At 41.8% G+C, this 60,948-nt stretch overlaps 1 protein-coding gene and 1 non-coding gene across 2 annotated transcripts; one reads left to right on the top strand and one right to left on the bottom strand.

The window, feature by feature from the left end:
* Positions 1-209: 209 nt before the first annotated feature.
* On the bottom strand, positions 210-47,476 carry fam210b (family with sequence similarity 210 member B). The gene is made up of 3 exons (XM_041204961.1): positions 47,097-47,476; positions 8,376-8,557; positions 210-3,034 (listed from the first exon to the last, which is right to left on the bottom strand). Exons 1-3 carry the CDS (start codon positions 47,307-47,309, stop codon positions 2,818-2,820), a joined length of 612 nt encoding a protein of 203 aa, XP_041060895.1. The 5' UTR covers positions 47,310-47,476; the 3' UTR covers positions 210-2,817.
* Positions 27,064-27,182, top strand: LOC121287712. The gene has a single exon (XR_005945242.1). It is a non-coding gene; the product is annotated as a 5S ribosomal RNA (ribosomal RNA).
* Positions 47,477-60,948: the final 13,472 nt, after the last annotated feature.

Below are 60,948 nucleotides of genomic sequence, written 5' to 3'. Positions count from 1 at the left end.
CTGGATGCATTATTGCTGAACCAAGAGCTGTATATCTCATGTTGCAGCCCTAGTACAGTACCTGAAGGGATGAGATACAACTGAGAATGGAAATCAAATGGGTGAATTATTGTAGCTGCATTCTGATGGCAAACAGGACAACCTCAAAAACACATCTTGAAAGCTAGCTAAGAGTGTGGGTGGGGGGGGTGGAAATAAACTTTTTGGTCTTTTGTTAATTATCCTTTAATGTACAGGATTTGGGTTTTGATACTTTCATTTTATCCTTGATTTATGAAGCATTAGGATTCTTCTGAAGATTTACAAAATAGAGAATGAGGGGTCCCAAACAAATCTCTCAAATGTTAATATATACCTATGAGCTTTGACTCTATTCATTACTTTCCAGGCTTCATATTTAAACTTGGTAGAAATTAGGTGGTTTGCATTTACCTACAACCAACCTGGAATTTGTTGGCATTGTAACATTCAGTGCTTAAAATTGGTAAGTGACATTAGATGAGGCTTCATTTATCTGGTTTCTAGTTTGCAGCAGGTACACAATAATTGACTACAACTTTAAACTCTAGGCTTGCTAGGTTCTGGAGGCCAACTTTTAAATTATACAATAAGAATTTAAAACAAACAGGGAACAAGGATAATGTGAAAGCAAAACATGAGGCAAAAATACCCTGAACAGGAAATGGTACAGAAGTATATTACGGGTCAGGGAGCTAATTTCTGCAACAGCCTGCTCTAAAATCTCCCTTTTATAAACCAACTGCTTGACTAGTGGGAAATGGGTGTAGCACAACTATGAAGGCTATTATGGTTACATTAACTGGCTTTCTTTTAAGAAAAAGTATTAACATGTCCTAACCAAATTTATTTTAAAACATTATGAAACTAGAATTTTGTCACTACCAGCATATTGATAAAGCAGTTTAAGTGTCTTGGACTTACAAAATCTTTAGGTTACAACACACTTTACCACTAAATTGACTTCTAAATGAAAGAATGATAGTCCTTACAAACAGAAGTCCGTTGAGGCCCTGCACACATGAGTCAATTAAATAGTTTTTGAAAAAGGCAACAAACAATGACATCTCAAATATGAAATCTGCAAATCACATGATTTATGGAAAATATTTCCATATACTTGTACTAATCATACATGTAAGGCAGAATGTATCTTAAGTTTCCATTGGTCCCTGCTCATTTTTCTTGGAGAATAAAATGTAAAATTATTGCTTATTGATTTGTTTCACTTGTAATTTAATTCAAAGTAAATAGATGAGGTCACCTTATTCAAAACATCAAATTGGAAAAAATAATTGGCAGACAGCACAGTGTGCCAAACAATCAGTTCAAAGGACTGCCAACATGTTTTACTTGGTATGCAGTACTTAAATTTTATTGATTTTAATCTTTTGCATTAAAATTAGTGAACTACAGATACAATATGAATAACCTAGTATCAAATGAGCTTTGTTGTTGCTACCATAAATATAATTCAAGTGGGCTAACCTACCCATCTTGCATTACATTTGTCTATGAAAATGTACTACAGATGGATATGAAGTAGTGCAAAGTGACACCTGGAGAGGAAGTGGTCCCTCGTGACCGCTTGAAATCCATTTACTCAAATTTCATAGATGGTTTGGACAGAACTTACTAAGTGAATGGAGATATCAGAGAATTGCTGTATTTAGTGATTAAACAGTTTGGTCACTTAGTTACCCCCCTTGGCATTTGCCCTTGATAATGAGACTAACTTATTTTTGAAATAAGTTTAACTTAGATTTGCCTTTTAATGTTGCTTTCCTCCAATTTTCCTGAAGATGGAAGATAGCTGCATTACAATTACACAAGAGGCAGTATAGCATAGGGCACTTCACAACAGCTACCTTAAGGAAAAAAATACTGTACCACAAGTTTTAAATGGGTTAACTGAGTGGAAAATTAGAACAGTCAATCCTGGATTCTGTTCATTCATTATTTTAGATGGGAGATTCCTGTACTATTAGTTGTCATACAGTAATATTGACCTTCTGAGGGAAGTGCAACTCAATTTTAAGCTGCATGTCAGCATGGGAATTTTTTTTTTAGAAAAAAGTGCACGAAAAGCCTCAGCAGATTTAACATGACTGATTTTGTAACTTGCTCTTAACTCTATTTGGGAAACTGAGCTGACTCTAGCTACAGTAAGCTTAAATTAGGATAGAATACCCCATTATATAAGAAACCATGACACTCTAGCATTGAACAATATAGTTTACTCAAGTATCTGGCATATGTTTGTAAGTTTTATAATGTGACTTTTTTTCCCTTAATATCAATGCTTATCAATGAGCTCTGTTACTTTTCCTCCTTGGGCTAAAAGTCAACAATTCAGCTGCATTTATTCAAGTATTAGATTGTCAACTTATTTTGCTATTTGACTAATCATTACAGTTGCCTCTTATGCAAATACTTTTTCTGAACTACATTTCCAAATTATATTGCACTGTAACCAGCAACCTCTGTTTGGACAGTCATAGCCACTTCAAACAGCAGATTTGCAACAGAAGTAAATGGAACCCAACGCTGGGATTGAACTTCTCCAGCAGCTACTGAACTCTAGGCAGTAGTTGCCTTCATGCAAAAAGGTCTTTTGTACCGTGCTGAGATCGACACTGTCAGTATGTAATGACAACCAACTTAAAACAGCTAGCAGAGTTGAGGCTTAGAGGTGACCACTACCTAATAAGTTTCAGGTACTGCATTCATTTAAGGGGGAAAAGCTTCATGTCTATGTCCTTGTGACTGTGATCTTGAAGGCAATTCTCAAATAGTTCCTTATGGTTTGGAAGGAGAAGCCTTAAAAAGCCCAATCTTGCGAAAGTACCTCACTATTAATGGCACAGAAACTAAAGTAATGCTCATTCGTACTGGGGCGAAGACCTTGTGAACAGCATATGCCAGTACAAAAGTACTGGTACCAGCTGCCATTCTGGACTGCATGACGGCTTCATTAAATCCAACCTTGTAAAGGATTGCTGCCACATCCACGCCACTGAAAAACAAAAAATGTTTGAATCAAAAATACAATAGAATTTAGTGAAAAATATAGATTCATCAAATAATTAATAATCCTAAAGTGATTGATTATTAATCCACTTTATCTTAATGCCTGGAAGATTTGGGTCACTGAGCAACATAGGATAATAAACACTGCATAAAGCCTATACATAACAAACCACTCTATCCTAACTATAGTATTTAATATCAAATGCTTTCAGAGCCAACTAACTTACTGACTTTGCATTGGGAGCATTAATGCAAAATTTTGCAGTCTATAAGTTAGTACGAGACTGTCCCTTCACAGAAAGTGGATTGGAAACCTGATCCTTATTTCAGTCCTGATAATCACCTTTTTGTCCTTGGCACTGCTATTTGATCCTAGTTGTCCTCTTTTTTTAGATTTGATTACTTTTATGCTTTTCTTTTCTTGGTTAATGTTCTTAAAGACCAAAAATAAGCAAAGCAGCAATGGAGAAAAGGTAGTTGACAAGGAAGTGAGCAAAGAATGTGAAACCTGAGCCAAACAGATCAGGAATAAAAGGTGAGAGGAAGGAAATAGGAGAAATTGAATAGAATAGGTAATGTGAAAGGACAGAAGACCGGACAATGACCAGCAGAAAATAGGTATGAATAAAGTATGGGACTTATCTTAAGGATTAATAATGCAATGTCTTGCTATTTGTCCTAATAACCACCGCTTCATCAAACGCAAAGTCTCATCACAAACTCTTCCCTATTCACTACTGAAGAGGAGGAAAGATTTGTAGGAACTAAGGGCTTCAGTTACATAGATGGAGAAGTTGGACTGTTCTCCTTGGAGAAGAGATGGAGAGGAGATTTGGCAGAGGTAATCATAATCATGCACAGAGTAGACGGGTATAAACTCTTCCCATTGGTGGAAGGAAGGATCGAGAACCAGAGGACACAGGTTTGAGGAATTGGCAAAAGAAGCAATGGTAATAGGAAAAACTTTTTCATGCAGCAAGTGGTTATGATTTGGCTCAGTGCAAAAATTCTTCAATCATCTGAAGGGAACTTGGATCCTTTCAAATGAAGCGGAAATAGAATTAAATAGCTTCTGGTCTAAAAGTATTAATTTTTAATCCAAACAACCATTCATTATAATTGATGCTTCATAAAGGCAAACTACCTTATTTTCCAGCCACAAAAGCATCAGGGTCTATTAAATACAAGAAAACTAAAAAAATTCTTAAAGATTTAGTGCTTAATTTGACATACATGACTAGATATTAATAGGTATCAATGCATACTCCGAATTCAAGAAGCCAAGAAAAAGTTTAGTTTTATAAGGTTTAAACAGGGTTGATCTTGTAAAATATTGTTAAGGGTCTCTGACTAGTCTAGGATAGTCTATCCTTAGTCTCAAATCACTGGAGTATATGGTGAGGCCACTCAATTCAGTTTTTATCTGCACTGGGTTCCCTGCTAAATATCTTGCCACTTTGATAATAGTGATTCAGTATTTGAGTGTATGCCTATATTATTTATTTTCACAACTTATTTTTTGCTAGGTTTGGTTTGCAAAATGAGAGGTAATCGAACATTTTCTTGTTTCAGCCAGCATTCAGTGACAGCATTGAGCAATTCCAGGTCAAACATGGTCAAATGTATAACAAAAAATTCATTCTAATCTACCCTGTGATGTTGCTCATGTCCAACTTTAGCAGAACATTATATATCCAGTGCAGTTTTTACCAGTTCCTACCCAGTCTGAGTGAGATTCCAAAACTGTTTTGGATGTTTTTTTTTCAATATAAAAGGATAATTAGTAACCAGATAAGTTTTTGTATATTCACCCAATGAGAGAGTAAAGGAATGAAAGTAAAATGTATTCGGTTGAAAAGATACAAGAAAAGGAGAGATGAACACTGGCCAGGGAAAGAGACACACAAGAATGATACCACGACCCAAATTAAGCAGAACACTTATTCTACAATATTCTGCATAACCAGGGACAATTAGTATAACTTGTGAAATACTGTACCTGTAACATTTCGTCCTGTGATCATTTGTTATACCCTTAACTGGATAGCTCTTTCAAAGAGCTGGTGCAGAGGCACTAAGTTGAATAGCCTCCTGCACTCTATGATTTGGCTACACGCTACCATGCAAAAATGCAATGTAACAAGGGTACAGCCATGATTAATAATGCTCAATGTACTGTCACGGAGTAATTATTTGGCAAATTAACAGCTCATTTTACACTCCTGATTTTCTTTTTTTTGAGAGTACAAAACTGTCTGGTTAAAAAAAAAATGGTGATGGACTAATTTGTAGACAGTTAAAATGACTCCACTGTTCCAGTGTTGTGACAAAGGATATTGGAGTCTTATTACTGCTTTCAATCTTGTTGGTGACCTGTCCATCAGGTTTGGCCCCCTTACCCAGGCTTCTCAATTTCAGAAATGGTTCCTGGTTAGTGCAACTCTTGGCAGCTGATTCAGACCAGAATTGCTGGGAGCTGCTTGTATACCTGTCCTTTGGCACAGCTGATGAACAGATTGGAAAGTCCACAGTCAGGCTCAAAATAACTTAATGGGGGTAGTGCTGAGTGAGGGGAAATTCATCCCTGACAAACCTTCCTTCAAAAGGAAGCAGCGAGATTTTCACAGTGATACAGAGAAATATGACTCGCTACTGGGCTCAATGCAGCTCTGTATTCAAATTCAACCAGCAACATGTAGAATTAATGGTTCCGGCTAGGAATGTAGTTGTAAATGGAACAAATTGGTCCTGGGTGTCTCACTATCAAATTATGAATATGATTTTGATAAATCAGCAGAAAATGTGGCTAAAGATAAAAATGCTGGGTGACTAAGCAGAAATCCCCTTTGTGATGGTTTCATTTGAAGCTGCTCAGGGTGCTTTCCCTTTTGGTTTTAAAAACCTGTCACCAGAACTTAAGGTTGATGGTGAGCTAAGAAAAGTCATATTTATACAGAGCCTTTTTATGTGCAATGGGTCACTGTATAATAGGCCCAGCCCTAACCTATTTCACATGAGCCAACCAGCAGTGAGAAGATTTATCACAAAGTCGAGAAACTCATCTCAGTCATTGTTGTGCATGCACTTAGCAACTAGTTTCCAAGCAATGACTCTAACGGCTTGGGAGCAGATTGCCCACAAAACACAGGGACAATGTATAGAATAGAGGGGCAAAAGAACTTGCCCCAAGCAGACTCTTTTTATGTACAAATAGGAAAAAAAAAGTACCCCAAACAAATTGCTTTTGTCGCTTTTTTTAGAGCTGAAGACTGATAAGGATGCCCAATTAAAATCTCATTAAGTATTTAGAAACTAACTATAAGCAAAAAATTATCACCAAGCAGAATTTAAATCCTCCCTTCATATAATTAAAATGAGATTTCCTACTAAATGCAACAATTTGGAATTCTACAATATCTTGAAATCCAGTCCAAACATATTATCACAAAGATGCTCATTCAGTTGGCTTGCCAGGAGATGTGGGATTGTACTTAAATAAAAACACAGCAAATCAGTAAGTCATGTAGAAGATATAAACTAATAGTGTTAAAATATTTCAGAGGCAGATGCCACAATGATAAAATAAATGGTATGTAATGTGATAAATTAGATGTTTTGAAAAGAATGGAGCTGTCAGATCCAGTATGTACAATACGTTGGAATAGAATTCCACACTGCTGTAGCTTGAATGAGGAAAGAAAATACATCATTATCTTGAGCAGGATGAAAAAAGATATTTATCGTCCCTTTGAAAATATACAAAACATTCTTGGGTGTCTACTCAGGAAAACAGCATTGGGAAAGTCAACAGGAAGAAAATTCCAATTCTGAATGGAAAAAAAAATAAGCAACATATAATAGAGAAAAGAGAATAGAGAAAGAAAATGTTCCTCAAAATGTATATATTCCTTGCAACAGACTGATGATTGCTCCAATTCAAGTTAACCTTCTCAATACTGAATAGATTTTTGCAGCTATTTAAAATGTATGCTGCTTTAAATCATGTAGAATATTGGTGTATTTCAATACAGAAGGAGAAATTAATGGAATACTTATACTTTGAAAGAAAATACTTGTATTTATACAGATCCTTTTTGTCTATGCTGATCTAGATAGCTGAGGAAAGGTCGGAGGAGGCTCAAGTGGAGCATAAATACCAGCATAGACTGGTTGGGCCAAATGGCCTGTTTCTGTGCTGTATATTTCAAGTAATTGTATGTACTTTATTTGTTCATGATATATGGGCATTGCTCACAATGCCAGAGTTTATTGCCCATGGCCAGTTGCCCTTGAGAAGATGATGGTGATTTGCCTTCTTTACTTGATGCAGTCCAACTGGTGTAAATACACCCACAGTACTGCTAGGAAGGGTATTCTGTATGGAATCGTCACAATCAATTAATTACTTTCGAAATCAGCACTCTCAGGGCACACCCAGCAGCTAGCTTACACACAAGGTAACATAACCGCTTTAAATCAGTTGAATAGCTTGGTACATGTTGCTTTTGATGATGTTGGTTCCGGACATTGGTCAGAACATTGCAGAGCTCTTCAAAAAGTGTCATGTGAACTTTTCCGTATAACTGAACGCAGATTGGGGGCTCAGTTTAAAATCTCATGTAAAGAACATCTTTGACAATGATGAGTCCCTCCCTAAGTATTGAAACGTTAGTCTAGGTCATGAGCTTATCTGAAATTTCAACAGATTCTGATTCTCTACTGTTCCTACAAAAGTGCTTCAACTGATACTTGCTGCTGAGATGTCCATTGTATATTACTACACTGACAGACTTCAGAGGCTCAAATTCATGGACTTGTGCAGTCCTGCAAAAGTACCTCCTAAAGATATCCTGTTGGATTGGGGCTTGCAAACTCTCTGTCCGTGAAAGTAATTCTGCAATCGCTGCTGGCTTTTCTTTGTGTGCAAGTTTTAAACAGAGGCAGATGCTGATAATAGCTCATAATACAATATCACCTATGTTAAGCTAGCTAAACTCAACTAGGGATTGTGATTGCTTGCTATCTAGTGACTTCTGCTACTTAAATAACAGGTGAGAATAGGATCAGACTCAGCTGTGATGCCCTCTGGATTTCAATAGCCAGCCTGATAGGACTTATACATGAAGAGTGGGTACTTGAGCAATGGTATTTCTTGGAATCTGATACTCATATGACTACCTCATGGAAAATCAGCGCCTTCAGGCGAGGGTAGAAAAGGGAGAAAATTGAGGGTGGGGAGAAGAGATGGAAAACAATAACACATTATAATCACATTGAGTACTGGAAATGCCCATCTCATTTAAAAATGGATCCTTTGCAAGACTCACCTTGAAACCGCCAAATAAAACATTCCAAGTGAGGTCAGTGATATTCCAGTGTGAAATACAACACCCACAGCTCCGTATTCTTTGAAGACCTGCTTCAGCTGCTGAGACTTGCTGAGTTTTTTACCGTCTCTGTTATCAAAACTTCTGGCTCCTTTCCCAGTCATTCCATCTCTGCTCGCACTCTGAGGAGGCACAGTAAGGATGAAGGCTATTAATAGAGCTTAAAAAACAATGGACTATAACTTATAAAATTCAGCAGGATTTTCCAAGGCATGTAAAACATTCAAAGAGTGGTCATGTAAGAAAGTTAGTTTGCTTCAAGGAATAAAAGAGCAGATGAGAGGTCATAAATGTTCATCCTTCGAAGGTTGGAAAAAAAGACTTGCATTTATATAGCACCTTTCATGACCAATAGCTGTCCCAAAGCACTTTATAGCCAATGAAGTCTTTTTTCGAAGGGTTGTCATGGTTATAATGTAACTAATTTGCATGCAGCAAATTCCCAGAAACAACAAAGTGATCCTGACTAGATAATGTTTTTTGAGGAATAAATAATGGCCAGGACAGCTCTCCTAATGCTCTTGAAATATTCTTAGGATCCTTTGTGTCTATCTGAGAGACCTCGGTTTAATGTCTCATCCAAAAGACATCTGATAGTTTGCAGCACTCCCTTAGTAGTGTACTGAGGTCAGCCTAGATCATCGTGCTCAAATGCTGGAGTGGGATGTGAACACAAAATCTTATGACTCAGTGATGCAAGTGCTACCAACTCAGTTATGGCTGTGTGCAGGAGAATCACAGCATCAAATGAAGCAAGTTTACATCCATTAATGTTTATACCAAGCAGTAGATGGGGATCCTGATTTCCGATCCTGGTTCTATAATCCTCCTTCTCCAGGTGCCATTCCCTAAAATGGCATTGACGGCCATAGACTTCCATTGGATTAGTCCATGATTATGGCTGGTAAAGTACTGCAGTGGTTTGCTGTTGCCTTCTGCAGTATGGCTAGCTGACCAGGCAATCGTCTCAGTCTTTCCACCTGCTATTAGATGTACTGGAAGGATTTACAGGCTGCTAATCAACCCATTTTGCCACGTTATGAATGCACATGAACATCAAGTCCTGAACTGGGGCTTGAACCCAGAGCTTCTGGCCCAGAGGTGGGGATGCTACCACCGGACTACAAGACCCTGGTTCATGTGTTACTCATGAAAAGAACCTCCAGATACAGGAAGGAAATCTATTGTACACATACACGAGAAAATATGAGTTGGATTGAAAACCCTTTATCAAAAGAAAAGTTTCTTTTGGCCTAAAAATTGGCCCATAACTTCCAGACTCCCAGCTATAACTGGGAGGTACCCCAAGGATGCATTGGGGGGCACACAACCCCTCTATCCCCAAAAGGAAGAACCCCACATAAGGATTGCATGGCAATTGCCCAGGAAGTTCAAACTTCCATTCGGCAATTGCCTTCACTGGAAACTATTCAAAACTACGATATAAGTCACAAACTTCAGATGGTTCCGACTGTCTTAGAGTAATAGTTACCCAGAAAAAGTTAGAAAAATTAAAACCACTTAGCTTCTGGGTAACTATAGGACTGACCCACACCGGGCCCCCCAAGGGACTCCCCCAACCTCCCCAACTACCCTTCTCACCTACCATCCACACTGACCACCTGTCTTACCCACACCCCCCCCCTACCAAACAATGACCACCTCCCTCCCGCCCCCCCCCATCCACCAGTCTTACCCACTTACCTTCTCCCTGACTTCTCAAAGCGGCTGGACCTTTAAGATGACCTGATATACAGAAGCTAGTGCCATAAAAAAGGTGTGACTTCCTTACCTCTGACTTAGCTGCCCTTGACAGAAGGCCTCAGGAACCCACTGCACTGCACTGTTCTCATCCAGCCTGAGTCGGAAGGTTGGGTGGGAAAGGGGCAGCTGGATTTCAAGGTAGGTAGCTAGCAGTGGAGTGGCAAACCAACTGATTGCCACTCCATGGAAGTTACTGCCCATTATGAGTATGCAAATGGTGAAGATGCACACATTTCAGTCACTTTTCCAAAGTGATTGAGACTTTCTAAAAGCAAATCAAAAAAGCTAGAAATCTGAAACAAAGAGAAAATGCTGGGAAAAAAGCATGTCTGTCGATATCTAGAGGAGAAATGCTTCAGGCAGGTCCTGAGGATTTGTCAGGCTTTGTCTGAAATTTTGTGACCTGTTTTTTCTTGTCCATTGATGCTGACTAGCCTGCCATTTATTTTTGGGATTAATTGTTTTTGTTACTGATGTTCTTGTGTTTTCATTTATTTTAGCCCAAATGAGTACTAAATACCAATAGAGAACACATCGTCATGTGTGTGTGCAGTTGTCAAAAGATCTGACTAGGCAATAACACAAGAACATGAGAATTGGGAGCAGGGGAGGCCATTTGGCCCCTTGAGCCTGCTCCAGCTGTTCTGATTGTGGCTCAACCCCACTTTCTTGCCTGCCCCAAGTAATCTTTCACCCCCTTGTCAATCAAAAATCTATTTAATTCAGCTTTCAATATATTCAATGGCCCCGCTTCCTCTGCTTTCTGGGGAAGAGAATTCTACTGACTAACAAGCCTCAAGAAGAAAAGCATTTCTCCTCGCCTCCATCTTAAATGGGAGACCCCTTATTTTTAAATTGTATCCCCTAGTTCGAGACTTCCCACCAGTGCTCCCCCCTCCAAACAAGGGGAAAGATCCTCTCAGCATCTATCCTGTGAAGTCCCCTCAGGATCTTATATGTTTCAATAAGATAACCTCTCATTTTTCTAAACTCCAATGGCTCTAGACTCAATCAAGGCCTGGAAGAGGGGGGGTAGAGACGATCCTAATCACCAGGGCCTATGCATCTAGGGGTGCCCGGGCTCATTGGCCAAGTGACCTGTCAATCTGGATGGTCAGTGTCCAAAGCAGCCAATATAGTGCATAGACCATCCCAATTGACAGGCTAATCTAGCAATGATTGCTGTTGTTCTGAACAACAGCAATCATTGGTTGAGTAGTAGGACGTACAAGATTCCTTATTTACTTCGTGGACTTTGTTTAGGTCTTGTCATCATGCAGTGCTGCTTCCTTAATCTTCAGACCTGGCTGGGACACAAGTAGGTTGGTGACTATTGTTTGTGAACCAACCCCACACCCACCTATTTCCCCTGTAAAGTGAGGGAAAGCAGGTTCCTCTTCAAACTTGACTTCTCTATTTCCAACTCTCGATTAACCAGAACCAACTCCTGGGCCTGGGCCCTTTTGTGATTTAAACCCAGGTCCCTCAGCCTCTCCTCCCAGCTCCATATACCTGGCCGGTTTTGATGGCAATAATTGGCTAGTTGTGTGGCACCGGGTAAGAGAGCAGCGAAAGCGGTGTGAGGCAGTCAGCCCGGACAGCTCAAAGACTTGTCCTCGACCGAGTGTTGCATACTGGCACGTTCCAAGGTCCAGGACTGAGTGCTGAGGGCCGCATTAAAGTTTGGGGCAGCCTTTGCAGACACGCATTCGGGAAAGGTCGCTGTCTAAGACCTTTCAGTCATAGTACGCTGAGGGGCTGGAAATTGTATAGAGCCCCTCAGGTTGTGTCACTCACACTGAATGTACTGAAAATGATATTGCACTCTGAGGTGCTATTAAATAATTTGACTATCATTGCACTTTCTGTAATGACCATTTTGAAATGTTTTATAATTTTGTTTTAGATATTTTATGAATAAAGTATACTTTTGCAAAAAAAACTTTCATCCTTACTGTGTACTGGCTGTGTCAGCCAGTTTTACCAGGTGTCTAATGACAATTTAATTTGGCACAGAATCTACTGCAGGTATTTTGCATGAAAGAGAAAGGCCTGGAAGCCCAAGGCTGTAGACACAGCTACTGAGAAGCTGAGTAGAATGTCAATAGTGTACAGGACAGTCCAGCAGGATTTAGGATAAAAGAGTACATATACAAATGAGCAGGCCTGAGCACAAGGGTAGTTGTTGAAACCCATTAACTTGCACAAGATTGCCATTAAAGTTCAAAGAAGCTGTGAAAGCTCTTGGAATTACTTGGATGGTTGTTCTTTGGGATTGAAATGGGAAAGAACATGTCAAGGAGCAAGACATGGACTGTGATTCTGTAAGAGGTAAAGCATTTGGTGCCTCACCTCTCTGGCCCTTTCTGAACCTCATCCCTCGGTGTATGGACCTTGGTCCTCAGCCAGGCCTTTTCCAAATCCTCCAGCCACTAGTCTTGGTGTTAGTATGGAGCTCCACCACATTGCAGTATCCCGTGAAAAATTCTCAGTTCCATCTCATCAATATCATATGAATATACGAGCAGAAGTAGGCCATTCAGCCTCTCGAGTCTGCTCCGTCATTCAATAAGATCATGGCTGATCTATTTCTGTTTCGAATTCCACATTCCCATCTACTTTGGATAACCTTTTCAATAATGAAATATTGCCTTACACGAATTTATCTACCTCGGCCTTAAAACTACTCAATGACCCACCTCCACTACTTTATGAGGCAGAGAGTTCCAAAGTTGCACAGCCCTCTGAGGCAGATTCTGGACAAATAATTGATGACTGTCTGGGTATTGGATTGTGCATAATGTTTCTGTATCCCCCCGGTTTATTTTCACTGCAGCCTGGTGTGGGGCCCCATGGTAGCCAACCCTGCCATTCTCTAATTCGCTGACCATGAGGCCTTATGAGTGGAATATATATATATATCTGGTTTTGTCTCCAGTTGGGACTGTGGTGTTGGGTCTTTAACAACATGAGGTGGAATTGCAGTGGTAGGGCAATGCCACTAGTGGGCAGATTCTTATTTGTTACCGAAGCCTAGGACAACATTGTGGAATCCTCAGCCAGAATGGAGGGGATGGAGATTTTACCGCAGGGTTTTCAACAACTTCCTCCTCCAATGCAGACTCAGATGGCTCTGGTTCCAGTTCTGAATATGTTCTTCTAAGGGTTCTATGTTCTCTCCCAACCTCAGTCCTCCCTCGAAAGTGAGTGAGGGAATGAGAGAGTCAGAGTCCTGAGACTGGGAGTGAACTGGGCACACACACACACAAACACACACATGGAGGCTGCTCGGTATGGGGGCAAACACACACCCTCTCATCCCTCCCCAGAAACCTATCCGCATCAGATGGGAAGAGAAGGAAAACTCAGGCTGAAAGCCAACCTGCATCTGAATTCTGCTGAGGCCAGCTTGAAGCCTGCACCACCAGAGATGAACACGTGGCCTGTGTTAGTTAAATCCAATTCCTTAGCTCGGCCCCAGTCCCAGTTCCCATCCTCCTCTGGTGACCAAATCTTGAAGCCTAATCTCTTTCTAGCTCTGCTTCTTAAGCAAAAAGGTTTTATTAGCTAGCTCTGCTGCTTGGCTCTTTTTAATGATCATCTTTATTAATTACACTGTATTAATTATCAATTTATCACTTTGACATTTGATTTATTTTTTTGGCTCAAGCAAGGTGCATATGTTTTCTCCATATCTTAACTTTTTTTTGAAATTCATGTTTAATGTTGTGCCAAACCAGATCTCAGGCAGCTGCTGCTGGGTTACTTGGTGAAGGGGAATGAGAGGCTCACAAGTCGGATTGTTTTTTGGTTGGCTGGCAAAAGGGATTGTTTTTACTCCAATGGGAATGGGAAGTGTTGGAAATGCTCAGCACGTCCGTCGGCATCTGTTCAGAGAGAAACAGAAGTCAGAGACCTTTCATCAGAACTAGTGCATATTGTGGACTTGAAGCATTAACTCAGTTTCTCTCTCCACAGATGCTGCCTGGCCTGCTGAGTATTTCCAGCATTTTCTGTTTATGTTTCAGATTTCCAGCATCTGCAGTAATGTGCTCTCCAATTATATGTTCCATTCTGGGTATTTGTAGTTAGTTTTTAATCACTCATTGTAAAATGTAATTTTTCTGTTAACATTCGTTGGTGTTAATTTACTGGAAGGTTTTGACATTTTTAAACTTGGAATAGAACCAGGAGTTATGCACCAATAGAGTATGTCACTGTTAGCTTAAGATATTCTCATTTGGACATTGGATTCTTGTTTACGGTGCTTGTGAGGTTGAAGTCTTTTGGGTATTGCTGTCTGGATATCGCATTGGGCCAGGTTCAAAGAAGCGGAGCAGTTTGCACAATATGAATGACCAAGTTGTGTGTAATTGTTTGACAAAGTTGTGGTTGCATAGTATATCATACCGAAACCTGAGCTTTCAATGGGCTTTCTAAACAGTGGCATAGAGTACAAAAACCAAGAAGGTTTACTAAACCTATATAAAACAGTTCAACCTCACTGTGACTATGTATCCAAATTCTGGGCACCCAAAGGATGTGAAGGGGGAGGGTTAAGGTGCAAGAGAGGGGTAATTAAGGGCTTGGAAACAAGAGAAGCACTAGCGCCCATCAGTTTTCTCCTTGGCCCTGGGCTCAATCTATTCAACCTTTCCTCACAAGCTAAACCCTTCATCCCAGCAGGATGCATAACTGATCTAAAAATATGTAAGTAATTTAATTGAATGAAGTCTTAAAATGGATCACAACAAAATACTGAATTACTGGCCTTCAGACAGATCCATATGCCACAGCAAACTGCAATACTCTATTCTGCCACTTGGCTGAAATGAATGCAAACACAAGGGAGCATCAGCAACCAAAACAACGCATGCTGAAAACCTACAGCAAGTCAGTCTGCTTCTCTGGAGAGAGGGGGAAAAAAAGGTCAACGTTTTAGGCAAGGTGATTATTCTAGACTTGCCCAAGGTTCTGTCCCTGTCATTTCTCTTGTAGTATGGGCCGACCTGCTATGGAACCTTCACAGGCCAACTCCAGATTATAAACTAGACAGCCAAGGTGCTAACAAATGGCAATAACTGGCTTCCAACCTGAATATTTGTACTCTTTTTTTTTGGTGGGGTGGTGTGAAGTATTTATTGGCTGATTAAGGAAGTTGAAACTCACCCACTCGAGATAGTTCATATATAACTTAAAGACATCCTGTGTGAACTGCCTCACCCCTTCAGGAAGGACAGGACTTGCATTTCAATTATTTTTTTGAAGTTGCTGAAGTAACCCATCCCTGGCTTGTTTTTTTTTAAATTGCAGATAAGTCAGGAGAGGGAGTTCTTGTGGCACAATAGGTAGCAGCCCTGCCGCTAAGACAGGAGCACCGGGTTCAAGTCCCACTTCAGGACTTGATGATCAAGGAAGATGCATTCATAAAGCAGCTAAACAGGTTCAGTAGCAACTTGCAAATCCTTCCAACAGGCAAGCGGTAAAAGGAGAAATTCCTGGTCAGCCATGTGATGGAAAGAAAATTGGAGCCTCTACCATCACTATCCATCGCTCCAGGCTACAACATGCAAGTAAAAGTGTATGTTGCCACAGCAACTTCGACTCCAGTTAGCTAGACAGCTGGTGTGGATCAGATTGGCGCCAGCAGCACAGGGTTTGATCCCTGTTCCCATTGGGGTGGTTTGGGACCTGCCTCCTTGCCCTACTCCTGGTGGAGGTTGTGGCGCTGGGGTCAGACCTGTCTTCAGACAGAGAATTGATGATGTGAAAATGTACACATTTGATTCTTTTCCCTATCATCAGGATCTAAATAATTGCAACAGAAAAACAATCTTGCAAACTGACAAACCACAAAGTAAACAGCCTTCAAAAGTCCAGCAACTCTTCCAGATTCTTTTTCATAAAATGTTCTATTTTAGAATCATTTAAAAATTCTTTTTAATGGAAATCGATTTTCTAACCAAAATGCATTTACATAACAGCTTCAAAATAACAAATACCCAAAGTGTTTCAGAATATTAAAAAAAAGGAATGAACCACAGCAGAAGTGCAGAAGCAAAAGGCAGGGTCAAAAGAGGCAGGTTTAACTCCATCAATGCATGTTTTTACGGAGAAAATATACCACCGAAAGCTAGGCAGTTGTAATCACTGAGATGAATATACTCATGACTAACAATGCCACCACCATCAGGTCATTTGTAGGTATATCACATATCAATCACCATCTTGCTCCCAGCACACAGCTTTGTTGGAAGCAAACTGCCTGCCTGTAATCAGTACGAAGACGACCCTTTGGAGAAAGCATTCTACCCTGCAGTACGGGAATACAGATAAAGCAGGCAATTTAACTGCCTGCCAGTTAAAAAAAATAGAGCACCACAAGTTTAATGAATAGATTTGGGAGCCTAAGGCAGTCAAGTCATATGCAACACAAGGGAGATAAATGATATGCTGAACCATTTCTGCTAAACTGGGTTAACACAATAGATGGAGATTAGTAATTTATTCTGGAACACGCCAGCCTGGGGCAATGGAAGAATACAGATTTATTCCATAAACAAATGGTGCTAGAAATTAGTCAAGTGTGCACCACAAATACACCCAAGATGGGCTGTCAGTACATTTTTTTAGAAACATACCACAATCAGTGTGTAACAGCAGCTCCCAGACTGAAAGAAGGTGAAAGAAAAGGATCACTGGAGATGCTGATATTTCAATTTCACATAGCTGTCCCCGTATGGCCCATATACATCAATTCAACATTATACAAAAATATAAGCTACTTTTTCTTGGCATCCATTGCGCAATATTGAAAATGTGGGAGAAATAATCCTTTAAGTGAAAACGGTTAACATAATCTAGTTAATAATGCTAATAGCTGGAGATGATACTTGGTACTTATTATAGTCCCTTCTAATGAAGTTTCTAACATTACCATCGAGACTCAACGAAAAATATGTAAGAAAGTTCCCAAGGCCAATCAACAAAATCTGGTGGGTAGCTCAAACTTTCCTTAAGACACACTTAACACTCAGGTGACAGAGTTTGATGTGTGCATTGGTGCAAATGACGTTTGTTGCTCCGGACTGTAAAGTTTACAGTTTAACTTTTACACCAGCCAGATCCATCTACCTTTACTGGAGGTTGAAAAAATGATCGCAGTCTCTCCAATGAGAGATGTTCACTGCAAATTTTGATTAAGCTGGTTGACAAATTTGTGTGTGGAGCCGCTAATTCCATCTACGGCCAGCTTATAACTCTCAATTAACCACTGACTAATGCTACTCACCAAATACTTCTTTGGATATTAGATAACAGAATCAGGCTCGGTGATTATACTCTCCTCTAAATATTTATCCCTCAAATCGACATCACAAAAAATAGATGATCTAGTCATTGTCACATCAATGTTTGTGGGTGTTTGCTGTGTGCAAATTGGCTGCTTTGCTTCCAACACGACATCAGTGACTACATTTCAAAAGTATGTCTTTGGCTGTGAAGTGCTCTGCGACGTCTGATGGTTGCTAAAAGCGCCACATAAATGCAAATGTTTCTTTTAGATAAATCTTACCCCAGGGAAATCTTCAGGAAGGTGGTTGGAGGGTAGGAGGTGTGTAAAAAAAGAAAGAGGATGAAAATAACAATACTCAAATCTCCAATACCTCACCATGACCAGCATGTGATTCTGTGAACAAGTCCTCTATACTCAGTGCCTCAACAGGATCGGCTTCAATATAACACCTCCATACCTCCTAACTTTACTGAGAACTCCTCACTTAACTTTACTAACTTTATTTTCAATGATACATACTCAATCTTTCTGATATGCAACTGAGATTTATTTTCAAATACAATTTAACTCTCAAACTGCTACCTCCCTGTCATACATACAGCTCAAACTGTTCAGATTATCTCATAAAATCCATGCTGCTCAAATCTTTGCAATATAAAAATAGTTCTATGGGGCACACTCCAAATTCAAAGGTTAATATTTCATATTGGCTTATATGTGATGGAAACATGTGTAAACAGAATCCCCACAGATTTTTAATTGCCAAGATAATGGGCTGAATTTTGCCGTCAGCGAGAAGGGCGCGGAACCCCCGATGTCATCCCGCCCCATTTAAATTTTCAGGAAGGTGGGCCAGTAGCAAAATCAGCTGTGGGCCCGCCAACCTGTCAATAGCCAATTGAGGCCATTGACAGGATCATTGAAACAATTAATGGACCTGCCCGTCCAACCTTAAGGTTATTGGCAGGCCAAGAGCCCCAGCGGGAACTAGAAAAAACATGAAACCTTGTCCACTAGCGGCATGAGGTTCATGTAGGGATTTAAAAAATGCAATAACGTTTTAGTGTAATTTATGAGTGTGTCCCATCTCATGTAACATTGTCACATGAGGGGGACATGTTAAAGGTTTTTTTTTCCTATTTTTAATGTTTTTAAAACTGTCAGCGATCTCCCTGAGGCAGCACTTAGCCTCAGAGAGATGTGCACTCTTTCGTGCGCATGCGCATGCACCACCCCCCCAACCCTCTACCAGCCACACAGGAAGCTCATAGTGCTTCCTGCCGGACGTCACGCTGGGCGGGCCTTAATTGGCCCACCCACATAAAATGGCAGCCGGGCCCGCTTTTCCGGGATCAGCTCCCTGCCCACCAGAGATTGGGTCGGGCCTGCCCGCCCGACAGGCAGAAAATTCTGCCCAATGAGTTTTCAATGATGATAAATATTGGTAAGAACAAAACTTACTAAGCTGTGTACTCACCAGCAATCTTGACCTATTCTCAAACTGGCTGAAGCCTTATTTGGAATATAAATGAAACAAAAAGTAATTTTTTTAAACCCATTTTATCCCACGTTCCTCTCCATTACCTTATATAAATCTCCCTTGTAGAATCATCTCTTGGCACATGACAAGGTGGTTAACCACTGCTTATACACTCTTACAAGAGTAGCACTTGGTGAGCCATGACTTTTGTGTAGGGCTCTCTCCTCTTAATGTTCACTAATGCCGCCACACTCGGAACGCCCTCCCTAACAGCACTGTGGGTGTACCTACACCACATGGACTGAGGCGGTTCAAGGCGGCAGCTCACTACCACCGTCTCAAGGGCAATTAGGGATGAAGAATAGATGCTGGCCTAACCAGTGACACCCACATCCCATGAATGAATTAGAAAAAGCTTTGAATATGGACAATGGCTGAAGAATAACTTTTCTGCCACCAGCAGTGTTCCATACATATACAAGTAGTGTAGCAGTGAATAGGGACTCTTTAATAGGAACCAGTAACACAAAGACATTCATTCCAGACTTGGGAGCATGATGTTTGACTGGTTTGGCTATAGGATGCAGTACTTTGATGAGTCTGCCAGCACCCTGTAGGTTGACAATTCACCTTAATGAGATACTAACTAGAATCTGCTGAGGAAAATGTCCAGTTGGCAATATAGCACCATTGATACCCCAGACACTGCTTAGCCTTTCATGTTCAAGCAGATTGTATTTAAAAATATCCTGCAGCTACACTGAAATTTATAACCCAGAATTTGGCCACATCAAATGCAAATAACTTGGTAGTTGGTTTCACAACAGCCTTATTGCACCATATCAAGGCTTATTCTGGAGCAATATTAAATCATGAGGGGCAATGTATAATATGTTTGAAGAATCAGGGAGAAGATACATTTTTCATAATTGTTAGAATGAGATCCACCTCCACTTAATACTGCAGTACAGCATAACTTAAAAAGATGTCCAAAGTGTCCGTGATCCACTTTGCTTCAATTTTGCAAACAAGAAACTCTGTCCATTTGTCCTTGAATATCACAAAACAAAGCTCATATCAACCCACACCTCAGCCAAATGTACTACCTCCCATATATATTGGAAGGAAAGACTCAAATGCATTGGGCACTTCCGTTACCTCGGCAGCCATCTCTCTCAAAAGGCTGCCATTGACATGGAGATCCAACACCGGATCAGTTGTGCCGGTTCAGCGTTCTATAAACTATGGTAGCAAGAGTTTGAGAACAAAGACCTCCACCGAGTCAACAAAAGTATTAGGTGTCCACATCAGTTGTCATCATCACACTCCTGTACTGCAGTGAGACCTGGACAGTGTATCAGCGACACTTAAAGTGCTGCAGTCAACTAAGCAGCCAAAGTAATGAACAGCAATTCCTTGAAAGTGGGAAAAGGACTCTCCCGAACCTGGTCCAACTTCAAGTTCACCTGAGAACCAACCTCCTGGAAATTCAACAAAAGAAGCCTCACTGCTTGCTGTGAAACCTCCACTTACAAGACCTTCACTTCAACTAAAAGCATTAACTCATCTAAGAAACTGCCATGAAAGAGAAGCTGAGACAATTATACCTTGTAATCATATTTTTTTCTTCATTTGTATCTGGTCTGTGTGTGAGTAATATTGTGTGTGAATCTAATGAGTGAGATATCACATTTTTAAACCACCAGGGCAAGTGTGGGGTAACAAATAACCTTCCTTACTGCTCAAAAAAAATTTGCTGCTGAAAGTATTTAAATTGGAACAATCACTCGGAGGGTGAGAAAGCACACCCCTCACATACAAAACACACTGATCACGGGCAGTGAGAAAACACATATTCTAACTGTGACATGGTATTTACACAAATTAATGGGAACATGGATTTAAACTGCATGTGTGGCGCTTGACTGTGTCACACACACACAGAAAACTTGAAAACCCCAGGCCTTGTATGCTGCTGCTATTAAAAAGCATAGTGGATGCTGGAAGTCTGAAATAGGAAACTTTTTATAACCTATATTGCCTGTGATGAGGGAATTGTGCTGTGTGGAGGATGTATAATCATTCAAAGAGTGAAGGTGATTCCACCAGGTACACACAGTAAAAGTATATCAAATTAGCATAAATTTAAATGAGGTGGACGGAGACTACTTCATAAGAATTAAATCTTCTGTCAGGACATTTCCAAAAGAGGCTGGCCTTGTTTTGCAGTTTAATAAATCTGTGAGGCTTGCTGGGTGCAGCAGTGCTTTACATGCTTATCAACTGGACAGAGGGATGCCCAAAGAGTGGCTCTAAAATGAGGGTTATTATTGTTAACTTGCCACCCTGCTTCTTCCCCAGAACACTGGTGCAGTGTAAGATAGTCACAACGATATACTTCACTAGACTCTGCTACCTTATCACAGGAATCTAGTGACAGTTAAGTTTCCCTGAATTTCTACAGAGTGGAAATAACGTTCCAGCTCTGGCTTGTGAGATGACAGGTTGAATAATGAGGAAACAATATAATGAGTCAAATGAAAAATGTGGAATAGGTGCCTTTAGGCAAATGCTCAGATGGATCTTATGAACCACCCAGTCAGAATGTAATGTTTATCGTGGCTGATCAACAAGAGGGCTTGCAATTCCCCAACTCTGAGCCAAAACTTACACCAACAACAGTTTGTCATGCAAGATACTCAGACTTACTTTTTTTCCAAATAAATAGAATATATTAACTTGCGATTAATTAATTAAGATCTCAGCTGCACACTTGCCATATAACTTGCATAAAACAAGTTGATCAGAGATTGTCTAATGGCCCATTTAATGTTGATTATGAAATAACAAAGAAAAAACTAATGCTCAAGAGATACCGGAAATATTGCAGGAATAACAACAGACAGAATTAATCAATTTACATCTTCTATTTTGTCAACTCTGTTAAGAGGTGTTCTGCAGGAAGATGACGATAGATGACTATAAGATGACTAGCAACAAGGACAGTTGTTGGTGAAACAGCATCAGTGTTAATTTTCATTAACTATGCTGTCAATAACAATGTGGTTGATTCTTAAATGCCCTCTGAAATGGCCTAGCAAATCACCCAGTTGTGTCAAACCGCTATAAAGTCACAAAAAAGGAATGAAACCAGATGGACCACCCGGCATCAACCTAGGTACCAGAAAAGACAAAGGCAATCTCAGCACTGTCGACCCTGCAAAGTCCTCCTTACTAACAGCTGGGGGATCGTGTAAAAATTGGGAGAGCTGTCTCACAGACTAGTCAAGCAACAGCCTGACATAATCATTCTCACAGAGTCATACCTTACAGATAATGTCCCAGACACCACCATCACAATCCTGGGTATGTCCTGTCCCATGGCAGGACAGGCCCAGCAGAAGTGGCAGCACAGTGGTATACAGTCAGCACCAGGTCCATGAATCCAGACCCCATGAAGTCTCATGGCATCAGGTCCAATATGGGCAAGGAAACCTCCTGCTGATTACCACATACTGCCCCCTGCCCCCTCAGCTGATGAATCAGTGCTCCTCCATGTTGAACACCATTTGGAGGAAGCACTGAGGGTGGTAAGGGTGCAGAATGTGCTGTGGGGGGCTGAGGGGGGTGAGGGGGGGGAGAGACTTCAATGTCCATCGCCAAGAGTGGTTCGGTAGTGCCACTACTGACCGAGCTGGCCGAGTCCTAAAGGGCATAGCTGCTAGGCCGGGTCTGCAGCAGGTGGTGAGGGAATCAACAAGAGGGAAAAACATACTTGACCTCATCTTCACCAACCTGCCTATTGCAGATGCATCTGTCCATGGCAGTATCGGTAGGAGTTACCACGGCACAGTCATTGTGGAGACAAAGTCCTGCCTTCACATTGAGGATACCCTCCATTGTGTTGTGTGGCAGTACCACTGTGCTAAATGGGATAGATTTTGAACAGATCTAGCAACTCATGACTGGGCATCCATGAGGCGTTGTGGGCCATCAGCAGCAGCAGAAATGTACTCAACCACAAGCTGTAACCTCATGGCCTGGCATATCCCCCATTCTACCATTACCATCAAGCCAGGGTATCAACCCTGCTTCAATGAAGAGTGCAGGAGGGCATGCCAGGTGCAGCATCAGTCATACCTAAAATTGAGATGTCAACCTAGTGATGCTACAACACAGGGACTACTTGAATGCAGAACAGCATAAGCAGCAAGTGATAGACAGAGCTAAGCGATCCCACAACTAATGGATCAGGTCTAAGCTCTGCAGTCCTGCTACATCCAACATGAATGGTGGTGGACAATTAAACAACTCACAGAGGAGGCGGCTCCATAAATATCCCCATTCTCAATGATGGGGGAGCCCAGCACATCAGTGCAAAAGATAAGGCTGAAGCACTTGCTACAAACTTCAGCCAGAAGTGCCAAGTGGATGACCCAGCTAGGCCTCATCCGGAGGTCCCCAGCATCACAGGAGTCAGTCTTCAGCCAATTCGATTCAATCCACGTGATAGCAAGAAACAGTTGAAGGCATTGGATAGCGCAAAGACAATGGGCCCTGGCAATATTTCACAATAGCAGTGAACTCATGTGCTCCAGAAATTGCCGCACCGCTAGCCAAGATGTTCCAGTACAGCTACAATGCTGTCATCTACCCGGTTATGTGGAAAATTGCCCAGGTATGTCCTGCACACAAAATGCAGGACAAATCTAACCTGGCCAATTACCAACCCATCAGTCTATTCTCCATCATCAGTAAAGTAATGGAAAGGGTCATCAACAGTGCTATCAAGTGGCAATTGCTTAGCAATAACCTGCTCACTGTCGCCCAGTTTGGGTTCTGCCAGGGCCACTCAGCTCCTGACCTCATTATAGCCTTGGTTCAAACATGGATAAAAGAGCTGAACTCTTGAGGTGAGGTGAGAGTGACTGCCCTTGACATCATGGCAGTATTTGACCGAGTGTGGCATCAAGGAGTAAAACTGGAGTTAATGGGAATCAGGGGGAAAACTCTCTGCTGGTTGGAGTCATACCTAGCACAAAGGAAGTTGATTGTGGTTGTTGGAGGTCAGTCATCTCAGCTTCAGGATATCACTGCAGGGATACCTCAGGGTAGTGTCCTGGGCGCAACCATCTTCAATGACCTTCCTTCCATCATAAGGTCAGAAGTGGGGACGTTTGCTAATGTTTGCACAATATTCAGCACCATTCACGACTCCTCAGACACTGAAGCAGTCCATGTCCAAAAGCAGCAAGACCTGGACAATATCAGGTTTGGGCTGACAAGTGGCAAGTAACATTCGTGCCAGCCAAGGACCATCTCCAATAAAAGAAAATCTAACCATCATCCCTTGATGTTCAATGGCATTGCCATCACTGAATCCCCTACTATCAACATCCTGGGGGTTACCATTGACCAGAAATTGAACTGGACTAGCCAAATAAATACTGTGGCTATAAGAGCAAGTCAGAGGCTAGGAATCCTGCGACAAGTAACTCACCTCCTTACTCCCCAAAGCCTGTCCACCATCTACAATGTACAAGTCAGGAGTGTGATGGAACACTCCCCACTTGCATGGATGAGTGCAGCTTCCAAAACACTCAAGAAGCTTGATACTGCCCAGGACAAAGCAGCCCACTTGATTGGCACCACATCCACAAAAATTCGCTCCCTCCACCACCAATGCACATTAGCAGCACCGTGTACCATCTACAAGATGCACTACAGGATTCATCAAGGCTCCTTAGACAGCACCTTCCAGACCCACAACCACTAGCATCACGAAGAACAAGGGCAGCAGATAGATGGGAACACCACCACCTGGAAGTTCCCCTCCAAGTCACTCACCATCCTGATTTGTAAATATATCGCCATTCCTTCACTGTCACTGGGTAAAAACCCTGGAACTCCCTCCCTAACAACACTGTGGATATATCTACACCACATGGACTGCAGCAGTTCAAGAAGGCAGATCACCACCATCTTCTCAAGGGCAACTAGGGATGTGCAATAAATGCTGGCCCAGCCAGCGAAGCCAACATCCTGTGAATGAATTAAAAAAAACAGGAAGACCAGCAGCAGAAACCAGCACTCCTTCTATTGCTGTAATGCTAATTATTCATCTTGACTGATAGCATTGCTACTTAACCGTGAATGTAATCTTCTCTCATCACTTCAGAATCTCAGTGAGGTACTTGTGAAACAGTGAGTAGAATTTCCCTTCACCCTCTATAAAGTCCACGTGTCTGTAAAGTCAGTCATAGCTCGGCTGGTACTCTTGCCTCTGAGTCACCGGTTTCAAGTCCCACTCCAGGACATGATCACAAAAATCAAGACTGATACTCCAGTGCAGTTCTGAGGGAGTGTCGCAGTGTCAGGTGCCATCTTTTGGATGAGGCGTTAAACCAAGGCTCCATCTAGCTGCTTGGGTGGATACAAAAATTCCCTCGCACTATTTCAAAGACGAGCAGGGGTTTATCCCGAGTGGTCTGGCCAATATTAAAACGGATTACCTCATTATCATTTGCTGATGTGGATTAAGGCTATGTACAAATTGGCTGCTGTGTTTGCCTAAACACCAATTCAAAAAAAGAATATCATTAGACGTGAAGCACTTTGGTACAATCTGAGGACATGTAAGTTCTTTCTGTGGTTCTTCTAATATTTTTGAAAATATTTATGACTTGCATTCCTCATTAATATATGATGAGCATTGCCACCTGTAGCATGGAACACTGGGGTTCAGCTCCCCAGCGGGGAGTTTATAAATTCTCAGGGACAGAAGGATCATATAGAGCATAAAGACTGGCACAAACCATTTGGTTTAGGTCTGTTCCTATACTGTCGATTCTGTGAAATATTATATAAATTATCAAGAGCAGGTACCAAATACAAAATCCAGAGAGGCTCGGAAAATTACAAGTGTTTGATGCTCAGTCTGGGGTAAATTTTCTAGGCTTTAGACATCCAGGAATCTGATGCATGGAGTAAAATATCCTTAGCTGTGGAAAAAAGAATTGGAAACAGCTTGTGGCACCATGTATCTGCAGTGCAATGAATATATTCTCATGCATGTGAATAAAACATGTTGCCAAACAGACAAGCTTAACTATATATACTGCTATGGTGTGAAAATGATCAGAAAAGGACAATGAGGTACAAACCCAACACATATACCTGATTATTAACCAAAACATGCATTTATATAGCACCTTTAATGTCATAAATGGTCTCAAGGCACTTCACAGGAAACAAAAATTCAAAAGTCAAACCAAAGAAGGAACTTGAGGACAGATGATCAAACGCCTGGTTAAGGAAGTAGATTTTAAGCAGTACCTTAAAAGGAGAGAGGGGAAGAGAGAGGCAAAGACACTGAAGAAGGGAATTCCAGAATTATGTGTCTCAATGGCTGAAGGCCCATCAAGGATGGGGTAAAGGATGTTGCGGATGCGCAAGAGGTCAGAGTTGAAGGAACACAGAATTTGCAGAGGATTGGAGTGCTATTGGAGTTCATAGAGATAAGTATGGGAAGATTTGAACACGAGAATAATAATCCTAAAATTGAGGTGATGGAGGACCAGGAATCAATATAAGTCAACAAGCAATCGATAACCTGATCATCCAGTTTTGATATATGCCAGTGTTATGGCTACATTTCATAATATAAAAATGCAAATAAGTCAATCACATACATATTTACATAGTACAGGCTTTAGCTGTCTTAAACTGAACAATATGTCTCCCCATCGTTCCTTCAGCTGTCACTCGTGTTAGGAGCTGTCAACACTGAAAATATCATGAGGCATGACATTTACAAACAGCGAGAATTATACAGATTGCCAAATCCATTACAGCCTACGGAACTTTTAACAAAAAAGGGGGGCTTTAAAAGTGAGATTTGTTAGAGTTGTAGAGTTTCCATTGAGTCATGATTCAGTGCCAATGCCATTAGCAGTGAACAGCATGTGACCCATTTGACTACTTGACTCCACTCCATACCTGGCAGCTGTGCTTCCAGACATGTCACCATGACAACAACCAGAAGGTCATTACCACCTGAGTGCCACTCCTCCACCTACAAGAAGCACTTGGCCTACGGCCATACTAGTCTGAAAACGCCCGATCTTGTCTGATCTCGGAAGCTAAGCAGACTCAGGCCTGGTTAATACTTGGATGGGAGACCGCCTGGGAATACCAGGTGCAGTAGGCTCAAAAGAGTTACAAGAAGCACTTGGATGCAGCTAACAGACTAGTGGCTCAGTAATACCAGTGTATGCAAAGAACAGGAGGAACAAAGGGTGTTGCTTGCCTCTCAGCGTAACTCGATAATAGGATAGGGGTGTCACTGACAAGGCCAGCATTTATTGCTCATCCTTAATTATACAACTGAGTAGCAGGCCATTACAGAGGGCAATTAAGTGTCAACCATATTGTTGTGCATCTGAAGGCCAGATCAGTACAAGAATGGAGATTTCCTTCCTGGAAGACATTGAACCAAGTCGGTTTTTAATGATAATCTGGTAGTTTTTTGATCACCATAACTGAGCCTAGGGTTTTATTCCTGATTTATTAACTATTTGAATTTGAATTCCTCCAGCAGTCATAGAACATATATTTCCTAATCATTGGTACAAGCCTCTGGATTACTCGTCCAGTGACATAACTACTATGTAACCTCCGAAAAGACAAATAATGTGTTAATAGCCTTCAAGTTGGAACATAACCTACCCTGCAAAGATATTCTTAATCAAACAGGCAGAGATGGCTTGAAACAAATATTACAAAATGTATACTTTAGCCTGAACCTTCCATTCAGAGTTGGAAGATTTCAGCCACAAAAAAGAACCACTAGCCTGCCTCCAATCATCCAATGGAGGATCCTGCAGAACTCAATTAATGCAGGAAACCTCAGAGGGAGGAGCAGAAAGGATCTGCATAGTTGCCACGCCCCCTTTTTACAGCACTAGCTGCTGTATTCTGGTAAGAGTTTAAATGTCCCAAAACTTTTTTAAAAAGCTACAGATAGAAGATAAGTGGATGAGGAGATAGGGTGGTTTTATGTCTTGGGTAAATTGGTTTGTTGGCCAACCGACTCTAACTGCATGCCTTCCTATGTTCTCATCAATTGCTGCTTGCAATCAGTAACAGGGAGAGACTAATGTAAGAATAAACAATGATGGTTTACTGATACATAGGGCAGAGCACCAGATCATATGTGCTCACTCAGAAACCTCCAGAACTAGACTTACAGTTCTGCGCACTGTACAGTAATTCGTCAGTGCTGTCACATGATCAGTACACTTGCATTCTCTTAAAGGGACAGGGTACCTCACTTTACCACAGATGGGCAAGGCAAGGGGGTAAATTGGGTAAGGTATGTGGCTAAAGGGTTAGGGTAGTGAGGTCAGGTTGGGTCGGGAGGTGGGAGTAAGTCAGGTCAGGTCGGGGGTGGGGTGGGGGGAGGGGAGAGTCGTAAGTTTGGTGGGGGTGGGAAAAAAAATCGAGTAGTGGGGGCTAGTCATGTCGGGTTGGGAGGGCTAGTCAGGTTGGGTCAGGAGGGAGTCTGGGTTGGCTGGGGGGGGGGCGGTGATTGGTGTAGGGTCAGGGGTATGGCTGTCAAAGGGGGAGTCGGGGTCAGTGTGAGTGATTGGGGCAGTCAGTTCTGCAGTTACCCAGGTGTTAAACTAAGCTTTAATCTGTCTGACATTTCCTGGGTAAGTATTCAGGTAAGTAAATCAGAACTGTCTGAAGTCTAACTCAGAGTTGGAGAATTTTTTGGAGGGCCCCAGGGAGCAGGGGAATTGCCCAAACATCCCGGGCAATTCCCATTGTGTTGGGACTTCTGAGGGGCCCCGTAGGGGTTTCTGACAATCAGGAAACCAAAAGTTCTGGGCCTTTGTATCAGTGGAAACAGACAAAACAACATGCAAATCACAAATGTGTTGTAAAGTAACTTAATTATCTTTATTAAAAGCTTGATAACATGGAATGACAACAGCAACGAAGGAGGCCATTCAGCCCATCATGCCAGCAGCTCTTTTAAATATATATATTTTTAAAAAATTAATTTGAACAATTGCTGGTCAAGCAAGTCAGCTAAACTGTAGCAATATTGGCACAAATAATATTCGTTTAGCTGAAAAAAATTAATTAAAGCACTGTACTTGAGGAATGAAAGAGAAAAAAATTATTAATATAAAAAAGGTTTTCAGTTACTGATAGTGTTGCCCACGCTGAGAAAACAAATAACGGAACTGATTCAAAGTTTCAGATGATTAACCATTTTCAACGAAGCTACTGAGAAATTTAGCAGTACTTGTCCAACCAGGACCACTCCACTCATACGAGATAAAAACAGAAAATGCTAGAAACAGTCAGTTCTGATGAAAGGCTATCAATCTGAAATGTTAGCTCTATTTCTCTTTCTACCTGATCTGTTGAGTGTTTCCACAATTTTCAGATTTCTTGCATCGACAGTATTTTGTTTTTGTTTTACTAGTGTGTATGGCAACATAGTGGTTATGTTACTTGATTAATAGTCCAGAGACTTGGCCTAATAGTCCAGAAACACAGCAGCTGAAGAATTTACATAGAGTTAATAAACTCAATATGGAATACAAAGCTAATAACGATAATGAATGCAGTAGGACTAGCTGAATTTTTTTTATTATTTGTTCATGCTAGGCCAGCACTTATTGCCCATCCCTAATTGCCCTTGTTCAGAAGGCATTTAAGAGTCAACCACATTGCCATGGCTCTGGAGGCCCAGACCAGGTAAGGAAAGCAGACTTCCTTCCCTTAAGGATATTAATGAACCAGATGGGTTTTTACAGCAGTAGGCAATGATTCCATGGTCATCAGATTTTCATTAGCTGTGGTGAGATTTGAACCTGGATCCTCAAGAGTATTACCCTAGATCTCTAGAATACTCATCCAGTGACAATACCACTATGCCATAGTACAGGTCCTCAGCTGTTATTGAGGAGGAGTTTGCAAGGCTGGCTGTGCTGGGTGCCTTGTCATGTCCAATGCCTAGGTTGATGATGCTCGATGACCGTCCAGTTTTATTATAAATAAAAACAGAAAATGCTGGAAAAAAGACTTGTGCTCCAGAACTAACCGTACTCCTACCAAGATGTTCTTGTACAGCGACAACACTGGCATCTACCCAATGTGAAAAACTGCCCAGGTATGACCTTTTCATAAATCACACATATGCTTACTGACCTAAATTGGTTCCCAATCTTTCAATATGTATCAGCCTTGGCTCAGTCAGTAGCATTCTTACCTCTGAATCAGAAGGTTGTGGGTTCAAGTCCCACTTTAACACAGCAATCTAAGCTGACATTCCAGTGCAGTACTGAGGGGCTCTGCAGTGTCAGAGGTGCCATCTTTCAGATGTGATGTTAAACCATGGCCCCAACCTGCCCTCTCAGGTGGATGTAAAAAATCCCATGGCCCTATTTTGCAGGGGAGCTTTCCCTGTGTTCTAACTAATGATTCTCCCTGAAATCAATGTCACAAAAACAGATTGTCAAATCATTATCCCTTTGCTGTTTGATGGATCTTGCTATGTGCAAATTAGCAACCATGTCTCTTACAACAGTGTCTGCACTTCAAGTACTTCACTGGCTGTAAAGTGCTTTGAAACGTCCAGTGTTCATGAAAGGCGCTATATAAATGCAAGTCTTTCTTTATTCCTAATGCTTCAATTTAAAATTCTCTGTTTAAATCTCTTCATGGTCTTGCCTTTCTCTATCTTCATCTTACTCCATCTCCCTACAACCAACCTCCTCCCCCAACATTCCTCTGATTATTTTGTTTCCCCAGCCCTCCTGTCCCATCATTGGCAGCCTTGTGAAGATGCAGAAAATTTGGATTTATTTTAAAGTGCCAGCCAGGACCAGCTAGGGCGCTAAAGCATACACAATCACAGCCTTATATGAAAGCTAAAATCTTGTACAAAGGGCTCAGCTGTAAATTTGTAATTAGGAAATGGGAGACACACATGGGCAGGGACACGGGATGACTCGATCAAGAAATAGGGAAGGACATTTAACACCATCTGATAGCCTCGAACCACATCCACTCAGCCCCCATTTGTATAGAACAAACATATATTCTTTGTTATCTTCAAAAAGACAATGCCCGGTCTCTGCACTGCAATTACTGTACAATAATACAATTATCAGCCCACCGGGGGGTCATTGTACTTTGGCCTTTGTCTAACTAATACCATTAAATTGTAACTGACAGTAAAAAAATATATAAACTGTGCTCATTTGAACCTCATTGGAGAAGTGCCTGGATTGCCCAGCGTTTGCTCCCTGCATGCGTAATAAAGGAACCACTTGAATATTGCATCTGGACTCCGAGTGTTGAAATTTTGTACCAGAGTATTCCTCGGACCTTTCACTTGCATTCAAATATTTTATGCCAAATGCTCTGGAATTCCCTCGCACTGCCCTGGAATTCCTTCACACTGCCACACTGGTCTCCTTCTTTAAGACCCTCCTCAAAATCCAGTTCTCTGACCAAGCTTTTTGTCTACCCTTTTATTATCCCCTCCTCTGCTTACAGTGCTATGAAATGGTTTGGGATATTTTACTATGTTAAACACAATATATAAATGCATGTTATTATTATTGTCTCTCAAGAAGTGTGAAGAGCATATAAAATACCTGGAAGCATCAACTGCCATGTTCCAAAGGTTAACCACTGTTAAAGATGGCCAAGTACATACTGCACTAGCTCTCTACCTGAGCCCTCCAAAACTACAATTTCATCTGTGAGGAGCAATAATTCAGACCAATATTGGTCTCCACCTCTTGGGAGATGGAGGTGTAGTGGTAATGTCACTGGACTCATAATCTAAAGGCTAATACTCTGGAGTCACAGCTTCAAATCCCACCATGGCAGCTGGTGGAATTTACATTCAATTAATAAATCTGAAATTGAAAGCTGGTCTCAGTAATGGTGACCATGCCAACTATCAATTGTTGTAGGAACTCATCTGATTTACTAATGTCCCTTAGAGAAGGAAATCTGCAATACTTACCTGATCCGGCCAACGTACAACTCCAGACCCACAAAAATGTGGTTGACTTTTAACTGCCCTCTGCAATGGCTTAGCAAGCCATTCAGCTCAAGGGCAATTAGGGATGGGCAACAAATGCCAGTGACACCCACATCTCAGGAAAGGAGAAAAAAAAGCAAGTAATTGGATTGTAGGAGAACATGGACCCATCAGTCACTAGCATCAACCCAGGGGAGTCCTTGTATAGTTGGATATTATTGTATGCATTCCTGCATTTCCTCCAACTACACACCAAGAAGACTGAAGCCATTGTTTTCAATCTCCATCTCCTAGCTACTGACTCCCTGGAAACTGTCTGAGGCTGAACAGACATCTTGCAATCTTGTTGCTGTACTTGACCTCAAGACAAGCTTCCATTCACATGTTTGCTCCATCACCAAGAGTGCCTACGTTCTGCTGGGTGACATCGCCCGACTCTACCCCTGCTTCAGTCCATCTACCTGCTGAAGTCCTCATTCATGCCTAATTTGTTGCTTCTACATTTGACTATTCCATGCTTTCCTGGACAGCCTCCTATCTCCCATCCAATATAAACATCAGCTAATCCAAAACTCTGCTGCCCGTATCCCAAGTTGAAGTTTTGTTCATCCATCACCCCATGTTCACTGAACCATTCTGGCAATGCCTCAATTTTAAAATCCCTATCTTTTATTTCCATGGCCTCACCCCTGTCTGTTTCACCCTACAACCCTCTGATATATGTGCACTCCTTCAATTCCGACAACTTGCACATTCCCCTTTTTCAGTTGCTCCACTATTGGTGGCCATGCCTTAAGCTGCCCAGGCCCCAAACTCTGGAATTCCCTCCTTTATGCCTCTCTATCTGTCTTTGCTCTTTAAGACATTCCTTAAAACCTACCTCTTTAACCAAGTTTTTGGTCATTTATCCCAATCTCTCCTTATGTGACTTAACATTAAATTTTGTTTTACTCTCCTGTGAAGTGCTGTGGGACATTTTAATACTTTTATATATTGCATTTAATCGGAATAGCTGTTACCCATGATCGACGGCAGTGTTTAGCAAAAAAAAATTGGGATGTCAGTTGTGCAATTGTACATCATTGTGTATGAATGAATGTTCTTATCTCCCTAATGACCCTCTTTGCTCCACAATGCCATAAGCTGCTTTTACAGTAGCTGGATTCATGACAAAACCAAATGTGGAAGGGTCAGGGAAACTGGGATTGTTCTTTTTAGAGCAGAGAAAGTTATGACAGGGATTTAATAGAGATGTTAATATTATGAAGGATTTTGGTAGAGTAAATAAGGAGGAACTGTTCCCACTGGCAGGAATAGGAGCAAGAGGGTACAAATTCAAGACAATTGGCAAAGTTAGAGGGAAAATAATATTTCTTTTTGAAACTCAGTGAGTTATGATCATCAGGAATGCACTGGTTGAAAGAGTGGTAGAATCAGAAATCAGATTCATTAGTAATTTCCAAAAGAAAATTGTATATGTACTTAAAAGAGGAAAAAGTGCAGGGCTATGGGACAGAGCTGGGCAGTAGGACAAATTGGATTCTTTGTTCTTTCATGCAATGTGGGCATTGCCAGCAAGGTCAGCATTTGTTGCCCCAATTGCCCTTGAACTGAGTGGCTTGCTGGGCCATTTCAGAAGGCAGTTAAGAGTCAACCACATTGCTGTGGATCTGGAGTCACATGTAGGCCAGATCAGGTAAGGACAACCAATTTCCCTCCCCAAAGAGCATTAGCAAACCAGATGAGTTTTTACAACAATCGGTGATAGTTTCATGGTCAACATTACTGAGTACTGATCACACAATTGTACCAGCTGTCATGTTGGGATTTGAACCCATGCCCCACAGCATTAGCCTGAGCCTCTGGATTTCTAGTCCATGACATTACCACTTCATCACCATCTCCCTCAAAGAGCCACCTCAGGCATGATGAGCTGAACGTCCTCCTTCTGCTCAGCATCATTCTATGAATACATTTGAAATAAATAGAAAACTGGGTGGCTTCTTATTAACTCAGCAAACCTACTTCATTTATCTTTGAAAAAAGGATTTCTTCTGAATAGTATAGTTTTGAACAGATATCATAGCTTCCTCACTACCAAAAACGTGGGTTGACATATGCATGCCTTCCCCATCTTCAAACTGCACTTTCCCATCCTGGCAGTTTGGGGTGAAGTGACTGATTAGAGTTAATATTGTCAGTAGCTTGCTTTCTTATCCTGTTGTACAATTCTACTGGAAATCACGAAACATTTTTATCTGATCTCACAGCCATTTCCTATAACGGGTGCAACCAACACTGTGAATCGCCAAGAAGATTTTTTTTAATAAAAACGAGTTATCATGCTTCAAAACAAAAATGTTAAAAGCAGCAGGCATATTGGAATTCAAAATGTGTGGTGGTAAAATTCCCACAACACAAAAGCCAGAGGACAAATAGAAACTTAGAAATGTGATTTATCTGTGACAACAGGAGCAGATTTTAAACTTGGAATCAATAAGCCTACTCCACAAAACAAGTAGTTACATTAAGATAACAAAGTTTGTGTGTACAACTTGGGGTTGGGGAAATAGCATCTGGTGGAACAGCGCAATGGGGCAAAAGACACCCTTTTGTGCTGTATGACTTTATGAAGTATCAGTATGTTGTAACCAGATCTAGCATCAAGAGCAGAGAACTGGAGAAGAAACAAACCTAGCTATGTAAATCAACTGGGAAGGGGGAAATAGGTAACTAAAAAAAACTTGCATTTGTAGAGCATCTTTAATATAGTAAAATACATCAAAACCCTTGACAGGATTATTATCAAACAAAGCTTATCACTGACCTGCAGGAGATATTGGGTGAAATTTGGGTCAAAGAGGTGGGTTTTAAGGAGCATCTTAAAAAGGAGGAACGTGGAGATGAGAGAGGGAATTGCAGACCTCAGGACCTACAAGCTGAAGCATGGCAGCTAGAAGGATGAAAATCAGGGAGAAACAAGAGGCCAGATTTGGAGGTACCCAGAAATATAACAAAAAGATCCAACAATTAAAAAGGCAAGGTTGAAGGTCAATTGTAAAATGTGTGAATTAAATAAAGTTACTCATGCATAGGGTTAACATTTTAATGTTGATCATTGGACAACAAATTTCATGCTCTAAAATAAATAATTCAATACTTATATCCTGAAGCATTAACTATCAAAATAATCCTGTCTTTTAATGCTTTAAATATAGCGCTGTTGGAACATGTTACTGGTGTAAAGGAGGAGACATAGGCCATGCGTCACTCCCACAGCAACCACTGACAGACCAGATGCTGCTCTCAGGATATCACAAACCACACACGAATAACATCAGTGCATTCCCCTCCACTGCTCTCTTCCAGCTAACAATCGTCTCCACAGCCCCCATCCTGTGGCTTCTAGGCAAAGAGTTTCTCAATTTGCATCTTTCAAAGCTCTACATTGGACTGGCACCGCCCTCCAGACACCAACCGGCTTCCAGTCTGTATCACTCCAGTCCTAACTCAGTTCAATGTGATCAGTAAAATACTGTAGAACACCAAATGCCCCTTTGTTGCTTAAAACTTTGAACTCTGAATATTTTACATTTCTATTTTTGATCCACACAGTTCAGTGTTTCCAGGCACTTTTAAAATTTTAAATGTAGTAAAAGGTAGTTAGGTGGATGGCTGCACCTTCAAATTTAAAGTTTATTTGATCACTTAGAATGGTTTTTTACTATTTCAATTTTTCCTCAGTGCATGTTCAGGTTCATTTTCCCTTCCCTCAATCAGATTTAAACTACATAAGGACATTTCTATCACTTGTAAGTATATTTAATCTTTTAAAAAATAATTTACCCAGGTAATTAGCAACAATCCAGTACAAAGCAAGAATTGTTAAACAGACTGTTTTGTTGGGGATTTTCTTTGCTTTACTTTGAGAGCATTGTTCAGCCAGCTGAAAACACAATGGTCCCAGGAATATAGAACTCAACATTATCACTTTTAGAAGTGAGTAGGCCAACCTGCAATGGGAACGAAGTGATGTTTTGCCAGTGCAATTACCATAGTCTCAATCTCAAAGACAGTCAGTCAGTCTTAGTAAGTGATGCAATAACCACAACAGAAAACCACAACAAAGATCTAGGCGAAACGTAGCTGCACTTCCTTATTACCACAGAAGTTCAGCTGGAACAGCATAGTTTATTGTGTCTACAGAACTTTAAGTAAGTCTCTAACTTTAGTTGCTATTGGCCCCAAGTGACAGCCACTCCCCACCAGCTCTCACCTCTACTACACTAGGTGACGGTTAGCAGGTGTTACATCATTTGATCTATTAGCTAATTTGTTGACTCAACTTCCCCTCACCCCCCACACACACACATCCTCGCCCCCAGATCTTTACCCACTACACATTCCCCACCCACAGACACATACCCACCATACTTTCCCATGCCCTCATACACAGAGCTGCCACACCTTCCAGTCAGCAGTCCAAAGTTGCTCCCTTAACCCAAACCAGCCTCCAATCTAATTAGGTGAGCACTAAAGGCCTCTGCTTGCTAACAAATTGTTCCAATGAAGCTTCACATGGTAAAAGCAATGCCAATCCTACATACTTGTTATCTATCAGCTTTTGTGCTGCATCTAATTTGTACCACTGGGACACCCACTCTTTGAAACAAAGAGGCTACTCTCTTCACACTATTCTTTCTCATGGATAATCAAGGTGCCGCTGCAAATTCTAAATCAAATCAGTTTTCAAATGCTCACCTTTTCAATTAAATCTAGAGAGCATTTTTTTTAAAGAATAAAGACTATTAGGCTCAATAAGGATACCCCTCTCTGATGGTGCAGCCCTACCTACCTGTCCATCTCACTCCTCTCCAGAAACATAAACAATTTGCCTGCTGAACTCATTTATGTTCCCTATGCTTATGTTTATGGCCTTCCTGGGTAACAAATGCCACAATTATATTTCCCTTTGGGTGAAAATGTAGCTTGTGATCGCTAACCTAATTAGTGATTTTCAGCTCATGTCTCAGGTATTTACCTCTTCACCACAGTGAAGGTTTTTATCAGCTTGAAAGCTTCAGTAATCTCACCTGAAATTCCCCTCTTTCTAAAAGGAAAACAAGGCCAACTGTCTTAATCTATCCCTATAACTGGAATTTCCAATTCCCAGATTCATGTTTATCACTTGTGTCTCTTTCGCACTCCGACTACAGCACATAGACTTTTACAACAGTTTCTGACAGATCTGACAATGGCAAACAGTAAGCGTGCTCTGATCAAATAGGCTTCATCTGTTCCAAAACAAAAACAGAATTACCTGGAAAAACTCAGCAGGTCTGGCAGCATCGGCGGAGAAGAGTTGACGTTTCGAGTCCTCATGACCCTTCGACAGAACTTGAGTTCGAGTCCAAGAAAGAGTTGAAATAAAGCTGGTTTAAGGTGTGTGTGTGGGGGGTGGAGAGAGAGAGAGAGAAGTGGAGGGGGTTGTGGTTGTAGGGACAAACAAGCAACACATCGGTGTTAAAGTTGGTGATGTTATCTAAACGAATGTGCTAATTAAGAATGGATGGTAGGGGACTCAAGGTATAGCTCTAGTGGGGGTGGGGAGAGCATAAAATATTTTAAAATATTTAAAAATAATGGAAATAGGTGGGAAAAGAAAAATCTATATAATTTATTGGAAAAAAAAGGAAGGGGGAAACAGAAAGGGGGTGGGGATGGGGGAGGGAGCTCACGACCTAAAGTTGTTGAATTCAATATTCAGTCCGGAAGGCTGTAAAGTGCCTAGTCGGAAGATGAGGTGTTGTTCCTCCAGTTTGCGTTGGGCTTCACTGGAGCAATGCAACAAGCCAAGGACAGACATGTAGGCAAGAGAGCAGGGTGGAGTGTTAAAATGGCAAGCGACAGGGAGGTTTGGGTCATTCTTGCGGACAGACCGCAGGTCTGTTCCATATGGTCAAATTACTTCATGGAGCAGATGATGCGTATTTAACTGGAGGCAACTATTAACAGAATTTTAAAAAACAGTAAATGTTTTCCTAGCAGATAAAAAGCCGCTTTAAATTTTGCAAGAAGTCTTGTCATTTAAGGCAAAATTGTTCAGGCTGATTGGGTTACTGAAACAGTATAATCCAAACTGTTCAATGTGTAGTATTGATTTAAAGTCAGACACAACATCAAATACTGAAAAATATTCATTAGTATGGACTTCAGATGACAATTTAATTTGTGACACCATATTTGCAATTAAGTCATCATGTATATCTCCATTTGGAAACTAGTGAAATTTCCTACAAAATAATATACATTTATTCATATATATCCCCCATTATAGACTGATAGTAATAACAGCTTTGAGGTAAGCAGTGATAGTCATTACATTCAGGCTTGTTTTAACATTAACATTGCATCAACACCCAGTATAGATGTCTTCAGGGTAAGTCAATATGTAGTGACAGGTATGACTCACTAAATCTTTGGGCATCACAATGCCACTACATTCAAGTGTATTCAATTATCAGTCTCTAATAGTCTCTAGAGTGACTCACAAATTGACCACTGCATTCAGACATACTAATCCCATGATCATGCTGGTGTCAGCAGTAAATAATCTGGGACAAGTTTGTTTCCATGCAGAAACAGCCTGCACAACACAGAGCAGTTTCACCAACTGCAAATTATTTTTAGGGCAGAATTTTACGCCGACGGGACTTTACAGCCTCAACTTCTGAACGGTTCGCTGCATTTTATAGCCCCACCACCCTTAAAATTTGAAAGAAAACACATGCAAACACACAAACTTTCAGAACTGACTAGACATTTATTTTCTACTGCTTACCAAAGTTATTCCTGTAGGTTTCCAGCTATCCATGGGTTCATTAATATAGTCTACAAAGCATAATAGCCTGGGAGGCTGAATGGAATAGCAAGTTTTCTTTTTTTGAATGCATGCAAACATAAGCACAAGGCCATTGAAGCCAGCAAGTATTTTGGGAACAGATTTTTAAAGAATACATTATTTCTGATGCCAGGGGTAGCACTCTCTCTTATGAGACAGAGGTCACAGTTTAAGTCCCACACTAGACACACAGCAAATAAACTGGGTTGACACTTTTGTGCAGCATTGAGAGAGTGTCGCACTGTCGGATGAGTTGTTAAACAAGACCCTGTCTGTCCATTTGGGTGGTGAGAAAAGATCCCATGGCACATTTGAGGCAGAGGAGAGTTCTGTAATATTTATTCCTCAATCAACATCACCAAAAGTGGAATAGCTGGTCTTTATCTCATTCTGCTTTTCATACAAGCTTTATATTTATTTCAAAGTACCAGTGAAACAGACGTGGAAACAGACCAATGTCACAGTGAGTGTTTAACTGAATTCTCTCAATTGATTCACATAAATTAGACTATATCAATGATCTTTCTAATTGCTAGTCCACTATCATAAATATAGCTTGTAAATTGCGTTTTCATAATTTGTTCTGTTGTATGAATGCAAACATAACCAACATTCTCAACTCAAGCCCTCTCTACCCCTAAAAAAAATCTACTAAACCAAAATGTACAATTTTTAAAAACACAGCATTCAAGAAATACAAATACACTCTCCGGACCTTTGAAAGAAATCAGTACATATACATCGAGTAACAGGGCAGCTCAGGTAATTAGGGGATTAACAAACAAATAAATGAGGGGTTTTAATTACAAGAACATCAACATGAATGAATGAGGGAGTGCTGTCTTAGTGTAAAACAAAACTAAATTGTACAGTTCTGGCTTTAGTCATCAGATCTTTATTTTGAGGTATTGGACAGGTTATCATAGAATAGTTACAATGCAGGAGGAGGCCATGTCTGCGTGGCTCTTCCAATGAGCAATCAACCTCGTGCCATTCTTCTGCTTTCACCCTGTAACTCTGCACATTCTTCCTTTTCAGGTAGTAAAGTAATTCCCTTTTGATATCAAATGAGGAATCCTGACATTTTTTTGGCATGCAGCATTTTATTTAAATTTCTGTATAATGGTGCCTGATTTGATCTGTTGTCAAAACAGTTCAAATGTTTCATGTTTCTACAGACAGCCTGCTTGTTTCAGTTTGATTGCAGCACAAAGTGTCCTTGAAAGGCCCATTTATAACCACCTCCATGACTTTACATTTACATGATTATTCTTCCTGGTTGTACAGCCAATTCAGGATTACAGTAATAAATTAAGACTCTTGAGAGGTAAAGTTAAACAACTAGGAATAATTTGTTATTAGTATAACGCATATAGCAAGGCATCTCTTTAGTCTTCTATTCCACACAGTTCTTGCCAGTCTTGCATGAAATCTTATTTCATCCAATGCTTTGCTGGTGCAACTTCAACTTCAGATGAGCATTTATCACTTCAGCATTGCAAACAGGGATAGTGGCTGCCAACATTAATTTTAACTGTTAAAACAAGGCATTCCAGTAGAGAACTCCTCTTTCATTCAGTGTAAAAAAAACAACCTTTTCAAGGATGCTTTGCATTGCAAATACCAAAGCTGGGTTTGTAGATGCAATTAGAATGGACAGACAGGCAAAGAGATTCATCTGCACTACTTATTTAACCTAAGAGATAATCATACTACTGTATTTATAAAGCCTCATGGGAAGGACCTGCCATCAGTTTGCCAGATGTACAAGTGTAAGAAAGTGCATGCTTGTATTCATCCAGCAGGACTGGTTAGCTGTTAAACAGCAGTGCAATAAAAGAAATAGATGCACTTCAGAAAACAGTTCATCCTTAGCTTATATTGAGCTCAGGATTAGACCACACAACGTGTTACTGACGTTTTTCCTCTATGCTACTGGTAACATGTCTATTTGTTTTCTGCTTATACTACCCATATAATGACAGAAACAGTCGATGCATTTCAGCATTACGCTAGTAAACTGGACAGGCCACTGAAGGCACCAGATGTTTAATCCCTCACCTTGGTTCATATTCAAAAGAATGTAACCTATATAAATAGAAAAGTTTCATATATACTCATGTAAAAGTCAATTTTTTTAGGCCAAAGGTCATGGGGTTGATTTTTACACAATGGGGTGAGCTGTCAGGGTTTGTCATCATTACCCCTCTGAAAGCAACGGCATGCATGGAAATCCCAAATTTCCAGTCTGTCACACAGAGCTCCAGCACAGGCTGCACGATGGCCCTCCCACCCCCTGTGCTGCCATCACTGAAATCAGTGAGAATGCAACTTCCCTGCTCCTACACCACTGTTAGAAACCCTATAAAAATACTACAGCTTGTTCTAACAGCTGTAACTGGGGTTTTAATGGTGATGTGATTAATAGCATCTAACGAACAACAGAAATAAACTGAACAAAAAGAATTTTACATTTGTAGATTGATTAATTGGTGCATTTTTCAAAATTTTTGAAAGCTTTTTCAGAATATTTTAGCTTTCACCTTCACCCCATGTGCATGTACCAATCTTTAATTTGCTCTGTAAAAGTAATTTCATTTTAATGTATTTTGCTTCCTACTTGGAGGGGGGGGTGGGCGGTGAAAATCACTTCAGCTCCAGGGGGATGCCCAGTAAAGAATACTGCAGTACAATCTCTGCACAGCAAGATCCCTCAAACAACCATGTGCTAATTGCAAGATAATCTATTTTTAAGTGTTGTTGGTTCAGGGGTAAATATTGGCCCGGTCACCAGGGAGAACACCCCTGCTCTTTTTTGGAGTAGCGCAGTGGAATCTTTTATGCCCACCTGACAGGAAAGACTTGACTTAAATGTCTCATCTGCAAGTTGAATGCATCCAAATATTAGAGCTGTAAACAAATAAAAATATAAACTAAATCAAATGATTTGTTACACGTATTGTAAATATAATGAATTCAGTTAACACCTGTAGCCACAAGTGGATCATCTAGGCCTGCAGAGTTAATTCCACCCACCCACGCCTTTAGTCTCAATTGTGCACCAACTTTCAAGATTTAAATGCCTGCATACATTCTCACTACTTGTAGCCCCCAAGCTTCAGTGCTTTGCACAGCCCTGCCTTTACATAGCCCAATTCTGTATCAACTGCTGTCACTCCATTATCCAAAAAAGATTTTTTTACAGCAATTTTATCGTTACAGCAGTCTCTTTCTGACATACAGAAAGCAAAAAAATAACTTGCATCCAAATATTGCATTTCACAACCTCAGGACATCCCAAAGCACTTTACAGTCAATTAAGTATTTTTTTTAAAGTGCAGCCATTATTGTAACAGAGAAACACAGCAGGCAATTCACGCACAGCAGGCTCCTGCAAACACCAATACAATAAATGACCAGATGTGTTTCTTTGATGAGCCTGGTTGAGAGATAAATATTGACTAGCATGATATGGAGAACTCCTGCCGCTCCTTTTTATTTGCATTGTGCAGTGGGTGCTTTATTATCCATCCAAGACGACAGACAGGGCCTCGGCTTCACATCTTATCAGAAACATGCCACCTCCGACAGAGAAGCACTGGAGCATCAGCCTTGGTCATGTGCTCAAGCCTCTGGAGTGAACCTTGAATCCATGACTTTCTGACTCAGGGGTGAAAATGTTATCACCAAGCAATGGCTAACACCTTAACATACACTTGAATACCAATCTTCTGAACCAATGTGCTATATTTTTACCACATAGTACAGGAATTTCAGCCTACTCCTGAACATCTCAAATAAATGGATCTTTTATAGAGTAATTATCCAACATTCACTATATGATTTAGAGATAAAGATGTAGGTGAAGAAAGAGACTTGCATTTATATAAAGTCTTTCACTACTACCAGTCATCCCAAAGCGCTTTACAGCCAATGATTTACAAGTACACTCTTGAATGTAGAGCTGTGGATGGAAAGAAAGTTATCTGTCACTGCTTCCCCCTCAAAGAGAGGGTCAAAATGTTTCTGGCACAATAAAGTATTTTGTTTTAATTATATGATTCGCAACTTACCTATAAAATAGTTGCACATGTTTTTGAGCATTGTTAGGTGTTTTACTCTGCAGCTTAACACAGAGTCAGGGCTTTCAGCTAATACGCGTGCATATTGGCAAAGCACAACTTTTCTCAAGGTAGTCATTTACTCGAAATTCTCAAGGCAGTTCATTTAGCAAAGACTTTGTAGATGCCGTTACTTGTAATTACAAAATAGTGCATTCTTTGCTTTCGTGTAAGCAATGCCTTAGGGATCTGCCAGGTTTAATATAGCTGTAAGTAAAGGTATACATGTTCTGCAAAGCTCCTTACAATTTTTGCCTCCACAATAGAGGGGCACTTCTCAAGTTCTCAAGCAAAATAATCCTCATTGTGCCTTTTACTTTAGACTGGGTTAACGTAAGTACATTGAACTGCATGTGGTTTATTTGAAATAATTAGTTAGCTGATTAGGCAAGACAAAAAAAAACAGACAAATATTATAACTTGATTCTGTGATAGTTCATTTTTGATTTTCATTGTGCTCCAGTAGTTGTAAATGTACAGATATGGTTCAATTTTCCAATTTTCTTCTCCCGGGAACAAAGGCACTTGTTTCATCAGCAACAACACCATGCTGCCATCTTACCAAAGTCACCAGTCTTCTGAAAAATGTGGAATGCTACTTGGCCACACGACTAATCTGACATCCATATACAGAATTAGTAGCAGGTGGGGTGGGTGACAATTATCAAATGGCAATCAGGAGCCAGGATCCAGGCCGTTTTTCTGTCCTCCCTCGCCCACTGACAGTGAAACCAACTGCAGCATTCCCAGTGTGATTCTGATTTTACATCAAAGTTGATGTGCACACAATGGATTTAGCCTTTAGAACCCTGCAAGCATAAATTTACTAAACCTACTCCATCCAAAGCTACAGGAGGTTTTGACCCAGAACACATCGCCCTGCTTTATCCACCAATCATCAGTTGCCAAGGTAAAGCGCATCACAGCTGACTAATCATTTCTGTTTAAACTCCCCCTGCCCCCATCCACCCACCTCCCCCCACCCAACCGTCCCCACGCCTCTGCCTCCTGTGCCATAATTCTCATGTGACAAGGGAGATCAATTTCATGAACCATGAGTTTTACATGGAACTGGAGGCCTCAGTTATTTAATTTATAATTTTCCAACACAAAGACACTGAAAAGGTGGAAGAGTAAAATGAGTGAACTCAGAGTATAATCAGGAGTAAAAATCCATCACAGTAATTTGAGAAAAAAAAGGAAGAACTCGTTAAATTAAATTGTTTTGAGACTGGGACATAGTTTTGCCGTTTAGTAACAGCATAACATACATTATGAAATTGTATGAATTATGCCTTGTGTAACTGGAAATATTCAAAATATCGTGATCATTGCTTTGCAGCACTTCATGAAAAGTAATATTAGCAACTAAATTCAATTATTGGATTAATCTCTCAAGATATTGGTCAAGTCAATATGTGTGGCCTTGTGAATATGTTAACTTAGCTTATCAATAGATCTATGCATTCAGTCTGTGTCATTACAGTAAAAATCTCAGATCCATTCTGCTGTCATTACTGACCATATCCTTTCCATTCAACTTTACCATTTCTAATTAAATTACCTATTTTACTAATTTAGGCTTTTACTATTACAATTTCTTACTGGATATAATTTTTTTTAATTTTCAGTTTTTCTTAATTCAAAGGAATGCTGTGTTTTGTTCATAGTTTCAACAGTTACTGCAGCAGATGTTTCATACCTCATCTCACTTCACATAGGCTGGCTAATGTAAAGGTTATCCACATCTTCATAGTGCTATCTCATCATGGTATTTGTGACATTACCAGTGTCTGCAATCCCACAATGTCTGGCTGTGATTTTCCACAATGAAACACAAGCGCTTATTTGAACTCCACCACCGCCCCCCAAAAAAATGCGGTAAGCGATTTATTGTGACTCACAGGAAAATAATTTTACTTCTTGTATGGTTTTAATGCTTGTGAGTCATTGTCGTTTGTGGTAACTTAAAGTATATTACAATACAAATATACATTCATTGAATACCCTTAGGATACCTCTTTTATGGTTACTGATTGCAAATTTATTTTATATTGCATTAAACGGTATAAATGACTCTATACTTCATTCCAAACTGTTTTGGGCCTACCATACTACTGCCAATTATCTAGCATCAGAAAAGGTCCTAATTACACATTAACTGGAAAGATTCTGTGTTGGGATGAATTAGTTAAAATAATTTCATTAGGCTTCAAAACACAGTCAGGAACTTACATTAAGTTGATTCTGGTTTATTATGCCACATTGAAACATACAAAATTCTGAAGGGGTTTGACAGGGTCGAAACTGAGAGGTTGTTTCCCCGTGCTGGGGAATCTGGAAAATGGGGGCACAGTGTGCAGGATAATGAGTTGATCATTTAGGACTGTGATGAGGAGAAAAATCCTCACTTAAGGCTTTTGAATCTTTGGAATTCTTGACCCCAGAGGGTTGTGGGTGCTTCAACATTGAATATATCTAAGGCCAAGTTAGAGAGATCTTTGATCTCTCAGGGAATCAAGGGATGGGCATGAAAAAGGAGTTGAAACCAAAGATCAGCCATGATCATATTAAATGGGGGAGAAGGTTAGACAGGCTGTACACAGTCCACTTCTGCCCCTATATTCTTATACATGAATTTCACTGGAAATTCTGGTGTCAATATTCTGTGTGATCACTGCTCATCACCATGTCATGAAAAAGTAACATTAGCAACTATACCACATAATTTGATTCCTGTCCCAAGCCAACATACATGGATTTATGGATTCTTTTCTTTGCCATCAGATTGCCAAATAAATCACAACACCAACCCCTCTGTCACATGTGAGCAGTACTGTTTCCATAAAACTAAATAAAAAACCCTATAATAAAGTCTAACCAACATTTTACAGGTCACTTTACATTGGAATAGATTACAATCTTCATCAGTCTGTCCTCACTTACATGTTCCTTCTGTCATCTTTCAGTTCATTATCATTTTGTTCAGTCCATGTTCCCTGCCTATGGTGTCATTTACAATCCTCCAGGGCCTTGAATGTTTCATATCAGCCTTTCTCTGTCCCAAAGCACCAAGTTTCTACCTTAAAATAGGACAAGTGCTATACTTTAGTAGCACAGTTTCTCATAATCGGATTGTGATTTACAAAGAAATACTCGTCATTTCTCTGCTGCGAGGGACTAATGCAAAGTTTGTAATTTTTATGGACCGATACATTTTGGTCAATCCAAAACGAATGGTGGTTTCAGAAGATCTTGTTTTTTTTAAAAAAAACTGAAACCCAAGATACCAAAACTGCAGTAAAATATTAAATTCTCCTCTGGAATAATGGAATATTTTCCAGTAAGTTACAAAAATAGTTTGGGATTTCGTTGCATATTTAACAATTTTTCTGGAAACAGTTTGGGTTCTACTTGCAAACAAAGAAATACAGTAAATTAAACCACACCTTAATGTGGTCCCAGTCTCGCAGGCACCCTTTCACCTCCCCCTAGGATTATCTTAATTTACAGGCTGCTGAGATGTCCTCATGCTTATCTCTTATCCTCTGCCAATCCGCTAAGAGACTTAAACCTCCCTGACCAAAGGGTTGTGTCGCCGTTGACCTTCGACCAGCCAGTGGGCTGTCTGACAGCTCTTAGATGTCGTTTACAAGAAGTCAGTTGTGCCATTTTTCAGTGTTTTTCTTCTGTTGCTGTTGGTTTAACGCATTATTTTAAAACAACTGTAGCTGGGGAGCTACAGATAGGCTGGAAATTGTTGGAAGTAGACACATCTGACTTTTGCTAAAATGATCGGATCAGCCGCTGTTACATAAAAGACAACAATTCTACCCTTGCTCAGCGAAGCAGGTTCACATGTTAAGCAAACAAGAGTTTGAGTCCTATTCTGTTGTGTTGCCAGCAGACTCCCGCCTACAACAAACAGTGCAGCCGGCGGAGTTATCGCAGAGAGAGCCCGGCAATGAATTCGTGTGTGCGTGTGTGTGTGTGTGTGTGATCCTAACGTTAGAAGCGCTTGCTCACCGTGCACAGCCCTCCTAATGCACCGAGGCGGGCGTCTTGCCATCTCTCCCCAACTGCACAGCTCGGCTCCCCGATGCTGTGATTCCCTCTGGCGGTCCGGGATCCCCTCCTGACAGCTGCTCCGATCCGAGAGGCGCGGGCTCCTTTCCCAAAGCATTTGTGCAGCAACAAGATATGGCTTTGCCTGCACTGTTGGAGAAAGGGTGAGAGCATTGTGGGGCTGTTCCTTTTCCTTCTAAACAACAATGTTCTCCTATCCCTCTCACCCGGTGCAGAAAGAGAGAGCAGTGAAAGTCCCAGCGTGTGTCTATTAACAGCGATCCTGACTATTGCTCTCTCTGTGCACTCCGCGTGATTCAGCTGTTGTCAGTTTCACACCAAACCCTCCTCCTCCTCCTCTCCTCCTCCTCCCACCTCCCCCAGAAAGAAACTGACAAAGAGCTGCCTCATTGGCCGGGACCTCCGCTGATTGACACTCCACGATTCCACATACACTTAAAGGCAAAGTCCCAACAAAGCATGAAATTGCAGGATGTCGATAACAAATTCCCGGCCAGGCACAACAACAAAAAATAAAAGGCAGCCGCCGTGTGCAAACTTTTTTTTTCGCTTTGAGACTGAAAGAAATGCCCCTTTCTGCTAATTGGCTTCAAGGAAACAATGAGGGAAGGACGGGCGTATTCGTTCACAGTCCTGAGATTGCAGAAAGCGCAAGTTAATCGCAGTGTTTACACATTTACCTTGGAAATTCAGGGCAGTAACTCCTTTCGTGCTGTCACGGCACTAGACTAAAAAGCAAATAAAAATACAATCATGTCAGAACGGCCCGGAACGCACCAGACTCCATGAATGTAATCACATTAACATCTTGTTTCTGGATAGTATGCATTAGGAACGGCAGTTACTTCCTGTAGTTGCTGGAACGGGGCATTTGTGCGTGTTAGAATCCAGCTCCTTATGAATTATACGTGGCACATTAGGCATGACTTTCCAAGTCTAAAGAAAGCTTCTTTTCCTGGATTTTTTCGTCGTCGCCCGACCTGAGAATTATAAAAGTATTTTTTTTTACTGAAAACCCGCATGAAGGGTCAGAAACCCTGTGATGTGGAATGCTTATTAGGATTTTATGAAGTGAAAGACAAGCTCGAAAGTGACCATAAGACTTTTTTTTTGGAAAAATGGTATAGTGCAGGAAGACTGTCTACTGGCTGGAAGATAAATTGGTTAACTGACAAGGTGATGTGTTTGGTTTCTCACCTTGTAAAGACCTGCTTGCATGGCACGCCTGCACCCAGCATTGTATTACATTGAAAGGAGACAGCATTACTCCTGGTGCCTGAGCTTTGACCCCATCAATTCAGAACAACTAAATTGAGTGCCCACTGGGGCTCTTTAGTCGACTTTTGTGGAAGAAACTCTGTCATGGCAGTTCCCTGATAGCTGAGTGGGAAATTGCAACTTGTGGTTAGGTGCTGTAATCTTAACATCAAATGGTTACATTCAACTCCCGGAGCTTGTGCCATCTCTTTACAAGAACAATCCAGTTAGTCCAACTCACCCACCCTTTCCATTTAGCCCTACAATTATTTTCCCTTCACGTATCTTATCTAACTTCCTTCTGAAAGCCTTGACTGAATCTGCCTGCACCACCCTTTTGGGCAGTACATTCCAAATCCTGACCACTTGCTGCGTAAAAAAAGATTTTCCTCATGTCGTCTTTGGTTCTTTTGCCAATCACCTTAAATCTGTGTCCCTCATTCTTCCAACTAAACTGTATATCAATTCTCACTTTTCTGTAAATTTCCTCAGCTACATATCCTCCCATTCCACCAACCTCCAAGTCCTCCTCACTATTCACTGCACACTTCCAAGTTTTGGATCATCTGCTAATTTTCAAACAGTGCCCCCTACACCCAAGTCTAAGTCACATATATATCACAAAAAGCAATGGTTCGAGTACTCACCCCTGGGGAACTTTGCCAAAGACCAACCATTCACTGCTATTTTCTGTTTCCTATTAGCCAATTTGTATCTAGGTTGCCAATACCCCTTTTATTCCATGGGCTTCAACTTTGCTGACAAGTCTATTGCTGATGCGACACTTTATCAAACATCTTTTAGAAGTCCATATCCAACATATCCACATTGCCTTCAACAAGAATCTGTTACCCCCTCAATCAAATGAGGCACACAGATCAAAAAAAGCTACATTCCTGTATTGCATTAAGTTAGCTGAACTTTGACATGTTGGTATTAAGGACACTGCCATTGAAGTCAGCATGCCTAAGTTAGAAAGGGTAAGCCCTGCTGCAGAGTGCATATGTGCGTGGTCACCTTGGATCTAATGCCTACCCTCATTTTAGTGCAGCTTTCCAATAGAACCTCAGCTTGCGTATACAAAATATCACCCATGTAATATGCCAATGATTGTGGAACTGTACCCCGCTCAAAATGAAAGGGGAATAGTTTAGAACAATGAAGTGAAATGAGATTTCACAAATCACCTAAGTTTGTTAATATGTAATTAATTATTTGATTATTTTCTCCCTACCATGGTAACATTTGCATCTTTCATATAATTCTTTAAAATTTACAATATTAAATAGGTTGTTAGCTATCCTATAGGTCATTGATACTGGACAATTATCTAGGTCAAAGGCATCTCTGTACTATTTGTACCAGTATATTATGTGTCTAATTTTGTTAGAAAGATTGTATCAAAATAATTAGTTTTTCTGTCAAAAAGTTAGAATGCTTCAATAAACCAGAACAAGAGCTGCAGTTTGTAAGATATCTAAAATCCAGTGGATCAAAATAGTTTTCAGAAGTCAGAACCTATGTATAACTTCAAGTCCAAGGCATTTCATTTTGCAAGTTGACTTCAATTCTTGGCCTTCAAATATAAACAGCAAAAAATAATGTTTTGTTCTATGCGTTGAAAGAAGTATAAATCATGGGTCCATTGTTAGGGATATTCTGTTACTTACAACATTTCTCTGAACTCTACCTTTTTCTGGGGACATGGCCGTTTCTGCATGTGTGCAGTCTTATTGTTGCTGCATCTGCATTTGTCTTCATTTTATGAGAAACCTTGAAGGGAGTTGACATAAATAGTTGTTAACATTATGACCTGGAAGAACATGTCCTGTTGCGGTTGTTGCTTTCCAAGATTGAGAAGCTTCTGTTGTTGAAGTTGAATTACATGTGAAATTTTGTGGTCAGGACTGTTGAGCATTTGAGAATGATGTATGTCCAGGTTTAATCACTTATGTGTTAGTTGAGCATCCCGAACAAGGGAAATATGAATATAATCTTTTCATTCCACAAAAAAATCTTCCTACTCATCTACAACATATTAGGGTCTTATAGTTGCCCCTGCCTTTGGGTGGAATCGTCCCAGATTTACAATAAGTGCGGTAGCGAGCGTGAAAAATAGCGCTTTACTGTGGCTGCAATGGCAGGTTTTTGCACCACATCGTTCATTTCCCGCCTCATTAGTTATGCAGCCACAGGAAACATACTGTCTCGCTGGTGGGCGGCCTCTGAATCACCCGCCACACCATTGCCTCACTGGTTCCTCACTCCGGGTGCCATATCAAAACTGCAGCCGTGCACACAGTTCTCAATGCCTGCAGCCCTGGACTGCTCTAGTGAAGATATGGCCCTGAAAGCCAAGAACAATTCAATGACCCGTCATTGGAATGCCTTTCAGAGGCCCACCGTGATGTCCTCCACCTCTGCTCTGGCTGCAGGGGGTCCAGCAATCTCACCACTCTGGCTTGGGAGGCAGTAGTGGTCAGTGCCAATGCTGCACAGAAGAGATTGACCATCCAGTGCAGAAAGAGGATGAATTATCTCATCCATGCTGCCAGGGTAAGGCAGCCATCTCATCACTCTAAACCCACACAAATTCACTAGCATCTCACTCACTGCCAGCTTAAGGGACATCACCACTCACTCTCTCACACACCCCCACATCTCCACCTGGCCTCATCTCCTCTGGAGACTGCCTCCTCAGTCCTCACCATCTTGAGGCCACTTGCACAGATCAACATGTGCCCCCACGCACACCCTGAGATACCACCCTTCCTCGGTAATGCCCTTGCCCTGCAGCCTCTTCCCTTGCCTGAGGCCACATCTCCCTCTTCCCCAAGCAAGCCCTCGCCCTGCAACCACTGAAAACCCGCCCCCGCCTTACAGCTGATCTGATAGTTAGAGACCTGCCTGTTGAGGCTCCCTAAAAAGTGTTGTGGTGCTGCCTGCAAAGCCTGGTGCTGATGATCGCGAGTGCTGCCCGAAGCAAGGAAGGCAAACAAACCTCGAAGTCCCGAGTGAAGTGCAGCTCTCCAGGTGCATGTAGCTTATGTACATTTGTGAAACACATGCCCAGATGATCCAGCATGGGAGATGATTCTGGCAAGCAGGGCTTGTATTGAGATGCTAAAGTATTGAAATTAGTCTCCCAGCATGTGGTGGCTGGAAACGTGGCCTGCCATTGATGGGTGGAGTGGACAATCTCAAACTGGCTTCACCAGAACGTGAAAATGATTTTTGGCCTTTTCACATATTGTTCACACACACCTGCTATGATGCCCGTTGCCAATGGGACCACATAATTGTGCTGTGTGTCTGCCTTTTGTTCACTGATTTCTGTAGGAATTGTTGTTCCACCCTCACGCCTTCTCCTTCCTCCCAGAAACATGATAGGGTCCCCCTTGTCCTCAATTATCACCCCATCAGCCTCCGCATTCAAAGGATCATCCTCCGCCATTTCCGCCAAATCCAGCACGATGCCACCACCAAACACATCTTCCCTTCACCCCCCCTGTCGGTATTCCGTAGGGATCGTTCCCTCTGGGACAACCTGGTCCACTCCTCCATCACCCCCTACTCCTCAATCCCCACCTATGGCACCTCCCCATGCCCACGCAAAAGATGTAACACCTGCCCCTTCACTTCCTCTCTCCTCACCATCCAAGGGCCCAAAGACTTCTTTCAAGTGAAGCAGCATTTCACTTGCATTTCCCCCAACTTAGTCTACTGTATTCGTTGCTCCCAATGTGGTCTCCTCTACATTGGAGAGACCAAACGTAAACTGGGCGACCGCTTTGCAGAACACCTGCGGTCTGTCTGCAAGAATGACCCAAACCTCCCTGTTGCTTGCCATTTTAACACTCCACCCTGCTCTCTTGCCCACATGTCTGTCCTTGGCTTGCTGCATTGTTCCAGTGAAGCCCAATGCAAACTGGAGGAATAGCACCTCATCTTCCGACTAGGCACTTTACAGCCTTCTGGACTGAATATTGAATTCAACAACTTTAAGTCTTGAGCTCCCTCCTCCATCCCCACCCCCTTTCTGTTTCTTCCCCTTTCCTTTTGTTTTTTCCAATAATTTATATAGATTTTTCTTTTCCCACCTATTTCCATTATTTTTAAATCTATTATGCCCCCCCCACCCCCACTAGAGCTGTACCTTGAGTGCCCTACCATCCATTCTTAATTAGCACATTCATTTAGATAATATCACCAACTTCAACACCTCTGTGTTCTTTTGTTCTTTTGTCTGTGACATCTTTTGATTATCTACTCCTATCACTGCTTGCTTGTCCCTACAACCACACCACCCCCCTCCACTTCTCTCCCCCCACCCAACCCACTCTCCCCCCCCCACCTTAAACCAGCTTATATTTCACCCCTCTCCTTGGATTCACCCAGTTCTGTTGACGGGTCATGAGGTCTCGAAACGTCAACTCTTTTCTTCTCCACCGATGCTGCCAGACCTGCTGAGTTTTTCCAGGTAATTCTGTTTTTGTTTTGGATTTCTAGCATCCGCCATTTTTTGTTTTTATCTCTTTGTTTAATTGACTGCCACTCCTCTTCAAGAAATGCTTACCTTGAAGAAGTTTTGTTCCTCTCTGCTACAAGATTTCCGTATCTCTCTTTTGCCTTGTTCACCTTCATTGCTTTCCATTTCTCTCCTGGTGTTTGACAAGATGTTTACTAAAACCCGCTTTCACAGCCATATCTCCTTTCTCAGTGACTGTCTCCGTCTCCGACTTAGCCCATGTGGATTTCAACAGAAATTCCACCCTCTTGTTTCAAACCCACCCAGGATTACAGGTAGCTCCGGGACATAAAACGTTTCTTGGACTGCTGTTCCCGTCACATTCTGAGATCCGCACTCAGTGCCATGCGCCGCCATATGAACACACTCGACCTCTCCCTCCAGCAGCACCGCCGTACCCTTTATCAAAGCTGCGCGTGCCCCCAGTTTCATTTTATTCTTCGGCTTATCCGACGCCTCAAAAAGAAACTTTTTCTCTTTCTCTCAAGTGCTAAGGAATGCAAGCTCCAACAACTCATCGACACCAACACCCATCTAGGACCCTCCACCCCTGCCTGTCCCTCCGTCCCCACCCCATCTTCCAATCGTAGCCCCAGCCATGTATTCACTATACCCCCTGACCTTCCCTTCTCCGACGCTGAACGTTCAGTGCTCAGCAAAGGACTTAGATTCATAGCCCTCATCTCAATGAATTTTGGGCTCAGAACAATGCTGAACTCTCCTTCTGCTGTCTTCGTCTCCGGGCTCACTTCTTTGGGCAGGAGTCCTCTCCATTCAACGGATCCTTTTACCCACCTCCAATATTCTTCCTCCACCTGGACCCCTCCCTCTGGATTCTTACCTTCTCTTGATCTTTTCATTGAGAACTGTTGGCGTGACATTAGTTGTCTCAATTTCTCTGCTCCTCTCACCCATTCTAATCTGTCTCTCTCTGAACATACTGCACTCCGTTCTCTCAGGTCCAACCCCAACATTGTCATCAAACCTGCTGACAAGGGTGGTGCTGTTGTTTTCTGGCACACTGAGTGTCAACCCGCAGACACTTCCTCCTACCTCTCCCTGGACCATGAACATCAACCCACCACTGAACATCGAGCCATTGTTTCCAGGACTGTCACTCACCTCATCTCCTCTGGAGATCTTCCTCCCACAGCTTCCAACCTGATAGTCGCCCAACCTCGGACGGCAAGCTTCTACCTCCTACCCAAAATCCACAAACAAAACTGTCCCGGTAGACCGATCATGTCAGCTTGCTCCTGCCCCAGGGAACTCATTTCTCGTTATCTTGACTGCCTTCTCTCTCCCCTTGTCCAGTCCCTTCCCACCTACATCCGTGATTCCTCTGACACCTTATGTCACATCAACAATTTCCAGTTCCCTGGCCTCAACTGCTTCCTCTTCACCATGGATGTCCAATCCCTCTACACCTCCATCGCCCACCAGGATGGTCTGAGGGCCCTTAGCTTCTTCCTCGAACAGAGGCCCAAACAATCCCCATCCACCACTACTCCTCTCCGTCTGGCTGAGCTTGTTCTCACACTGAACAATTTCTCCTTCAACTCTTCTCACTTCCTCCAAATAAAAGGTGTGGCTATGGGTACCTGCATGGGCCCCAGCTATGCCTGTCTCTTTATGGGGTATGTGGAACATTCCTTGTTTCAGTCCTACTCCAGCCCCCTTCCACAACTCTTTCTCCAGTACATCCATGATTACTTCGGTGCTGCTTCATGCTCTCATCGGGACCTGGAAAAATTTATTAATTTTGCTTCCAATCTCTACCCCTCCATCATTTTCATGTGGTCCATCTCTGACACTTCCCTTCCCTTCCTTGACCTCTCTGTCTCAATCTCTGGTGATAGACTGTCCACCAATATCCATTACAAGCCTACCGACTCTCACAGCTACCTCCACTACAGCTGCTCACACCCTGCTTCCTGTAAGGACTCCATCCCATTCTCTCAGTTCCTTTGCCTCCGTCGCATCTGTTCTGATGATGCCACCTTCAAAAATAGTTCCTCTGACATGTCCTCCTTCTTCCTTAACCGAGGTTTTCCACCCACAGTCGTTGACAGGGCCCTCAACCGTGTCCGGCCCATCTCCCGCGCATCCGCCCTCACACCTTCTCCTCCCTCCCAGAAACAGGATAGGGTTCCCCTTGTCCTCGCTTATCACACCACCAGCCTCTGCATTCAAAGGATCATCCTCCACCATTTCCGCCAACTCCAGCATGATGCCTTGACCAAACACATCTCCCCACCTCCACCCCCCCGCCCCCCCCCCCACCCCCCACCCCCAACGACCCCCCACCTCGGCGGCATTCGGTAGGGATCATTCCCTCCGGGACACCCTGGTCCACTCCTTCATCATCCCCTACTCCTCAACCCTCACCTATGGCACCTCCCCATGCCCACGCAAAAGATGCAACACCTGCCCCTTCACTGCCTCTCTTCTCACCATCCAAGGGCCCAAAAACTCCTTTCAAGTGAAGCAGCATTTCACTTGCATTTCCCCCAACTTAGTCTACTGTATTCGTTGCTCCCAATGTGGTCTCCTCTACATTGGAGAGGCCAAACGTAAACTGGGCGACCGCTTTGCAGAACACCTGCGGTCTGTCCGCAAGAATGACCCAAACTTCCCTGTTGCTTGCCATTTTAACACTCCACCCTGCTCTCTTGCCCACATGTCTGTCCTTGGTTTGCTGCATTGTTCCAGTGAAACCCAACGCAAACTGGAGGAACAGCACCTTACCTTCCGACTAGGCACTTTACAGCCTTCCGGACTGAATATTGAATTCAACAACTTTTGATCTAGATCTTCTTGAGTACTTGTGGGAGCAAAATCCCTACAGTCTGATTTGAATTTTGACAGCAGCCAGTGCCCCAGGTTCATAGAATTTCTATGAATTGGTGGACTTCATGAAGGGTCACTTTCAACCCAAGACCTCAGTCACAATGCAGATGTTCAGGTTTAATTCATGAAACAGAGCTCCGGGTGAGACAATTGCATTCTATGTGGCAAATTTGAAGCAGTTAATGGAATATTGAGAGTTCAGTATGACTCAGCACAACATGCTCAGAGGTTGTTTAGTGTGTGGGGTGAAAGAGGACTCTATTCAGTAAAGATTATTGTCCGAAGTGAATCTGGATTTCAAGAATGTGCTAGAGATAGCGGTGGCTGTGGAAAGCTTAGTAAGAGATTCAAAAGCAATACAGGGCGCACAAAATGGCTTTGTCCTCCACATCAGGCGGGAAACCTCAACCGAAAGAGGCACGAAAAAATGAGATTCCGCTGAGAAGCGGGAAACATTGATAGCCGAAGAATAAAGAAAAGCAGCGAAATTGAAGAATAATTTTAATGGAGGTGGAAACAACCACCCTTTCAGTAGTTGGCAGTTTAAAAAAATCGAATACTACTATTGTTATAGAAATGGACGTATGATGAGGCAGTGCAAGGAAAGGTACAAGCAGACTTGTAAACAAAAGAAGCCCAATGAAACCTACAACGTAGAAGAGCCTGAAACAACAAATTCAGACATTTACTCATTTAATCTGAAAGTTGGAAAGACAGAACCAATAATTGTCACAGTGAAAGTAAATGGCAAACCTGTTAGAATGGAAATGGACACAAGAGCTTCCACTACAGTAATTGGGGAACATACCTTCAGATATTTGAATAATGGTGAACATCAATTAAGTTTAGAAGAAACAGCAAAAAACATATATGGGTGAAGACATTCAGTAAAAGGCATAAGCTGAATAACAGTACATTATGGAAGCCAGTTGGCAAAGCTGCCCTTGATGGTGGGAGCAGGTGAAGGTCCAAGCCGCCTGAGGCAAAATTGGTTAAAGGAGATTATGTTAGAATGGGCTGAAATTTTCCAGCTGAGAGCAAGTGGGCTCCCAGAGCTACATAGAAGGTACGTCACTGCCTTTATGGACGAATTGGGGAAAATCCAGGGCCTACAGGCCAAGAATCATGGTGGATCCGGAACCTTTTGCTTCATGAAGGCGAGACCGGTGCCTTATGCCCTGTGAGAAAAAGTCAACATTGAACTAAACAGACTAGAGAAACTGGGCGTTATACAATCTTTTCAGTTCTCAGTATGGCAGCACCCATAGTCCCCGCCCTTAAACCCAACCAAAGCGTCCAAATTTGTGGAGATTACAAACTGATTGTTAATAGCTAGGTTAGTAGCTAACCATTCCAAAAATCAAAGACCTGGATGCCAACCTGGCAGGAGGGGCAACATGTACAAAGCTGAACATGGGTCATGCTTATCAACAGCTAGCATTGGATAATACCTCCCAGGAAATTGTCAGAATTAATACTCACAGACGGTTGTAGTAATATACACAATTGCCTTTCGGTGTCATCTCCGCTTGTGCCATCTTTCAGAGAACAATGGAAAGCTTACTGCAGGGACTGCCCCAGGTAGTAGTCTATTTAGACAATGTATTGATGACAAAGAGCATTTGGCAAACTTAGAAGAAGTATTAAAACATTCTTTACAAGCTGGAGTGGAGTGTGTTTAAAAAAAGAAAAGTGCACGTTCCAAGCGAGGGAGGTCATTTGGGTCACCAGGTAGATTCACAGGGCCTCCACCCAGTTGAGGAGAAAGTGAGAGCCAACAGAGAGGCAACTGTGTCAAAGAACACCTCAAAGCTCAAATCATTCCTAGGAATGATCAACTGTCATAGGTGGTTCTTACCCAGTTTGTCTACTGTGCTGGCCCCCTGCATTCTTGACTCAAAAAGAACCAATGTTGGCCTTGGGAGGCACCCCAGAAAGAAGCTTTCGTAAAGGCGAAACAATTGTTGCACTCGTCCAATCTATTAGTGCATTATGACCAGACGAACGAGTTGGTGCTGACATGTGATGCATCTCCCTATGGAGTGCAAGCAGTGCTCTCTCAACGGATGGACAATGGCACGGAACGGCCAATAGGTTATGTATCAAGAATGCTCACCACAGTGGAAAGGGGATGCTCGCAGATAGAAAAAGAAGACCTGTCAATCATCTTTTGTTTTAAGAAATTTCACGAGTAAGTACACGGCTGCCATTTTACAATTGTTTCAAATCACAAACCATTGCTCAGATTATTTAGTGAGGACAAGGCTGTACCAGCCATATCCTCAGCAAGAATATAATGGTGGGCCTTAGTTCTAGCAGCATACGAATACACTTTCATACATAGGCCTGACAATCAAATCGTTAATGCCGAGGCCCTTAATCATTTGTCTTTAAAAGGAAATGATGAGCATGTCCCAATTCTACAGGAACTTATTTTATTGTTAAATTTATTAGACTCCTCATCGTAATGTGCTCGACAGATCAGAGACTGGACAAGTTGGAACCCAGTCCTATCTCAGGTACAAGAACAATTGCTACATGATTGGTCACAGGAGCCCGTATCAGACAAAATGAAACTGCACTTCAACAGAAGACATGAAATAACCAGGCAGGGTGGCATCTTATTGTGGGGAGCATGAGTGATAGTACCTCCAAAGGGAAGGGAGCCATTTTTAATTGAACTATACAGTGCCTATCCAGGAATTTCCCGAATGAAGACCATAGCACGCAACTGTCTATGGTGACCTGGGATAGATGGTGAAATAGAGCATTTAGTAAAGTACTGTGTGCAATGTCAGCAATTGCAAAAGTTGCCAGTGACAGCTCCGTTACACTCATGGGAGTGGCCAGGTAGACCCTGAGTGCGGTTACACATTGACCATGTTGGACCTTTCCTGGGAACAATGTTTCTGCTCATTCTTGATACCCATTCAAAATGGTTGGACATATATGAAGTGAAATCACCAATGTCAGCCGCTACAATTGAGAAACGGTGTCAGAGTTTTGCCCTTTACGGACTACCAGTAGTTGTTTCCGATAATGGCATGGCACTTACGAGTGCTGAGTTTCGATGGTTTATCAACCTCAACGGTATCACTCATGTGAAAATTGCACTGGACTACTTCCTCAAACAGACTGGCCAAAAGGGCAGTTCAAATGATCAAGGCAGGCATGAGAAAGCTAACTGGAAATTCCTTGGCAACCAAGCTAGAAAGCTTTCTTATTCATTACAGGACTACCTCTCCCACAACAACAGGTGTCACATCTGCGGAATTATTGTTGAAACACCTTCTCAGGATGAGATTGAGCTTAATAATTCCGAATTTAGAGGGGAAGGTGGAAAGAAGTTAGGGAAGCCAGAAAACAAGATATGACTGGCATATTCAAGAAAGGAAACTTCCTGTGGGAGAGATGGTATACCTGAAAAACTTCGGGAAGACCAAAGTGGTTATGGGGTAAAATAAGTATGGTGACTGGACCACTATCTTACCACATGGAGGTGGAAGGCCAGATCATCCATAAACATGTGGACCATTTAAGGAAGAGAGAGACAAATCACCAAGATTTGGCTCCACCAGTATCATGGCTGGGTCTGTGTTTCCTGTTGAGAGTACTCAATCCAGGACAGACATGTCTGGTGGTCCTGTAAGAGTTTAGGATACAGAACCTTAAATGCCCACCGAAGCGCCTGATGTTCAGGGAACTCTGGAAAGGGAGATTTCTGACAAGGAATATGAAGTTGTGGACCTGTGGTGTTCCACACATACCAGGAAACCACTTGAAAGACTGAACTTATAAATTTCTTATCCAGTGTAAATATTGTGTTGTCTTTTTTTATTATTCATTCATGGGATGTGGGCTTCACTGGCTGGGCCAGCATTTATTGCCCATCCCTAATTACCCTTGAGAAGATGATGGTGAGCTGCCTTCTTGAACCGCTGCAGTCTGCGTGGTGTGGGTACACCCATAGAGCTGTTAGGAAGGGAGTTCCAGGATTTTGACCCAACGACAGTGAAGGAACGGCGATATATACCAGGTCAGGACTTGGAGGGGTACTTCCAGGTGGTGGTGTTCCCATCTATCTGCTGCCCTTGTCCTTCTAGGTGGTAGTGGTCGTGGTTTTGGAAGGTGCTGTTGATGGACCCTTAGTGAATTCCTGCAGTGCATCTTGTAGATGGTACACACTGCTGCTGCTGGTGTGTTAGTGGTGGAGGGAGTGAATGTTTGTGGATGTGGTGCCAATCAAGTGGGCTGCTTTGTCCTGGATGGTGTCAAGCTTCCTGAGTGTTATGGGAGCTGCACTCACCCAGGCAAGTGGGGAGTATTCCATTACACTCCTGACTTGTGCCTTGTAGATGGTGGACAGGCTTTGCTGAGCCAGGAGATGAGTTACTCATCGCACGATTCCTAGCCTCTGACCTGCTGCTGTCGCCACAGCATTTATATGGCTAGCCCAGTTCAGTTTCTGGTCAATGGTAACCCCTAGGATGTAGATAGTGGGGGATTGAATGATGGTAATGCCATTGAACATCAAGGGGCGTTGGTTGGATTCTCTCTCGTTGGAGATGGTCATTGCCTGAGACTTGTATGATGCGAATGTTACTTGCCACTTTTCAGCCAAAACCTGGATATTGTCCGGGTCTTGCTGCACTTGGACATAGACTGCTTCAGTATCTGAGGAATCACGAAAGGTGCTGAATATTATCTTGGAAGGAAGGTAGGAAGGTCATAAGTGGGGATGCTCGCTGATGAAAAATATGTACTTATAAATATAATTTTTATAGCCGAATTAAAGGGGAGGAATGTAGTAATTACGGTTTTATTTAGTGTGTAATGTACCTTTAAAAACAATAGCGTGGGCTACCTCAGCAGTCAGTGTAGAGATAAAGTTGGAGTTGAAAGTGCATGTGTAGTTTCTGCTGAGTACATTGTAAATCAATTTATGTTTCCACCCAAGAAGTGTCTCCAGATCAACTTAATCATTAATAGCATAACTCGGCCACCCCACAACAATGTCATCTTCCGTTTTACTTTAAAAGGAAGCCATTTTACAAATGCAGATGGAATTTGTGCAAGTTAATCACTATTTATTCAAATGCTTCAATAATTAGTGCAATGAACAATTGGGATTTCAATGTTTAATCATGTGTTTGAAAG

The sequence above is a fragment of the Carcharodon carcharias genome, chromosome 14 (assembly GCF_017639515.1).
Source record: "Carcharodon carcharias isolate sCarCar2 chromosome 14, sCarCar2.pri, whole genome shotgun sequence".
NCBI lineage: Eukaryota > Metazoa > Chordata > Chondrichthyes > Lamniformes > Lamnidae > Carcharodon > Carcharodon carcharias.
Note: the sequence above shows the minus strand (reverse complement) of the source record. Positions and strands in the feature narration are given on the sequence as shown.

Excerpts from the sequence above, each read along its gene's own strand:
- fam210b (XM_041204961.1), bottom strand. The coding sequence starts at position 47,309 with ATGCTCTCACCCTTTCTCCAACAGTGCAGGCAAAGCCATATCTTGTTG. Across the intron at positions 8,558-47,096 it reads CATTAGGAGGGCTGTGCACG|AGTGCGAGCAGAGATGGAAT; the intron begins GTGAGCAAGCGC and ends GTGCCTCCTCAG. Across the intron at positions 3,035-8,375 it reads TTTTATTTGGCGGTTTCAAG|TGGCGTGGATGTGGCAGCAA; the intron begins GTGAGTCTTGCA and ends TTTGTTTTTCAG.